This window comes from Nuphar pumila, chromosome 5 (assembly GCF_984573655.1).
Source record: "Nuphar pumila chromosome 5, dmNupPumi1.hap1.1, whole genome shotgun sequence".
NCBI lineage: Eukaryota > Viridiplantae > Streptophyta > Magnoliopsida > Nymphaeales > Nymphaeaceae > Nuphar > Nuphar pumila.
The window spans coordinates 14,693,884-14,765,972 of NC_143253.1; the positions used below are offsets into that span (position 1 = coordinate 14,693,884).

The 72,089-nt window shown below is 36.2% G+C and overlaps 2 protein-coding genes across 3 annotated transcripts; one reads left to right on the forward strand and one right to left on the reverse strand.

The window, feature by feature from the left end:
* The first annotated feature begins 1,448 nt into the window (after positions 1-1,448).
* LOC149836886 (zinc finger CCCH domain-containing protein 8-like) lies at positions 1,449-28,892 on the forward strand. The gene is made up of 12 exons (XM_090005640.1): positions 1,449-1,935; positions 9,611-9,858; positions 15,132-15,188; positions 22,726-22,815; positions 22,917-22,973; positions 23,080-23,280; positions 26,048-26,085; positions 26,219-26,265; positions 26,349-26,473; positions 27,546-27,599; positions 28,119-28,262; positions 28,545-28,892. Exons 1-12 carry the CDS (start codon positions 1,551-1,553, stop codon positions 28,662-28,664), a joined length of 1,566 nt encoding a protein of 521 aa, XP_089861766.1. The 5' UTR covers positions 1,449-1,550; the 3' UTR covers positions 28,665-28,892.
* A 13,907-nt stretch (positions 28,893-42,799) lies between these two features.
* On the reverse strand, positions 42,800-48,934 carry LOC149836887 (cleavage stimulating factor 64-like). 2 transcript variants are annotated; one of them, XM_090007174.1, is made up of 8 exons: positions 48,796-48,934; positions 46,902-47,060; positions 46,736-46,813; positions 44,716-44,754; positions 44,068-44,622; positions 43,894-43,986; positions 43,527-43,715; positions 42,800-43,430 (listed from the first exon to the last, which is right to left on the reverse strand). In XM_090007174.1, the coding sequence occupies exons 2-8, from the start codon at positions 47,019-47,021 to the stop codon at positions 43,308-43,310; spliced, it is 1,197 nt and encodes a 398-aa protein (XP_089863300.1). In that variant the 5' UTR covers positions 47,022-47,060; positions 48,796-48,934; the 3' UTR covers positions 42,800-43,307. The 2 variants fall into 2 exon arrangements, with proteins under 2 accessions (XP_089863300.1, XP_089863301.1); XM_090007175.1 differs by lacking the exon at positions 43,894-43,986.
* Between the last annotated feature and the right edge of the window lie 23,155 nt (positions 48,935-72,089).

The following is a 72,089-nucleotide window of genomic DNA, read 5'->3' on the forward strand; positions in this document are numbered from 1 at the left end:
TTTGCTTGATCCCCAGTTAACTAAGTAGCCAAATCTCCCAAACATTCTACCAAAGTAAGTGGGAAACATCTCAAATGTAGGTCATTAACATTTGGACTTGGCTTTGAGATAAGTAGATCCAGATCCACTATACAAAACACAGACATGATCCGAGATTGGATCTTGGTATGAAACATGAAACCTAGAAAAATAGTTGCAATAAAGGATAGGATCCAAGAACAACTTGATTTTTTACGTGGGCAGGACGGGTGATCTAACCTAGTGCAGGACAATGTCCAAATCGCATGATCAAACAACAAAAAGCTGGACCTAAATTAGGGTCCACATTAAATAATATGGGTTTTATTCCAAACAGACCCAGGTCAAACCCTAACTCACTTTTAATCCCATGTAAGCAAGCCTTATTAAAGAAACTTGGGTTGGCCAAGGACATCAGGTTCACACCAAGTCATCTATATCACTAAAACAGGACAATATCCAAGCCAAAACCTGATCCATTTACATCACCAAACTGGACTATCCGAGTCACGCCCAAGCAATTTGCATCACTAAACTTGATTCGTCCACTTAGCCTAGATTGGAACATGACCACCCATCTGGATTCGGTACTGACATTACTTTGGATCTGGATTCGGTACCAACATCACTCATCTGCTATTGGATCCAGTACTTTGGATCTGGATTCAACTTGCATTCCAATTTTATGCTTAGATCAGACTCAGAGTCGGATCTACTGTTCAGACTTGGATACCGGATCCACTATTACCATACATATATTTCAGATCTGTATTCAGCCTACGTTATTAGATCTTATTCTGATCCACACTGGGATTAGGATCTGCTGCACAAAGTTCAGTTCATGGTGAAAAATACCTGCATTTCTTCAAATGAAAAACACGGAAAATAACTATACATTGGCTGGCCAATAAATTTCTGATAAAACACCAGAAATTAATTTTAAGAGCTTTCCTTCTTGTAAAAACACCAAATTAAAAGTTGGTTTACTTTAATTTTTGGCCATTTTGCCAAAAAGGTGAGAACAATAAAAATTTCCAATTTATCACGAGAATTTGGCTGCCGATATTTACCCAAAACACACGTTTTGTCAGTATGGTTCAGATAATGGCTATCTGGACCATCAACGATCCAGCCCATATTCGATCCATTTGCATCTTCTTCTATTCAACAAATATAGCCGATATTTTTAAGAATAAATAAAAACCATTCTTCCAACACATAAAATACCGCTAAAATTTTTACATCACTCGAGTTTTTTCTTCAATATATCTTTTTTATATTCTAAACGCTACATTTCAGATATTCTTCCGATAAAATAAAAAGGTTATATTTTATTGCTACGCGTTGTCGCACCGATAAAATCCCGATACCGAATTCGTGAGATTCGCTGTTTTTTCGCCATAAAAGAGGGAAACGACGTCCGTTTCCTCTAGGGTTAGGGTTTCTCTCTCTCTCTCTCTCTCTCTCTCTCTCTCTCTTCGATTTTGGGGCGTGCTGTTTTTTCGGATCTGCAACTCTAGGTTTTGCCGGCGATGGCGAGCCATCTCTACGGCTACGATCAGGGTTACGGAACCTCGGGGCTCTCGTCCGTCTACTCTTCGCGTTTGACGGGCGCCGGTTCCGTCGCCGACCCTTACGGCTCGGACGCCTCGCTTCTGTCGTCCTCTCGTTTCCACTCCTCCGATCGCCCTCTCTTCTCCTCCGATTCGAGGTACTCTATGTTGGATAAGTCTTCGTTGTACGCTGATAGTTTGAGGTACTCCGGCAGAGAGATCTCCGGACTCGGGAGCTACTCGGCGAGGCCGATGACTCCGACTCTCTATTCGCAGACGTCCTGGCATGGGTTGGACAACCGCAGTGTGCTGCCGCCGCCCGGAGTCGAGTCGTCTGGGGCGGGCTTGAAGCGGCCCGCTGAAGGTAGCGAACCCTTTTTTCTTCTTTTTTTTCGCTTGTGAATTCCTCTGTTTTTATTCGGTGAATTGTTCTGTTACTTTGGAAGGTTTTGGTAGTTTTTTTACGCATTATGGCTGCAAATTCACGTATCTGTGTCGTTATTTGCTGTAGATTTGGCTATTCAGTATCCTTCATGAAAATGTTAGGGCTAACTCTCTTTCTCTTTGTTTCTTTCACATGGATTGCTTGAGTTGGTTTCACTAATTTCTGGAAATTACATGAATGTCCCACAACCTAAACTATGCTTGTTTTCCAGTTTCTTGGCGTGATTGTGAATGCATTGGGTGATCTTTTTACGTTTTTTTTTCATAATCTTGCTTATTTAAGGCTAGCACTATCCTTTTGTTCCTCAGTTTTTTGAAGATTGGCTGCCTTGATTGGTGGCGTTCCCACACATTTTTTTTGGAGTATCTTGAGTATGAACATATTCATGTGCTAAGTTGACCCTTATTTTGCTTTATTTTCTTCGTGGTTGGGTATGAAAGTTATTTGAAGAAAGCAACGAAACATTTTACTTGGAGCTTTCGTTACGTTAGTAGGGTTTCCTTTGCATACTTGTGTACTAGTCGCATTAGGGGTAATAGAGTTACCAAGTTGCTCATCATACATTCTTTACACTAAGCCATCAAATTGACCAAAAAGGTCTACGTCACAATATGCCTACATATCATTATTCTGCTCGAAAGTGAGTATTGACTGTTAGCTGGTAGGGTGTTCGAGTCGTAACTTTCTGTTTGCTTTGTCACCATCATGCTTGTATAACATCTCATTTTCCGAGTTTCCTTTGGGGAAAGGGATAAGACAAGGTGATTCACTCTCTCCCCTGTCCTTCGATATTGCTTGCGAAGGTTTGCATGCACTTTTAAAAAGTGACCTTGAATGGATTTATTATGGGGTTGAGATGCAGGGGGCACCCCCATTCATTCACTTTTTGCCAATGATTTTGTTGGTCCTTGATGAGGTAGAGAAATAGAAAATTTGGAGAATCTGGCTATTGCTGTGCTATTTTTCTTCAGCATACTGCATAATAATGCGGCCAAAAGTGAGCTGGTTATGTTGGAGGAACCTCTCAAAAAACAACCAGCAGCCATCTTTGGATGTGCGGTATTGAAATGCCTGGGAGTGAACATTCAATGGTATCTCCAGGCCTAAGCATTGGGAGAATGTGGAAGATGAAATCCAGGATGTCTGGGTATGTCTCATTCGCTGGTGGACCTACTATGATCAAACATATCTTAGGAAATATCCCTTCCTATCTGCGTTCTATTTTTCAGTTAATTAGATGGAGAAGCGGCTATCCAAAATTTTTGCATCACTCTTATTGAAGGGATTTATCAAAGGAAAGAAGATACACTTAGCCAAAAAGAGCGATCCTTGGATTTAGAAGATTGGGAATGATGAATAAAGCCTTTTTTATGACATGGTGGTGGAAACTTATGATGGAGGATTGTTGGTGGACATATTTGGTTAAAAGTAGATACAGTATTGGGTTTTCCTTCTAAGTGAAATGGGTCTCTCAAGGGGAGAAAATACTCGGGCTTATGGAAGGGCTGGTGTACCATGTGGAGGACTTTAAGGATAAGATCTCAATAATATTCAGAACTGGTTTGAAACCAGCTGTCCAATTGATCCATGGGCTGTTGATGGCTATTTGCAGAGTAGATTTCCTACACATCTCAGGTTTGATATTGAAGAAGGTATTAAATAATCAAAGTTGGGAATTGCTGGTTGAGTAACTTATCATTGAGTTAGCTGGATGAGTGAATAGATTACAGCAGATCCTTGTTAATCTTTTTCCTAATACCAATGGAGATAAGGTTGTTTTGAACTGTGCAAAGAGCGGGATATTCATAGCAAGATCCTGCTACAGGTTATTGCTGGAACCCTTGAATGCACCTTTGCAAGGAAAATATTATTGAGCCTCACCCTAATCAGGGAGCAGTGGCATTTGTGTGGTTACTCTCATTGGATAGGGTATTAGCTCACGAAAATTTTAAAAGAAGCAGCTTCTAACTTTCTAGTATGTGCCACATGTGCAACACAAGTGAAGAGAACTCTTTCTACCTGTTTGGGTCACACACCTTCTTTTCTACTTTGATCCGTTTGGTGTGGCAGGACTGGAACCCCAAGCAGGACTGGTAGATCACCACCTTAAGACAAGCTTTCATTGCACCACGGTTTAATGGTAAAGGAAGGAAATGGAAAGTTGTGTGGTGGTGTTGTATATTCTTGGCCTGGTGGTATGCATGGTGTGAGAAATAAAAGAACTTTTACAGGCAAGGAAGATTCATGGGAGTATTCAGGCACATATTTGACTTTTTGATGTTGGGAAACGGAATAATACCAAGTTACGGAATAGATTAGGACATCGGAGCTGACTGTTTTGTCTTTGATTCCATTTTATATTCCTTTGCTCTTTATTTCCTTTGCATTGTTGCCTTTGGTTTGGTGATTTCTTGTCACTATTTTACTTTAACTTTCTTTCTTTCCATAAAAAAGTATCTCAATTTCCCAGTTACTGTTTCTCTCGATTTATCTTATCTTGTTTGTTGCTATGGAGAGGAGACTATTATAAAGATGCACACAGATGTGTTCACTTTGTGCTTGACCATTATGTTTCTTTAGGAAAGGGATGTTGATTTTTCCCTTCTTTTTCATATGACACATGGTTTGAACTTTTACAGGAAACTTGCTTGTAATTTTTCTTGTGTTAATTATTCTTCTAGGATTTAAGAAAACCACCCCTTTCCTTGTAGTGGTTTTATTGATACATTGTATAAAGTACTGACTAATTTAGCCAAAATGTTTCAACCAGTAAGAAATAGCTGAAGCTCTTCTTTCTAGGATATATCATGCATTTGCCAATGAACTATTTATGAAACTTATTGTGTTAAAAAAAGTTTTAAACACATCATAAAAAAAGAATCTGTAACTAAAGTATAGATAATTAAAAAGTATTATGAAAACTAAATAGTTCAAACAATGAAACGCTAGAAAAAATGATTTATAAAAGATACAGAATGTGACTTCATGTGCTGTGCAAAATCTTTGTTGTAAGAAAACAAGTTCATTATTGAAATTAAAAGATAAGAAAATTTACTATTTTCTTAGTTATGAGCGAGTACTCTTGTTAATTTATTATTCATGAAGCAGAAAAATAAATAATTTAGGTATAGTTTGATGACCATAATAGGAGATTGACTTCATAATTTTCATACACACAGGGAGAGGACTAACTTTGATTTTTTTTGAAAAAGGTATAAAACATGAAAGCAAAGCCTAACAGAGAGATGTTTTTCCTAAATAAAATCAGCTGCAGTGGAACCTTCAAAAGGAATCTTAAAGACATGAAATGGATAACTTGTTAGAAAGGATGCGATTTCTTGCTGAAATTAGACTAGGTGAGACCAAATAAACTGAATGCAATGGGTTATTTGCAGATTGGGTACTTCACAATCACATTCTTTTATAGATCTCTATTGGAGCCATGCTGAAGTTGTTTTGAATATATATATATATATGTATATATGTATATATATATATCATAGTCACAAATATCGGTATCAGCTATATCTCGGCAAGGTATAACATCTGGGTATGATAGGTTTTTCAATAAATCTTGAGATTTAAAAAAAATAGTTGTAAAGCAAAGGAGCCATAATATGACATAAACAACGTGACAAACAACCTAAATATGAGGAAATGATTGATCTTAAGCATTGCACTAGACTAGATAGTAAAGATTAGACTTCCAATTTATAATGTCTTGCAAGGTTCTTAAGACTTGACATCATCATAATCTCCAATATAAACTGAGAGAAAGAAAATACATACAAGCATTATTAAAATTATCATCATAATAAGAGTCCGAGTCCGAGCCATCTTCATTGCTTGATTGTCTCCGTACATCATCTTAATCTTCACTTTCATAGACTTCTCCACCTTCTATATCTACTTCCTCAAAATTAATCGTATCAATATCAATTGCACATGGATTGAACTTTTCTATCTCTTGAACCTTGTTTTTCATGAGTGTGTTCATGCGTACAAATATCAAGTCACTCAGTTTTGTGGGTAAAAGCTGGTTTCCCTTCTTTGTAACCAGGGCCATGATTACCAATTGCAATAAGCAATTTTTTGAACCCTAGAGATCTTAACAAATTAAAAGGCAGATTGTGAACATAAAAACATAAGACTATTAATGTAGTGTGTTTCTTTTCTTGCTTTTTCCATATTCCAGGCATTGTTTTCTGAATGCCCCCTAATGAAGAAGAAGAAAGAAGCTTGCTAAAAGTGGTACTCAATGATTAAGTACTCCCTTGTCCACTTGCTGCATCCATGCAAGACATGGTTTCTCCACCTCTTGACATGCTGCAACTGCCATATCTTTTACCAAGTCTGAAGCTCCTTTACATGCTTTCACATCTTCTTTGCTGATTCCAGCCAAATGCTACTTAAACCGAGTGATTTCTCCTGAATATTCTGTTTTGCAATAGTTACATAACACTTTTCCACCTCCTAGGTTTTCTCCATACTGCCAAAATTCATTTTTTAGGCATTTCCCCTTTTCTCTTCCCTCCTTTTCTTCTCTTCTTTCTTCCTTGTTTTTCTCTTCTTCCCCCTTACTTCAATGCACCCTCCTCCCTTTCTTTTTTCTCCTCACTCCTTCCTTCTTTCTTCCCCTTTTTCCTTCTTTCTTTCCCTTCCTCTTTCCTTCTTTTCTTCCTTTCCTTCTTCTCTTCCTTTACTTTTTTGCTCCTTTCTTCCCCTGTCGCAAGGCAACGATCGAAACCCTCTTCTATCGAGAGTCGAGACCCAACTCTATCCCCTTTACATTAAAACCATAAGGAGTCTTTTAAAAAACTAAGATACCAAAAGTACCCTTAAAAAAACTACTAACGACATATACATCCTCCTTTTCTAAAATCGTGAAATATCCTTAAACTAATATTTTTGAAAAAACTCCCAAAATGTCCCTATCATGAACTTGGAGGTACAATATTGCATCACCTACTTAATCTGTTAAAATCATCCACAAATCTCAATTGTTATGGATGATTTCACATTGGGTTTGCATTTTTAATCAAAAAATATTTTTGTATCTTTTGGGCAGTGTTAAAAAACTTTTCTTTTCAAGAAATATTAAATCCATAAAGAAAACACAACCACTCAAGATTTCAAAGAAAACTGTGTTTTGATTTGATTTTTACACAAAAAGCAATGGGTTTTGGACTCTAGGGACATTTTTTTAATCTGGAAAATTAACAGCATTTAAAAAAAATTGTCCTATAAAATTGGTTTTTTTTCTGAACTTATTTGTTGAGGTTCTACGAGAGCGATATATTCATGATAACATCACAATTTATACAAAATGACAATATTTTACCTGTAATATCGTTTTTCCATTTTACAACTTTAATATTGCTATATTTTGAAAATATCTGTGACTATGATAAATATATATATGAGAAGGTGGTAGCTGCTAACCACTTTTCTAGCAAACCGCCAACTTACCGGGTTTTTGATGGTTTTTTCCCATGTTTTCCCTTAAATTTGACTTTACAGATGTATTCTACATGCTTGATTTTATACGTATAAAGTCTTGAATCATCTGATTCCTATACATAGGTAGGTTTTCATAAGGTTTAAAAATCAATGGTATAAGATTTCTTAAATATTCAAGGCTTAAAAAATCATGTTTTTATCGAAAAAACTTGATCCAAGTGTCGTTCCCTAGTAAATTAACCATATTGAACACATCTGTACAGTCAGATTTAAGGAAAACATGAAAAAATCCCTTCCAAAACCCGGTTAGCTAGAAAAATGGTTAGCAACTACCACCTTCTCATGTATATATATATATGTGTGTGTGTGTGTGTATATATATACACACACACATACATACATACATACAGCGGCCAGGTCCTTCACCGAGATAAGTCATTTCTGTGGTTATTCTCTTTGGATAAGGGAACACTCAAATAAGTTTGAGGAGGAAAGGAGTTCAAAGGGCAAGCGGATGCATTCTTTGTTTGTTGAGGAAAAATGCACATCCTGTTTGTTTTGGGGTCCTATTTTTTATAGGGATTAGTGAGCTGGAGATTCATTTGGAAATGTTGGCTGGTAGATGACCGACAACTGATCTGTCCTAGTTGGGCCCTACTTTTCCTCTTAAAGCAACAGCTTAGTAGGCTCTTATTGAGTGATTCCTTCACCGTGCATACTTATATTTCTATTAATGATACCATTTTCCTTTCTTTCAAAAAAGCAAAAAAAAACTGATGACAATCTCTTTTGGACTTTACTTCAATGCATGATTAGAGAACATCGTTGTAGAAGGTCGAACATGACTTCACCATATGCTAGAAGTTTGGACTAAGTTGGATAAAATAGGGAACATGAATATCTTTGGCTTTTCCTTTTATGCATTTGTAGCTGAATTTGTATAATATGAATAGCAACTATAGGGTGTAGAAACATGGCTAGTCTTTGAAATATCTGATTCGAATACCGAATCAGGCAATATTGTGAAGTGGTAGGAGTACAATATCTATGGGGTATAGCTCTGATCCATTTGATTAGGCATGTAGTTTGCCCACAGTTGCTAGAGCAAGTAGTGGGTGCAATACTGCAATTAGTGATGTCCAAATGAGGTGAAAGTGAGCGATTCAGATATGGCCTAATGTGCAAAATCTAAGAATTTGAGAAGCATTAAGAGAAGTGAGTAGGAAGTGACATGGAAGTGGTAATGGAAGCAATAAGCAACTTGGGAGCGATATTTTACTTAAGTGCATTTTTTCCCAGTCTTTTTACCAAAAAAGATCCTTGTACTTTCAGGTTGCATAGGGGATGTGTGATCTTTAAGGGGAAGCATGATTCCTCCATCGAGGGGTGTGCACTACCAATATCACGCTTGAGTGGGCCCTGCTTTCATGGGGCATACACTTATTAAACAGAAACATACTTTGACTGGTTCATGTAGTGCTTGTTTATCTGCCCCACCTCTCCCCAAAACACACCAACAAACACATACACGTCCGGGTGCTTCTGGTTTCTTTCTCTCCATCTATCTTAGGGGTGATTTGTTTTATATATTGTGCTTCTTTTGATACTATGCAAATTCTTCAAATGAGCGGAAATGCTTGAGCTGCCTACTAGAAAGTTGCTTCTCAGTGTTCAGGACCAATACTTAGTAGCTGTATAGGCATAATTTTATATTCTTGAAATATCTTTCAATTTATCAATTTAAAGGAATATAAGTACAACACAACCAGGATTCAGCGAGAGCAAAGGTAACTGAAACATGAATGTGCCCTCTTTCTGTAAGATGTATATTTTCATATGCAAGTCGTATTTTCTCTACTGAAAAACTTGATATTTTTATATATTCATGTACTGGTAATGGCAATGAAATTGCTAATAAAATTTTTCTGTTGCTATGTTATTGCTTCTAAGTTTTAAACCGGTTTCTGGTATTATACCATATGTTGATTAGGGTTTAATGTTTGTACTTTCATTAAAGATAGAACTCTGGAAACTAATCAAATTTGAGCAGATAGTTCTATATATATTACTATTATTATCAAATATATAAAAATCCTGTTTCTTATGATATTTTCTCTCTATTATCTACATATAGCTTTGTACCACCAGAATGTATTGGGAACTCATAACAGTATTGCACAAAGTGAAGCTATGTTTTCTACAAATCCTTTGGCCAAGCGCCTTAGAATTGAAAGTGCAAGCGGTCTTCCTGTTTATCCTCAGCGCCCAGGAGAGAAGGATTGTGCTCATTATATGTTGACCAGAACCTGTAAGTTTGGAGATACATGCAAGTTCGATCATCCTCTTTGGGTTCCTGAGGGTGGGATCCCAGACTGGAAAGAGGTGAACTTTATTTTGTTTGTATAATATATATTATATCTTGTAACGGTATCTTTTGAAAATTGTGATGATAAATCCACGTTTCTTTCCTATTATTGTAATTTAGTTTTAGTTTTCCTTATTTTATGGCACCCCTGCACTTGTACAGTATGCCTTGTATCTCTCTAATATCCTACATCATTAAATAGTTTGAGATTATACATTTCAGCTTTCGCCGTAAAACCTACAAAGCTATAGCAATATGTATTATGTAGTATGTATGTGAACAAGTTGGTTGGTATTCAACAGTATCTTGAATGCTCTTTCTTAACTCAGCATAAGAGCTTGAATTGTTATATCCTGCTCTTTTATGTGTTACAATTTGTTACTTTTCCAACTCTATTTTATTTTAAATGTAAATATATTTATTATATATCTTATTTCATTTTTTTGTATGCTAATTTGTGTATGACCGTTTTCCCTGTGTGGCGAATAATGGAACTTTTCATGTTATATCTACATACAACTTAACAAAACAAGGCAACCTGGTCATATGACCTGTTTTGCATAAGCTTGAGTTACAGCTCATCTTGGATTAATTGCTGAATTGATCCTTTATTGAAGAAAGTCAGCGTGTTGTCCTAGATATGGTAATCAGGGTAGAATAGCAATCCCATCTTAAATTGCAGGCTTATTGGTTTTTATAATTGTAGGTTATGAGTTGCAGAGTTCATGTTGTCAGCTCGTGGTTATCTTGGTACCTGCTATACTTCAATTTAATATATATATATGTATATATATATGTATATATATATATATATATATATATATATATATATATATATATATAAGGCTTAATGTTAGCAACAGTCAACTGATTGACCATAACACCCTTGAAAACAATTGTATTTTTGAAAATGGATTGTTAGTCAAGGTTTTCACTTTTCAAATTCAAATTAGTAAACTATATTTTGTCACTTTTTAAACAATGTGTTTTGACTTTTTGTTTTTTTCCAAAAAATTCTCATTTTACCCCAAAAGGTATCCATGTATTTTAAGGGTGTTTTGGTTATTTTAATTAGTTGAATCTAACATACATTTTCACAAAATACAACATGCTTAGAAATAAGGACACATTTCACCCCCAAATCCTAACATCAATACCCCTTGTATTCATAATTTCATTGTCAACCAATAAACTAGCAAACTTGCTCTTAGGAGCAAATTTTATTTGCAAAAAATCAATATGCATGAAACACTTGCACCCAAATGTGCGTTAGTGAGAATAATCAGGACAATCACTATAAAGTAAGAAATGACGAGTATCTGCATTCAACAGTCAAAAGAATGCAATTAATGAGGTGCACAACTATGTGAAATGGCTCAATACAGAGACCTAGCCTTTATTTAGCATCTTTCGTCGTAGTGAGTGCAATCTTTGATGATGCCATTTTGTTTTTATGTCTTAGGGCAATATATATTGTACAAAAAAATATTGTTTTACAAAAAATTGGCATAGACATTAAATACATATTCACTTCTACCATTACTCCATAGAGTTAAAGAGTTTCGAGAAAATTGTGTTTGCGTTAGACTTGAACCTTTTAAAGATGGATATCATTTGGTCTAATTGTTATCATATTGTATCTATGATTTGATACGGTGTATCATAGTATTGCAGTGTATACATATCAGACCGTATGACACCGTGATGTACAATACATTGTTGTGTCGTAACATAAGGCTGTTTTTTTATAATTTTTTGTTGAAATTTTTTAGGTAATTTATTTTGGATATTTTCTCGCTTTTAATGACAACTATTTACATAAGGATCTAGTTGAGTCCTATTCACTTATTTCATAAGCTATAAGAACAAAAAAGTAGAAATTTCTTCTTAATTTATGGTGATTAGTGAAGACAAGAAAGAAAAAGTGTAATTATGGAAGATCACACATTATTCAACTTTTGTGATTATTGTAATTAGTGAAATGAACTAATGGGAGACATTATGAAACTTGTTTGTTTTAATGCTTACTACTTATGAAATGACCTATTACCTTCTTTTATGGTTATTTTATGTTATATTTTATTTTTGAATTATGTGATTGATATAGTTTGTTTACTCAAAACTTTGTTCTTTTGATTGTTATCTAATATGACTCTTTAATAGTAAACCTTTTGATTTGTTAATTTGTTACAATATCGTTTCTCATGTTATAGTTGTACATGTGTATGTTTAATTGTTCATAATGATTGAATTTGATTTCTTTTTCTTTTTATTTAAATCTATGACTGCTTTTAAAGTTTTTTTTTTATTTTTTTAATATAATTTTTATTTTTTGAGATTTTTAAAGTGGATTTTCTCTATCTTACAACATGATACGGTATGATACACCCATATTGCCAGCCCTTCTGATACAGATTCCAATACGATAATACATCATTTCTAGTTGGTCTTCAGATCTGAAAAAGTAGATTGATGTAAACTGAGTACAATCATCCACTTAAATAACATAGTAGTATTGGTGTAGAATCCCCACACATCATGTGAGTCATGCGACTCATGCCTTTTGTAGGGCCGTGACCTATTTGATTCCACAACCAAAATTACAATATCGAAGATGGCGATGCCATAGTTGGACCTCTTTATTGGAGTGCTCCACCTCAGACAAGAGCATTACATGGTGTAGAAGACCACCAAAACAATGAAGGAGCTTTATTCAAGATGTAAAGATATGTTCTTTCTCCTGTTAGCATGTATTTACTCGATATGAAGTTCTTGAAGGGTGTGTTTTTTTACAATGCTGGGGACGGGATGGTTCTTTTATATGAGAGGCTTATTCTGTGCAAAAGTGTTTCCCAGAGGATGATATGCAACCCTTTTTTCATAAGAAAATGGGGCCACAAAGATTAAATGCTGTGAATCCACACCTATTAGAGCCTCCATTTCAGACAAAAGGGCCCAAGATGAAGGTGCATAGGACTGCACATTGTTAAATGGCTGTGATACCTTAGAATGAAATGAACAGGAATAGAGATAGTGGCTGATACTTAGGCATGTAGCACCTGTAACAATCAAAACTGGCACAACCACATTTTCTGCTCAATCAGAATGTTGGTCACTTGTTGATTGCTCTCTCATTCCTTGGCATCTTATTTAGACATTAATTCCTGAGGCATGATGATTGATTCATGTGCATGCCCCGTCCAGTCATGACTACTGATTGAAGGTATAATTTTCTTTTTTCATGCTATGAAGTTTGACGAATCATGCTTCTCAATCAGTTAACATGTGTATGTATATATATTTTTAAATAGGATTCAGTGAAGGTAAAGGAATGACTATAGGTTGACCTTGATTGGAGACAGCTGTCAGCCAGTGACAGGCTGATGTCAGCAATATGATGACACTAGTGATTGACACCTTTTTTGGTTTGAAAATATATCAATCAGATTGTCTGATGATATTGGTGATTAAATGGACTTTTTTTGGGGAAATGTATATTCGTTTGGAAGGGGAACTTTTTTGGGAAAATGTATATTCGTTTGGAGGGGAACAAGTGTGATATTAATTCTGTTTTTTTTCTTTGGAGAAACTTAAAGTGAAAAGAAGGAAAAAAAGATGGGAAATGTTAAAAGATATCAAGTAACGACTAAAGAAGGAATTCAGCAGTCTTGACGTGATTTGTGACTTGCCACTTTTTCTAATATCATTTGAAGGCTCATCGAGCTTGTAGAAGAGATGACAATGAAACAAAAGATAGGAGGAAGGAACAACGATAATCAAAATGGACGTCCTCAGGGCCTCCTAGGGCTGGCATCTCCTGTTAGCATAAAAAGATAATGTACATAAGTGTTCTTGTAGTTGTATACAATGATGAAGTGTATATGTATCCCAAAATGACTTAAAAGACAAAAATACCCCTGCATTATGTACATAATGCAACTTATTCTTAACGGATTTTGGAGTAAAAAACACTATATGTGCAAATAATTATGTAAAAGTATGCCTGCTGTGACTTCCATAAAGCTGCCTTTTCCTTTTACTTGTCAAATATGCCTGCTGGAATCATGCCCTTCTATGTGTTTAGGCAGATGAATTGGACAAGGTGGTGGTATGTTTCTCAGTAAGCAGGTGCCTCTTGCTTACATGCTTGCAGCAAGACTGATTCTGGATTCTTGATGGGTATTGGAGAAGTGAAAGAAAGATGAGTGCATGCAATTAAGATGCATATCTGGATGGATATTTAGGAACATATATATATATATATATATCAGAGAAAACTTGGCTAATAATGAATACAAATGCATTACAGAATATTTGGAACTAACATCAATGAAATGACAATAATTAAAATGGTTTAGGCATGTCTTCCAGGGAGTTAATGGCTTTAGTTTCAATCTGAGCTATTTGTTGGAAGAACCAGGAAATGGAGGAAATCAATGAAGACTTTTAGGGAGACGAGTAGAAATATGAAGGTTATGCGATCCAGTTTTGGGCTTTCAATCAAAGTGGGACTGACATGCACATGCATCACTTTGATATAATTGATGTTTCAAAAATATTGTAAAAGGAAAATATCATAAATATATACATACCACAATATTATTGCTATATTTTCAGAAATTTTGAATTATCTTAAATTTTTATATTGCTGATACAAGTTTATACATACAATCTAGTAGAGAACACCACTTTTGTCGACTTTTTTGGTGGATATATATATATATATATATGATCTACAAAGTTTTTTTAATAGAAAATAGGTATTTGCACCATGCAAGCAGGTTTTTCATGGGCTTCAAAAATCAATGGTGCACTCAGAAGTCATATTTTTATGTCAATCAAATATGATCCGAGGTATGTTTTCTAACAAATAAAATAGGTTGAACACATCTATAATGTCAGATTGAGTGAATACAATTTGCACCTATGATTTTCCAACTAGATCGTACATACTGTAGACACACACACACACACAGAGAGAGAGAGAGAGAGAGAGAGAGAGAGAGAGAGAGAGAGAGAGAGAGAGAGAGAGAGAGGTTCGGCATCTTGACCCATAACTCTACTTTATTTTGGTTATCTAGACATCATGTGTTTATTTCTTGGATCTTGCTTTTCTTTTCTTTTTTCCTTCCAATTTTCATCTGAAGATTCTCCCAATTCTTCAACATTCTGTATGTGAATAAATTCTTCTTCATAGAATACAAGTGGCTTTCATCTCTTTGATCTGCTTACAAGCATTTAAATAATGTTAACGTGTATGTGTTGGCTAATAGTCTTGTTGCATTTGCAGATTCCTTTTGTTTCCAGTGAATCACTACCAGAGAGGCCTGGAGAACCTGATTGTCCTGTAATATATAAAACTTCCTTCTTTATCTTTTTGTTATCTTTTCCTCTGTTTTAGTAGTATTGAAATTTATCCATATATGGATAGATTGTTGATCGTTAGAAATTTACAAGTTACTAAAATATTTGTTCATCTGAATGGATGTTTCTAATAAGTTGTTCTGGTCAAATGTAGAGAAACAAAAAAGGTAGTTGCCAAATAGAGCAAAAAATAAATGAAATAGAAATAATGTCAATCTGGATTTCTGAGATTAGCTCAATTATATGCAACAACAACAACAACAACAACAACAACAACAACTACGCCTTCATCCCAAAACAATTGGGGTCGGCGATATGAACCAAAAAAGAAAATCATTTTGGGTCTTCCACATGAATCCTTCTCCTCCACTCATTTCTATCCAATGCCATGTCGCCGGTGAGGTTCAAAGCATTCATATCCTTTCCTATCATCTCCATCCAAGTCTTCTTAGGCCTACCCCGACCTCTTTTAACTAATATATTTTTTCATTTCTCCATCCTTCTGACTGGAGCATCATTAGGCCTTCGCCGAATATGTCCAAACCACCGTAAACGATTCTCTCTTATCTTATTTTCAATGGATGCAACACCTACCTTCTTACGTATCTCCTCGTTTTGAATCTTATTTTTTATTGTATTTTCACACATCCATCTAAGCATACGCACCTCCGCTACACTCATTTTTTGAATATGATGTCTCTTGGCAGCCCAACATTCCGTACCATATAGTAAAACAAGCCTAATTATCGTCCTATAAAACTTCTCCTTCAACCGTAATGTCATTCTACGATCGCACAACACTCCAGTTACACTTTTCCATTTCATTCACCCAACCTTTATCCTATGATTTACATCTCTATCAATTTCTCCATACTTTTGAATGATAGATCCCAAATATTTGAAACAGTCATCCAACGGTATTTCTTGCTCACCAAGCTTCACTACACTCCCATCACTACTTTTGTTGCTTACTAAACCGACATTCCATATATTCTGTCTTACTTTTGCTCAACTTAAAACCTCTCGCTTTCAATGTCTGTCACCATAATTCTAACTCAGCGTTAACCCCAACTCTAGACTCATCGATCAAAACAATATTATCAACAAATAACGTACACCATGGCACATTTTCTTGAATTGATCTCGTAAGCTCATCCATCACTGTAGCAAATAGGAAAGGACTTAATGCAGATCCTTGATGTAACCCAATGGTTATAGGAAAATTGGTTGTCACCCCTCCACAAGTGTGGACATTGATTACTACTCCTTCGTACATATCTTTAATTATACTAATGTACGTGAGAGAAACACCTTTCTTCATCATTGTCCACCAGAGAACATCCCTATGTACTCTATCGTATGCTTTCTCCAAATCAATAAAAACTATATGCAAATCTTTGTTCCTCTCTCTATATCTCTTAATAAGTTGTCTAAGATGTATAACTTCCATAGTTGATCTTTTAGGCATAAAACCAAATTGATTCTCCGATATCATGACAACCTTCCTCAACCTATACTCAATCACCCCCTCTCAAAGTTTCATAGTATGACTCATGAGTTTTATACTACGATAGTTTGTGCAATCTTGTATATCACCCTTATTCTTATATAGATGCACCAAAGTACTCTTCCTCCACTCATTAGGCATCTTATTTGTCTGCCAAATCTTGTTAAAAAGATTTGTCAACCATTCTAAACCTTTCTCACCCAAGCATTTCCAAGCCTCGATAGGTATACCATCTGGGCCAACTGCCCTTCTTGATTTCATTTTCTTCAAAGCCTCTGCAATTTCTTTCTTTTGAATCTTGCACATGAAGTCACAATTCATCTCATGAAAAGGAATGGAGAAGTCTTCAAGATCCTAAGCATGACTTCCATTAAATAGCTTATCAAAATAATCTTTCCATCTCTCCTTAATCTCCTCATCTTTGACTAAAACCCTTTGCGTTTCATCTTTGATACATCTAACCATACCCAGATCCCTCGATTTCCTATCTGTCATCTTCGTAAGCATATAAATATCCTTCTCGCCCTCTTTGGTATCCAACTTGTCATAAATCTTCTTATATACCTTATCCTTCACATTTTGAGCTACTTTTTTAGCTTCCTTCTTTGCTATTATATACTTATCCAAATTCTCATTATCACGACTCTTACTTAGATTTCTATAACACTCTTTTTTAACCTTAATAGCTAATTTTACATCCTCGTTCCACCATGAAGTATCCTTACTTAGCGGTGCACTGCCTTTAGACTCACCCAATACCTCCTTAGCCACCTTTCTCATGCCACCCGCTATCTTATTCCACATTGATTCTGAATCCTCTTCGAGACACTAATCAACTTCCTTAACTACCTGCTCTACAAACATTCTTTGTTTAGCTCCTTTCAATGCCCACTACTTAATTCTAGGATCTATCCTATGTCTATCTCTTTTGCAGATCTAAAATTAAGACTCTATGTTGTGTAGCTACACTTTCTCCCGGTATAACCTTACAATCGATGCAACAACCCCTATCTCTCTTTCTAAGTAGAAAAATCTATCTGACTCGTATTTACCCCACTTTTAAATGTTACTAGGCGAGACTCCCTCTTCCTAAACAAGTGTTTGCTAAGATCATATCATAGGACAAACCAAAATCTTAAATCCTTTCTCCACTTTCGTTTTTTTCTCCTATACCATAGCCTCCATGGATACTCTCAAATCCATCCCTACTAATGTCGATATGTCCATTAAGGTCACCGTCGATGCAAATCTTTTCTCCATAAGATATCCCTTGTACTACTCTATCTAAATCTTCCCAAAATTGACGCTTAATGGAATCATCTAAACCTACTTTAGGTGCATAAAAACTAATAATATTAATAATATCCGTACCTAATACTAATTTAATAAGTAAAATCCTATTCCCCTTCCTACGGACCTCAACTACATTATCTTTAAACTCACGACTAATAACAATCCCTACTCCATTTCTATTCCTATTTATTCCTGTATACTAAATCTTATATCCCCAAGGTTCTATCACTTTTGCTTTCTGACCTACCCATTTGGTCTCTTGTAGACATAAAATATCCATCTTTCTCCTACACATAACATCTACTGTCTCTCCCAACTTACCAGTTAAAGACCCTATGTTCCCAGTGGCTAACCTAATTTTATGGTCTTGAAGTATCTTCTTTACCCCCACCCATCCAACAAAGTGAGGGAACCCTTGCCTATTTAACATCACACCCGGGCGCCGGTGTGACGCGTCGATTCTGGGCGATGACCTAGCAATCCTTGCCCATTTATCACTGCCTCCGGGCCTATAGAGTACAACACGTCACTTAGTAGGGAAACGCCCCAACGAAATTCTCATATTAGTTCATATTCATAGGGTGTGACTAAGTTTTTATGCTGGCTGTCACTGGCCTACCGCAACCCTCCTCCTTTATCCGGGCTTGGGACCGGCAGTGTATAACTAAACAGTTATACACAGGCGGAGTTTAGCTCAATTATATCGGCAAGATAGAAAAAAAGTGTGATTGACTAATTTCAGAAAATAAAAGGTAACAGCTTTGGTGACTACCAATTTGATGGGAGAGACAGAATAGATGAAGGAAATGCCAATGAAATGACCTCTGATATTGATATTTTTTAATTAGATAGGAGTTTCCTTTTCCCTTTTCACTTAAAATGTGAGCTTTTCTCCCCCTGATAAGAAAAGGGAAGCTATCTTATTCATCTCTCTCTCTCTCTCTCCATGCTCTGTAAGCAATAATACTCAAAAGATGATGATGCAACAAGATGTAACAAGTTATGTTTGAGGGGTGAAAGTGATTCCCTTATTTTTCTTTTAGTACAAATAGGTAATAATTCTTTATTAAGGGAAATATATTACACCTATATAATACAGATATAGAAGATTTTATATTGAAAGCTAATACTTATCTCTTATGAAATAAAAAAAAAGTTTATTGACACCTTGCTGATATGAAAAATAAAGGATGGACTTTCTTTCAATTTAAAGGTTCCCATCATAAATTTCTGATAACAAATAAGTTGGCACATCTCTCTCTCTCGCTCTTAAATTAAGAACCAAAGTTAATATTTTTGAAAAATATGCTAAAAAAATTAGATCCCCAATTGTTTTGGGATGAAGGCGTAGTTGTTGTTGTTGTTGTATGCTAAAAAAATTAGATAGATAAGAAAAGAAAAGAAAAGAAAAGTAGAAACTTTTGAAAGCCAAGATGCTGATAATGCATGATGTCAAGTTCTTTAGGTCTTGAAAATTAGTTGAAACCATTGCACTTGTTATTATGGATTCAAGTGGAGATGAAAGAGCAACACTTTTTTTGTTGACAGTTCTCAACAGCTAGTATTTTCATTGGATAATGCTGTCCGGGATTCTGTGAAAAGCATATTGTAGTGTGTGTTGGAAAGTTCCAAGTGAGGAATTTATCTTACTATGTTGTAAGGGCAGAAAAATGAATTAGTAATTTAAACTATTATTTTCTAAAATTTTTAAAATGTTCAAAATAAAAAAAGTTCAAAATTTAATTTTTTGGATATAACTAAGGGTATGTTTTAAAAAAATGAAAATAAATCACATGAGATTTGGAATCTCATGAGATTCAAAATCACATGATCTGGAATCTCATGTGATTCCAATTCCCATGTTTGTTTAGTGTGAGGCTATGTCACGCTGGTGCGGCACCCAGTTGGTTGAGTCCCTGTGACAGGTGTGAGGAAAGGAATCTCATTTGCATGAGATTCGCTTTTTGGGTTGCCGTTGTGGCGAGGTGGATTTCACTGGACTGCCACCTCCGGCGAGCTCCGTCCTGACTGCCATTCCTCCGGGTGGCTGCAACTGAAAAAAAAGACATAAACCGAAACAGGGAAGGCACCCCCTGTTGGGTCACAGAGCTTGTGGTGGAGCTCGCCGGACCTCAGTCAATCGCGTGGCTGCAGCACCAAAGAACAAAATAGATAAACTAAAACAGGGCTCTCCGGCAGAGCCCCTGTTTGAGTTCCAGATGAGGGGCGGTGGAGCTCGCTAGAGGTGGCACTCCGGCGGGATCCCCTGGCTGTCATTACTGGAGTTGATGCATATGTCATTACTGGAGTTGATGCATAAAAAAAGCCATTACCAGAATCCCTGCTCGAGCTCCACCTCTAGTTGGCTTGCAGGGAGGGCAATGGTCCTTGCCAGAATGGAGGTCTGGTGAGCTCCAACACATACCTGCAAGCTCCACCACTCGACTCTCCCGCTCCTGGGTGTCGATCATTGATTCCGGCGAGATGCAGGTGCTTCGGTGTGCCACTGCATCTGGAGGAAACCCAAACCCCAACGTTCCAATGGCAACCTTCTTGAGGCTCGCCAATGTGATTTCGAATCATGTGATTCAAAATTACAGCCTCACCCGTGGTATTCGAAATCTCATGGGTGAAGTGATTTCGAAATCTCACTTCAGCCCCAAATCTCATGTTTGGTTGATCCTGAGATTTGGGGCCATATGAGAATCAGTCTCTCATTTAAATGAGTAAGTCTCATGTGATCTAACCAAACATGCCCTAAAAGTTATGATCATGTGAAAAAATATATGAACACTAGTTAGAGGATAAATAGAATGATAGAGTATTTAATAAGACAAAATATCAACAGTGTAAACAAGCATAATTTGCAAACATACTATAGTAAGACTGCTTTATAACATGTTCATAATAAGAGGCGAAGAGCAAATCAGCCTGATCAGGACGGTAATGAAACATATTATAAATAATTGCAAATAAAGGTTTTTTTTGTCAAATTTTAGTACATATTAAGTACAACATTTTAAATAATGATAGGAGATTTTCTTGGCATCTCTTATTAATAACTTTCATCAATCATGATGATGACAACAGAAAATAATGGATATTCCTTAAATTTGTTTCCTTCCTCTCCCTCTTCCTCATGCATATTCACTATAATAAGCAATGACCATGTTCCATGAGCTTAGTCAATACTTATGGAACATTAATAATGTCACATTTGTTATGGAACTGTCTTGTTATTATACATTGCCAAAACGAGCCTTATCTTACAATATGTGATAATCATGCCTTGTTGTGGGATATGGTACCGTAACATCGCCTTTTCTTGGGTGAAGGGTATTGCTATGTTACCAGGACACTCCTATAGATCTAGCATCTCCCTGTCAGCCGTGTTCGATGCAAATGCTTCTTGAAAATGGCTTGTTCATGTATTTTCGAACTTCAAAGCGTCCAACACTATTGGACATGGTGCGTTTAGTGTTTGGAACTTCATTTGTGGGTGTATAGACAATTAAAAAGTGTCGGATATTTTATAAACTACCTTTTGTTTTCTCAAGTATTGACTATATGAAAAACAATAACCACCTCTAGCACAAATAGCTTTCTAAGTTTCATCTTCTAAAAGACCATGTCAATTTTCCATCTGAATTTCAAGGATTTTATCAATTTAGATATTTTTGGTTTTTCTCATGCAGTTTTTTTTTCTAATTTTCTTGGGTTTCAATATGACTCTCTGTTTCTCTCTCACTTCGTGTCATGATGAGGGGTTCCTATAATTGAGAACTATTGGCCTTTTTATATTTTTTCTCACATTTCTCTCTCTCTCTCTATATGTATCTTCTTCTTCTCTCTCTCTCTTTTATCTTTTTTTGACTATAAGATGAGGGGTTGTTGCGATTTTTCTCTTTTATATGTGTATCATACTATCATAGTCACCTGTATCGTTAAAGGTAATTTGTTGGTGAGGGTATTTCTCGGAGAAATTTTCAAAAGTTGATAAATCTCGGGTGTTTAAAAAATTGAAAAAATATAAATAACAACAAAAGCTAAGAACATAATAAGTTTTGCATTATTTTTCTTCCAAAAATATAAATAAACATGTTTTAAAGGTTTTAAAATATAAAAGAAACAAACAAATAGGAAATGCAAACTTAAAATAAAAAAGAGTTTTTTCCAAAAAATATTGCGATAATATCATGATATTTGTCTTATGGTGATATTTTGAAAATATCGTGATATATTACCTTTAATATCATCTGCCTTTAAATATCAGTATTTCTTGCAATATTTTCAAAATATTGCTGATATCGGTGACAGTGATATGTATGTGTGTGCCGTAATACGTAACTTTTCAAAGTTCGACATGCCTAATGCTTCATGCCCATGTCCAACACCGAGGAATATAGGTGTATTGTATTATGTGGAGTTATGGTACCATTGCTTACAGTATTGTATCATATGTATGATGTCTTGTTTACGACATTGAATGAAATACCAAATTTGGATATTGCAAAATGATACATGCTTCATACTTCATATCGTGCAGACACACACACACAGATGTGCATGCTTGTGCATTTGTATATCTTCATCTGAAAGGGTGAAGTAATCTCAATTTATGTAATTCAATGTTTTTAGTGGTAATTAGTCTTGTATTCTTTTCCTTGTCAAAATGTTTGTGCTCTAACTATTTTGATACTGTTTTATTGGGGCATTTCAGTATTTCTTGAAGACACAAAAATGCAAGTACGCTCTCCGGTGCAAGTTCAACCATCCAAAAGATAGATTGGAAGCCCCAGTTTCATCAAATGTAAGTTCAACCATCCAAAAAACTGTTCTCTGTGCTTCACTTGTGAACTGGTTAAAATTTTTAAGTTCATTTAATTTGAGTTTTTTATGGATTATATGTAGATTGAGACAACTGACAAAACCTTGCTTCCGGAAAGACCATCCGAGCCTACATGCACGGTATAAGACAGTTTATTTTGGTGTTTCTTCTTTAATTGTGGTTAATTTTGTTTCCTTTATATGTTATCTATTTGTTATATTGTTAATATTTCTTTGTGCACTACAGTACTATATGAAGACTGGAACATGTAAATTTGGAGCTAGTTGCAAATTTCATCATCCAAAAGATCACAGCGTACCTACAGCTGAAATTGATCTTCATGCTGAAAAAACTAAGCCGCTGATTCAAACTGAGGAGGCAGTACAACCTGTTTCTTCTTTTGCTCCTGCACTTTTCCACAACTCCAAGGGGTTACCGATTCGACCAGTAAAACTTTTTACTTGTTATCTGATGATTTTTCTGTGCACTTTTTTATTTATTTCGGTTATGAATGTTTACATGCTTACACCTTTACATTCCTTAACCTGAGTTATGCCATATATTTAGGGAGCTGGACGAGCTGAGATTGGGTTGTTCAGGCCCGGCTCGTTAAGGGTACACTCAAGCTTGAGCTCGCTTTAGCCGAGCCGAGCTGGCTCATTTTATTTAAAAAAATAAATGTACAAACACAGTATTTAATATGTAAAATGAGCCATCGATCTTGATATGTTCTTGCTTGGCTCATTTACCTAAACAAACTGGCTCATAGCTTGGCTTGCCGTGCTCAATTTTTGAGCGGATCCGAGCCAAACACCAAGCTGCTTGTCTTGTTTCTCAGCCCTACATATATTAGTGTCCATCAAGTCGGGTTGTCACTTTGTCCCAAGGTAACTCTAATTGGGGTATGATTTGTTTTGTGAAAATTTGTCATGTGATTCTTCATGTATTAGTGTCCATCAAGTCGGGTTGTCACTTTGTCCCAAGGTAACTCTATTTGGGGTATGATTTGTTTTGTGAAAATTTGTCATGTGATTCTTCATGTTGACATCTGATCTACAGGTTGCACTTTTTTCGTAAACACGTATGGCATTAAAGCGTCATGTTTTGAACACACTTTATTCTGATTTTTTATCAATTAAAATTATATTAATTTCTCAAAAAGGCACAGAATTTTAAAAAGTTAGGTGGATTTTGATTGCGACTATTTCTTATTTGTGGCCGCTTAAACGAGATTCATTGTTGACTTGGACATGCTTTTCTTTATGTTGGTCACTTAGTTGTCAAAAGCACTAGTCGGAGCCCAAGCAGAAGACCCCTAAAAGGACTAGTCGAAGACTAGGCAGGACCAAAAAATAAAACATCAAGAAAAGCAAAAATATTTCAATAAATAGTTAAATTTAGTAACAAACATATGATTATAACTATGGATGTAGTGTGTAATTCAGTGTAACATATCCCAAAATTCAATGAAATTGCATAGTATTGAACATACACCAAAATTTGGGGCACACCATCCATTTACTCTCTCTCTCTCTCTCTCTATATATATATATATATATATATATAGAGAGAGAGAGAGAGAGAGAGACCATTGGATGTGTTTATGATTGTTGCTGAATAGAGAACATGGAATTGATTAAGCATCTTTACGCTCAAATGTGTTTTTTAAAGAGGCAAAAAAAATCATGTATTGATATTTCATGATAACATGTTCACATTTTTTCATCAAATCAATTTGAAACAAAGCTTGTTTCTTAATAAATAAGTATTGATAAACATATCTAATGGTTGACAACTTGAAATTGAGCATAAAACACCTAAAACTTTGGTTTTTGGACGGTTTTAACGTTGACACAAAAAAAGGGGGACATGATGAACCCCGTTTTCACACACACACACACACATATATATATATATATATAACTGAAAAAACAGATTTTATATGTGTGTGTGTCAAAAACATATGCATACGTGTAAACAACAAAAAGAAAAAACAGAGAAAAAGGAAGATATAAAAGAGAAGAGAGTGCTGGAGGGGTGAGAGGAGGAAGAAGAAGAAAAAAGAAAAAAACATGAAGGAAAAAAAGAGAAAGGGAAAAAGGAAGAAGAAGAGGAAGAGGAAGAAAAAGAGAAGGCGGAGGGGTGAAAGGAGGAGAAAGAAAAAAATAATAAGGTAAACAAGAAAAACAAAAGAAGAAGAAGAAAATGAGATAACAAAAAAGAAAGCTTTTGGGTCGGAAGGAAGAAGAAAAAGAAGAAAAGAAAGAAACTAAGGAGACAAAAAAAAGACAGCCATGTTCCTGCGGCTTAGGCGAGGACAACCTAGTCATCCTAGGTGGAAAAATAGGGCCCTATTGCTTAGACCCATAAGCCTAGGCTGCCTAGGTGGCACGGCACCCAGGCGCCGCTTTTGGCAACCAATGTTACTCATGTAACAACATTGGACCTCTTTGTTAAGACTTGACATATTTTAGTATATGCATTCCACGCCTGATTTATGCAAGGGATTAGTGTGTAATAACAAATTTAATTCATAGGTTAATATGAAGCGCAGCATTTTAAATGAAACTTTTGAAAAACATGTTAAAGTAATATCTTTTGGGACTTGGCCCCTTCTAAATTTCCTAATGTAATCTCTATATATTATGACTTCTCAGGAAATAAGTTATGTTGGTTATAGATCCACTTTTTTAATTATTTATCTGCTAATTCTTCATTTCTGACATTTAAACAGGATTAGTTGAGATGTTGACTTAGCATTTAGTCTATTAGTTAAGATTTAATGTGTTTGTGACGTTTAAAATTGATGTATTCAAGCACCATTCTTGCATCTTTAAGTTGGTCTCTGCTCAGCATGTAATTGTTCGTGCTTATGGTTGGTGTTGTTTGATGTATTAATTGTTGTCAGAGGTTGCTTTCATCAAGACTTGAACATGGTGATCCACCAATCACCTAAACAACCATGAAGTGAAGAAGAAAAAAATGAAATGAAACTAAATGCTGTTGACTTAGCATATAGTCTTTGAGACTAGTTGCATATGGAAATGCAAATGCATGTCTTAGCTGTAGTGGTGGATGTGCAAATTTTAAACATTTCTGTTTTTTTAAGCACATTGATTTCCTGAAGCTAAAAGTGTGTATTATTTATATTAAAATGCTGTCTGCGGTAATGGTGATTAAACTGCTCTTATTTTATTTTCTGTTGTACTTGTAGGGTGAAGTTGATTGCCCGTTCTACCTCAAGACTGGCAGGTTCTGGCTTTGGTTCAGGCCTTTTCTCGTTTGTGTTCTACTCTTTTTTATTTTTTCATTCAAGTTTCAGCTGGATCTCCATTTGCAAGCATAATTTTTCATTGAGACGTGCATGTTTGTGTTTGTTGTTCAGCTGCAAATTTGGTGCAACGTGCCGTTTTAATCATCCTGACAAGATAGGTCAGAATTTTACTGGAATATCTTAAAGATGTTACTCTCTTTATTCATGCTTGACCTTGTCATTTTTGTGGAACATTATTCAGCTATCAATCCTCCAACTGCTCTCGCCCAAGCAATTATCAACTCTTCCGTTCCCTTGGGAGTTGTGAATCCAGTTGTTGCTACCCTGCCTCAGGCAAATCTTGACCCTTGGTTGCCTCAATCAGCGGTAACTAAACTAATTCCTCATTTTTCTTTAATCTAGGATCACGGTATGTTGTCTGTCATGTCCATTGTTGTTCAAACTGTCGAGGACCTTTAGAGACCCATGGGGCAGGCTGAGCCTCGTATTAATAGAAATTGACATTTGGCTCATATGGTTGAATGCCTCTTTCACAAAATTCATGGACTTGCATGGGTTTGCCTACTTCAAACTTGCCAATAGTTTTGTCTACTTCAAACTTGCCGATAGTTGCTGGATTCCTTGTATTTTTACTTGAACACTGAATCCTTTTAAACTCAAAGGGTTTGATCCAGAGTTGCCTGTTGGGGGAGCGGGAAGAAACCCTTCCAAAATTTTAGGAAGTGGGAAGCTCTGAACGACTTAAAAGCAAGCCAGGAATCGTCTCGGAAGCGAATCAGAAGTGACCTAGGAAGCAAGTAGGAATCGAAAGGGAATCGAAAAATCACATAAATAAGACAGTCCCCCAGTATATTTATTGATGTTCCCTGTTCATACATCAGCTTTTGAGTTTTGACCAGCATAACCTTAAGTCCAAACAAAGTGAGGAGTTCACCATATATGCATCATTGCAGACCCCCCACACTTAATTCTTATGAAAGTGAATCCCAGTCCCAGCCATTATATTTAGTTCATAACATCATATAAAAATGATCACCCACGATATTTAGTTATTTATTATATTCCCAAACTATAAAAACCAAAAAAGAAAACCATATAACAGATCCTACAAGAGAAAACATGATCCAAATTGCTAATTGAAGGGGAAGCGAGCTTCCCAAACAGGGGAAGCTCGATTCTTATTGAAGGGAAGCACTCTTACCATTTCAAAAGGGTGCTTCCGAAGCACGTTTTGGGGAAGCACGCTTCCCCACCTGTACATGCGCTTTTGGTAACCCTGGTTTGATCTTCACCTGCATAAATTAACTTGGAAAATTTCTTGTTTAATCCTGGAATTTCTCTATATTATACCATTTATGTGATGGATAAATCTTGCATTTTATGAGGTCTTGGTCATTATGAGACAGCTTCATTTTTTTAACTGATTATGTTGGTGCAGGTGAATTTGGGTGCTACTGTTTATCCCCAGAGGCCCGGAGAGCTTGAATGTGATGTAAGTATTTCGTCTTTATGTATATGTATGAACAGCTAGCTTTAAGGTAGTTTACTTTTATGATGTTTTCAAGGTTCATCACCCAGAGGCTCTGACATGCTAGTAAAGTCCTCGGTAGGGTAGTCAGGTGTTCCACCATTTAACATTTCAAAATCGTATTGATCCCGAAAGCACTTTCCATTTTTTGAATGATGTGGGGCTTACCTGGATGTTTGTGATGCCACTCCTATACCCCACTGTATCTGGCTATGTTTGGATTCACCCAGTTCTCCAGTAAAATTGGATGAACAGGGATATTTCATTCTGGAGAAAAATCAAATACCCCAACATTATCCTGGGTTTTTCTAGGGTATGGCTGCCTGAAACAGCCTTTTTATCTGATAATAGCTCCCAATTTGCATAGATATGACGTCTCATTGTTCTGTACATCGGTCATGGTTGGAAGTCGAACAAGTCACCACTTTCTTTATGTCCATGCTTTGTATTATCTTATATTTTGCTTGTAAACTGTTAATGTAGTACTACATGAAAACTGGATTGTGCAAGTTCGGGGAGAGGTGCAGGTTCCATCACCCTATTGATAGGACTGCGCCATCTATTGCATCAGCAAACACTGTTCAAGCGCCTGTGAAGCTGACTCTTGCTGGGTTCCCAAGAAGAGTGGTACTTGTCTTACACACATATTTAAAAGTAATAGTATTTTTTAAAATACATTATTACCTTTTGAGACTAGAAAAATGTAAAAAAGGTGTACAAATTTAAATTTGAAAAATGAGCAACTTTTTTAACTCAAAAAGCAATCATATATTTTGATAAATCATTTGCTTTTAAAAGCGTTTTGGTCATTTCAGTCAGTTCAATACAGCTAAATATTAAACATAATTAGTTTATTGTTATATATATGTGTGTGTGTGTGTGTCAAATGTGATTGACTGGAAATTGCAGGGTGAAACTGCTTGTGCCTTCTACATGAAGACTGGGACCTGCAAATTTGGAACATCGTGCCGATTTGATCATCCGCCTCCAGGAGAGGCTGTAGCAAATGCAGTTGCTTCTATTGGATGAATGAAGAGGAAGATGATAAAGATGCTCAAGATTAAATACGTGGAGAACGGACCTCCACATTTTTTTGTTTGTGAGCGTGTGAATCTTGTTGCTTGTTCAATTTCAGAGATTATTTTATGTTAGTTTTTCTTGTTTGGACGAGGTGGATGGCTGATGGTGTTAGTGTCTGAATACAAATGGTTTGTAAGTTTTGGATTATGGATGAGTACCAAGAATTTGCCTTTTTAATTGATGTGTGTGCCAGGGGATATTGAATAGGGCTACGTGTCATTTTCTTATGTAGAAGGCCCCACAAACTTTTGGATGTCCACCCTCACCGCTCTCGAGCACCTCAATATGCCAATAGCGTCTCAAGGCCCCTAATACTGTACGGCCCTCTTCTTTGCCTCTTTCTCCTATATCACATCCAAAGGCTTCACCAAATGATATTGTTGAAACAAGCATGGTCACCCAAAAAACTAACGTTGCCCCTGCCTTCTTTTCCGTGATCTACCTTGAATAATGATAAATCAACCTACCTAAAAATATTTTCTACCATCCATCTCGGCCTGCACTTTATATTCTTGATATTTGGAAGATTGTTTTTAAGTTGTATTTGTGGCTTATCAATCTTTTGGTCTCTGGTTACTGTGGGGTTATTCTGTTATTTTCCTAGTTCCCATTCAAAGATTGTTTGCATGTATAAGAGGTAGATATTTGATAAGACATCCAAGACTAGAGTAAGAAATGCGGGATGTGCACCCTTTGTCTCTCCTTGTCCCGCTTTCTTGTCTCTGATGATGCACTTCTTACGGATAAAAATATTTTGTAGGCCCATTTTCTGTTAATCTGCTCTGCCTTTCTTTTCATCAATAAAGTTTTATCGTTTCCTATGAACTGCAATTTTGTTATTACTGGATCCTATCCTACTATTGCAATGATCGAATTCAAATGCATTTAATTTGCATGATGTCATAGTTTATATTTCAATATGTTACATAAAATGTAATTTCTTTGTAGTTTCTGTCTTTCTATTTTGTGATTATCGATCAAGCCATTTTTGCTTCCTAATATTTCATTTGGCCAACTTTTTTTTCCATTTTAGGCTACTGTAACATTTGCGAAACTTTATGATTTTTTTTTGAAAGGCAAGCTGGGGTTGGGCATACTCCTACCAAATTTGGACCTATATTTAATTTTCTGTATAGAAATTTTGTTAAAATTATACAAAATTGTTGACAACTCCGAAGGAAGGGCTGCTTACCCTCAATGAAATGATTGGTTTTAGAAACTAGGTCCGCCCTTCCACACTCCAAAATGATTCTCGAGCTGGGATCCCCCAATCAGAGAATGCTGGTCCACCCGTACGTACCATTCCTTGTTATTCAGGTTACTGCCCAATGAGAAGCACCGACCTTAATGAACCTGCCCGTGTGGTTGCGGATGGTGAAGCCAAAATGCCATGCTGTTCGGAATAACCCACAAACCGTTACTAGACTCCACCCTGGTTTTGGAGTGACCCTGCATCATAGACGCCCCCACCGAACTGCTGTGGCTTCCTCTGAGTTGCGAAGTATCCGTAGGGAGTGTTCCCTAGCAACAAGACCTTTTTTAATCAGCTCTGGGCTCCTCTTTGCCTCCTAAAAAATCTGCTGGTTTCTTAGTCTCCAGATCGGCCAAATGAGGACTTGGAAGGTGGTCTCTCAGCTCCACCGAACGAGTTTGCTGTTAGGACTGCTGGAGCACCATGAATGGAGATCACATGGTTCACTATTGTTGCCGCTCCTTGTTTGACGCCTCTCCACCCATGCAAACCTGTATGGCGATGCAACGAAATCCATATAGATTCAACCTCAAGGTACTTAGTTTTAATCAATCGAGTCTAAGGGATATCCATATGGTTTGCTAGCTTCCATTCAAGTTTGGCCAATCAATATTCATCTCCTTGAGGGTTCGTACGCCCAAACCCCCTCATCAAGTGGTTTGCATCTTTTCTCCCAACACAACAAATGAGTGTGTCTTTGGCTTTCCGAGTCATTTCAAAGGAATTTGCATATGAAAGATTCAATTGTTCTGGTAACACACATTGGAAGTAGAAAGAATCCCATCCGTAAGAGAGAAAAAGATAGAAGCACCGGCCTGATCAACACCGTTCTCGCCACCATGGACAAAAGTTGGTCATTCCAAAATAAGTCTAGCTCGGAATTTCCTAATAAGGTTCTCACATCGACCGCTTGAGTCTCCCCTTTGAATAGAGGTAAGCCCAAATAGATAAGTGGAAGCTCCTTTGATTGTCACCCACTTATGTCCACTCTACTATAGAGGATGTTGCAAGGAACAAAAATGGTCTTCTCCTTGCTTATTTGAAGTCCTGACGCAGCCTCAAAGCCCTCCACGATCCTGAAAAAAATTCCACAGAGAGTGCCTGTTGTCACGAAGAATAAGGCATTGTCAGCCAAAAAATAATGGTGCCAACAAAACTCTTAATGAAAATGAGACACAAAGGGTTCCGACACCTCATAATTTTCTCTACCCAGGCTCTATCAAATCTGAAAAATAGAAGGGTGTCCTTGAAGAAGTCCCAGTGCACCATCATATGTTTTGTCAAATCTGTTTTGAAGATCACCCCATTTCTTCTTCCCAAACAACATCGAGTCCACCATTTCATGTTCCAACAAAACACTTTGTTGCAAGTTTCAACATTTTAAAAAGGTCTGCTGGTTGAGACTAATGATACTTTCCAAGCTCCCCTTCATTTTGTTCAAAATTGTATAACCCAATAGGCCGAAATTGGGATAATTTACTTGCACATCCAATTTTTGGAACAAGGACTACGTGGGTACAGTTGACCCCTCTTTAAAAGCTTACCTATCTGAAAAGTTTTTGACAGCCCTGCTTACATCCTTCCTTACGATGAACCAAAATTGTTAAAAAAAACCCTGAAAAACCATCAGGGCCTAACGTACTATCCGCATCAAGCTCAAAAACCTTCCACTTGACTTCATGCTTGGTCACCTCTCTCCCAAGCAGACCATTTTCTTCTTCAGCAACTCTTGGTTCTCTTTTCTTAGAAACGAGCTCTTGTTACTGATAGATTTCTGAAAAAGCATCGAGAAGTAATGAATGTTGTTCCATCATCCAAGGTGAGACAGGCAATGTGGTTTCTCATGATGTTTCTATTTTAGAGAGTGAAAGTAGGAAGTATTTTGATCCCCCTCATTCAGCAACCTGCATCTAACTTTTTGCTTGCACACTGCCTCTTCCATTTCGTGTAGACCTTGGAGTTCACATTTCAATTGAATTTCCTTGGTGCCTGTTCGATCTTGCTGGGAAACTTTGAGATATTTTTGGAGTAGGTCCGAATATTTGAATCTTTGAGAATCTAACCCGTTCCTAACTCCAAAACCTGAGTCCATTTTTGGTGAACCGCAACCCAGGAACTGGATGAAAAACCTGGGGGAGGATTCGGTTCATTCCCAACCTATCGTCCTTCTCCAGTTGCATACTTGTCAAGGTAAGGGGATAAGTTAGCATAGGGACACATACCTTGGGGCAGGCGTTTCCTAGGAAATCGCTGGAGGTGTACACTGTCAGTGTCCTCGATGCGAGCTCCTTGCGATGTGTGGCTGGTCAACTTGATGTGCCTGGGGAGACGTGTTCTTCATTGCGGCCATTTCAGACGGAACTGGCGTGTCTAGCATCACCGTGTCCAGGGTACCATTTCAGACGGAACAAGCTCGAGGGAGAGCTCGAGAAGTCTGCTCCAAATGGGAACAGAAATATTAACCTCTAGCTGGATGGGGTTGTCGGGCTTCCATCGGTTAGTGACCAGAGTTTTACCCGCCACACACCATGCCCCTCTGCGCATTATGGTCTTGTAGTGTTCCTCGCAGGTCACCGAGATCAGAAAGAACCCGTCTTTCAGGGATGGCAACGAAAGTCTCGACATAAGCGACCAAAGCGCGGTTAGTGAGTCAAACATGAAGCGATACTGGATTCTTCTGTCGTCTAGGCCATCGGGAAACCCTGCTATCACTGTCCATATGAGGGGTTCCAACAATTCACTGTTCATAGCGGATTCAAGGAATCATAATTTTTGGCTTTTGGTTTTCAGAGTTTGCCCTTAAAGAATTTAATGGGGATCAACTCCTCTCTTCCTGGGCCTCCTACCACCTTCGCCTAGGATCACATTAAACTTTTTATGGACAACTTTTCGACTTTTGGAAGGGGAAACGAAAGTTCACCTCCAGAAAAGTTATTACACGGAATAATGTTCTGCGCATGCTAACCATCTAAAATAACCCGGTTTCCAGATTTCTAAGATGGTCTTTGAGTCCGAGAAAGATCTTTTGACCAATAATGGTGTATTTGTTGACAAGGGTTATTCTGAAAAAGGTTTGGTTAAGCCAACTCTTTATTAGATATTACATCATGCCTCAGAGTTGCCTATGAGAACTAGGGATGAAGCTCACTCCAGTGCAAAATTGCCTTTACCTGAAGATCAAGACATTTCTTAAGGAAAGAGGAACAAAGTATATCAAGAGAAAGAAAGAAAACAATGAAGATCATGAGATAAAGTCCATGCAGATAGGTTTCTTTTTACTGTATTAAGGTGGGTTGCTGCCTTCAGTGAGTTCTATTCTCAACCGAGTCCCACATAAAAAGCTAGACATTACTGGATACATGAAATAACAGAAACCCAGTTTTAGAGTATGAGATTGTTATGGTGTTTATATACTCCAAAAGTAACATTGGATTCCATAGTAGAGTCAATCAATGCAAACTGAATTGAGAAAAATTACTTCTAAAATCTCAAATGAGTGAGATAGAAGTTGTTTTTGTCTTTTTATTAGAAGAAAAGGAAAGAGAATCTCTGAGTCTACAAGAACTGTGAAAGAGTTGTATTAGGTGGAGGTATTAAAGACAGTTGCTGCATCGGCTCAACGCCATTACTATCCCCTGAATTGGGGCCCGCGGAATCCAGGCCTGAGGGTATTGCAACGGAAGGTAGAGGTCACCCACTGTAATTTCTCCCACCAGTCGCCGATAGCGCCTTCAGTTTCCATCTTCGTCTCCGTCTCTGTCTCCATTCTGCTACTCGAAAAAGTTTATGGTTTTTCTCATGAGAAAAAAAATTAGTTTTGTTGACAGTGTTTTTTGGTTTTTGTATCTTATGACATTTTTATTTGGCTTTGGAAAGATTAGATTTCCAAGTGTTGTATGCGGTCAATCGATGACAAATCACAAATATTTTTTTTTTAAATGAAAACGAGAGCCATTAACATAAATAAAAAAATACTTAAAGAAACTCATGATGATCTATAAGAAATGGTAACCTTAAAAATCAGGTATAAGAAAAATGGTTAAATCTGTAGGTGATATGAAAGAGTGAAGGTAACCAAAAGGACTTTTTCAACATTGATCCTTGACTTATTTTCCAAAGACAAATCCATCCCTGCCTTACCCCCATTTTCATAATCATCTTATGTTATGAAAATTATCTCAAAACCTTGCTTCGATAGACTTGCTTTTAGAACACACAAGTGTCATTTTCTTCTGTATAGACCCCACAAACTTTTCGATGTCCACCCTCACCGGACTCCAGCACCTCAACATGCCAAAAGCGTCTCCAAAAAGTCCTTAATTATGGTTAATTAATGCTGGCAACAAAAACCTTTTTTTTTAAGCAAGCTGGGGTTAGGCCAATATCGCTTAAGCCCCATGTGGGGGAGGATTCAAACCTGGGCCTTCAGCTTGGAACAGGACACCGCTTTTCACATGGGATACCACCTCGGTAGTAGGCGACAAAAACTTTTTATTGGAGAAAAAAGTGGCTTTCCCACAAGTGTGAACAAATAGAAACAATATATCGATGACAATGAAAAAATATATATCAACAACGGAAACAAAAAAATACACACACAAAGATTTACGTGGTTCCCTCTCAAACTGAGATATGTCCACAACGACCACTAGGTCAGCACCTTCCACTATTTTCAAACAAAGTTTACAAAGTAGCCAAAGAACATAAGCTCTTACAAACACACGGAGGTGTAACGAAATAAACAAAGAGGATATACCTCACTGAAGAACAAAGAACAAATGCTCTGAAGAACCAGCCTCACGAAGTTGTCCTAAAAAAAGTGTAACAACATATTTTGCCTTTGTTTACAACACACCCTTTCGGTACTCTAAAATTGTATCTCACACTCTCTCCTGCTATATTCTCGCTCTCCTCTTCTCTCTCTTATATCCCCTAAATAGAGAACGAGACTCACATTTAATGCGGAAGATTAAACGTCATTTACAAGTTACAGTGCGCCTAAATGCCTTATCACAAATTGCTAAGCACAAATCACTATCCAGTGAAGCACTAACCATAAATCACCATCGACAAATCGCTGATCTTCAAAACTCTGAATAGCTGAATCGTCATTCAGATGAGAAGTCTTTTACAAATCGCTATCCAGCGAATATAAAAAAATTGTCCTTGAGAAGATCAAGCGTCATGCTTGAGAATTCTACCACGATAATGAATGTGCATCGATCCAATGATCATACCATAAATAATCAGTTATCATACGATCCATTTTCAAGATAGATGGATCCCATAAGGAGGGAAACCCAATAATTCCCCCCCTTCCCGACTTATATGGAGGTTTCGACCATCCTGCTAGAGACCGACACTTCTCAAGCTTGTCCTTGGTCAATGCCTTAGTCAACATATCCAATGTATTATCATCAGTGTGAACTTTCTCAAGTTGCAACAATTTGTCATTCAAGACATCTCGAATCCAATGATATCGAACATCAATATGTTTTGATCTTAAATGAAATATGAAATTCTTGCTCAAGTGAATTGCACTCTGGCTATCATAATGAAGAACATATCTTTCTTGCTTTAAGCTCAACTCTTGCAAGAATTTTTTCAACCACAATAATTCCTTACTTACTTCTGTAATGACGATGAACTCAGCTTTTTCAACATACAATGGTCTATGAATGTTCTTGAATATCCATGCTTAATCATGAAAGAATCAAATTTCTTGTACCACTGCCTTGATGCTTGCTTCAATCCATATAAACTCTTCTCCAGCTTGCAAACAAAGTGTTCTTCACCCTTGTCAATAAAGCCCTCAGGTTGCTCCATATAAATTTCTTCTTCCAAGTCACCATGCAGAAATGCAGTCTTCACATCAATCTGCTCAACTTTTAAGTTCAAGCTTCCTGTTATACCGAGCACAGTTTGGATGGAGGACATCTTCACAACTGGTGAGAAGATCTCATCAAAATCAACTCCATTCTTCTGAGCAAAACCTTTCACAACAAGTCGTGCCTTGAATCTAGGTTGAGAGTTGTTTCCATCAATCTTCTGCTTGAAGACCCATTTGTTCTTTAACACCTTATTCCCTTTAGGTGGCTTTACTAGATCAAAGGTGTGATTCTCATGGCATGAAGACCCATTAAATTGTGATATACGTGTGAAGCATATTTGTAAAATAATCAGTTTGAATATTATAATTCAATGATTAAATTATGATATGTATATGTAAAACATGTTTGTAAGATAACTAGTTTAAATATTGTAATTCAATGATTAAATTATGATATGTGTGTTTATTAATTATGTTTGTAAGATAACCAATTTGGATAACACAATTTAGTAATTAAACCAATTTGAATATTGTAATTCAATTATTAAATTGTGATGTATATGTGTGTGAAACATGTTTGTAAGATAACTACTTTGAATATTCTAATTCAATGATTAATTATGATGTGTGTATTTGTGAAACATGTTTGTAAGATAACTAGTTTAAATAATGCAATTCATGCTCATATATTCAATGTAATAATTGATCAATTATTTGTTAGTATGTACTTTACTAAAATGAATTAACATGAGTGTTATATTCAAACATGCAAACTTAACACTTACATCATTGCTCAATAAAGTATTTATGAAAGAATCATACTCGAATAACTCTTTTGTTTTACAATCAACTGATTATTTCTCGTTAATCTGTTTTCATGGTCAATTACAATTGAATATAAATATGTATATGTAATACCACTAATTATATATGCATAACTTGTTTCATTATACATCTTACCATAACTGGATATGTGTTTGGAGATGAAGATTTGGTTCTTTTTCTATTGTCATGTTTATCTTTATGTGTCATATTGCGAAAGACCTGAGATATACGTAGAAGACATAAAGACATTGGAGCAGTTCTTTAAAAAACTCTCAATAAATACATAGAAACAATTTATGTAACAATTCTTAACAAATACATACACGCATAAAAGTACATACAAACACAAACATTTCACATCGAAAGTTAGGCGTGCTTCTGTCCGTTGTGGCCAACCTCACCATATATACTGTACTTGTATCACACAACATTCTTTGGTGTTAGTTTTTTGTCTCTTCACCTTAAGACACTTTGGTTTATATATCTTTGGTGGATAGACTGGATTAAGAGTGAGCGTTGTGTGAGACATTATCCACCATCATAAAGAATGCAAATGTTTGATATGCATTTATATACCAATAAACTTTAAAGTACTTACTATAATAATCTTTTGGTAGCTTGCCCTCATACAAAATGCATGCAATTACATGTTTACTTGAAATCTCATTCACCTGCCACTAATTATAAGAGCATATACTCTTTTCAAGATCAACACTGCAACCGTGAGATCAATAGCAGGTCTCATACAGACGTCAGTGGCAATATTTGATAACCACTCATAGTTGTTGTATCTTTTTTCAATGTATTTACCTTTTCTTTTACTTCAGGCACACAACAGCGTCTGACATTTTTTGCATAATATTCTTTTTTTTCTTAAACAATATCCTTAACATGAGACAGAGCTTTTAAAGAAGAGGTACTAGGAGCTTGTCATGTATAAAGAGAATCCAAAAATTGGAGCACTCTACTATATTAGATGTCAAACACTCATACTTTTTTTTTGTAAAGTGAGATATAGCTCAAAACTCTAGTTTCATGCTAGTGACAATATAATCATATATGGTTTGATCTTTCTTTAAAAAAAATTCAAAAAAATATGTGCATTGTTGTTTTGTGGTTGCTCGAGTTGCACTTCACCAAAGTGCACGCAGTGGTAAACCAAATTTTTTATTAAAGTTTTTTGTCAAGTGCTTCATGTAATATCCAATATGACATCTAATATAAAATGTGTAAGGGATAACATACAACAACCCTGAGTGCATATTTGAGATAACAATCAATTCTCTTTTCTCTATAAAGTCATTGAAGTATATGAGTTCGTGATTCAGTTGCTTCAAAAATTAAGCTTATAACTTCTTTGACTTCTTATCTAAAACTACAAACTCTATCAAAATTATCTCACCATAAGAATCAATACTATAAGTAGATAACAATATATCATTGCATTTTTCTTTTAGAAATGTGTCATTTACCATAAGAATTAAAGGGCACCCTTTTAAAAAATCATTGATGCATAGACGAAAAAATAAAAATATATATTTAAATCGATCTCTACTATCAGTCTCAATGGACCCTAGCATTGCTAGGTTTGTCACTATCAAATGATTCAAATAGGCGTGAAGCATCTTGAAAGACTTTTCATATGAATCATATAGCTCTTCTTTCATGTGTTCTCGTTCACACCATGCTTATTTGTAACTAATTTCTACACCTTCCTTGCGACTGATGTCATTGATGATTTCTCTTGAAGTAATCTTCGAGTTCTCATGCATGCATACACAAATAACACTTGCAATTCATGCAGAAGATATTTTTTCTGCTTGAATGTTATCTAATGAACTACTACATATATATATATATATATTTTTTGTACTTCTTCACTTAAAAGAACATTGCTCTGCACACCTTTTTGCAATGGATCTTCTAGGAGCAATCACCTATAGTCAACAAGTTTTTTCTCATGCATATGACAATCACTCTATTACTATAACTCCTCAAGATTTTTTTTATAGTTATTCTTGATCACATAAACTTTTAAAAACCTATGACAATGTTGTAGATCTTTAAAACTTTGACAAACAACAATGTCTCCATTATTTGAGCTTGCAGTTAGCCATTGAAAAGATTTCTAGTGAATAAGTTTTTCATCACACAACTCGTCAATTATTTGAGATGCCTTCACTTTAATGATTTTTAATTAGTCTTCATTGTATGATAATTCATTGAACGAAAACTTATTCAACATCTTATTAGTATAAAAAAATAGTAATTATACTGATTAATCAATGCTCATATAGCCTATACAACATACTAAGGGTTCGACTTTTCAATTATCAATCGTGCATTTTTGTATCCACCATTATTTGTCTCATGTTATGAGCGTCTTCATCCTCCCCTATCATTTTATAGTTATCTTCATCCAACATGGTATAATCATCATCATCTAATTCTTCGCTAAATTCATGATCGTTGCTATCACCAATTCGTTGTTCGGATGCATAAGTTAAATAAAAATCTATTGTATTTATCTTTTTATTTGCTTTCATGTATGCATCATTCTTACATTTTTAAATCTCATGATTAGCCTTAAAAATAACACTTACTTGTCAAGCATGAATTATAAACTTCAATAACTTGTACCTAGTTATATCATCTATAGTTAAAGGTTTGATGTTAGCAGTCAACATCAATAACGTTGGTTTGATGACATAGCCCTACATCTTCTGATCATGCATAAGGTTAATTGCTGGTATAAGTTATTCATTGTCTACACATACAACATCTATATCTATATTTGGTTGGGAGAGCTGCATGTCCTTCGTGTGCATGTTACTATCAACAATATTTATAATGGTATGATATGAGTTTGATATCTAACCTCATTATACTAATTGAATGCTTTTACACAATCAACCTTAACCCAATTGTCTCATAACAAAATAATCAAATATTAAATAAAAGACAAGCAAAAAAATATAAATCATTATAACCAAATATAAATACTACAACACTAACAAATATATATATATATATAAACAACCCTTAACATAGTCAACTATAAATGTATAATCTGATGTCAAGTATTAAATAAAATACATGCAAACAAACATAAATCATCTATAACAATAACTAAACACATATACTACAAGGCTATTAAATATATATATATATATATATATATATATATATATATATATATATATATATAAACTTAAATATGCAAAAAAAATATATGAAACTCATATTTTAACCTAAGTTACTAGAGTTGACCAAAAGATGAGAAATTTGACCAAAAAGATATCGCAACCTCATTTGGAATGTTGTAAGATGAATTTTATAGGAATCCTCATAAATGAGAGAAAACATAATTAGGTTTTTAAAGAAAAAGGGGTTAGGATTCTACCGAGAAATAAAAAAATGCAATGACTTTATATATGAATCAAAAAGCATGTGAAGGTATGAATGTTAACAAAATAACATTGATAATGATTTGTGAAGGTCATAATATATTTATAAATATACTTTGAGAGTATTTAGTTAAAGGAGGTTCACAGATTTTAAAGACATTCACAAACATGATTTGCAAAGATCGTGCTATATTTGCAAGTGTATGTTGAGAAATATAGTTAAGGGAGGTTCACATATTTTGGGTGACATTCGAAAAATGATTTCCAGGCCATACTGTATTTGCGAACGTACTTCAAAAGTATTTAGTGAAAGAAAGTTCACACATTTTGGGTGACATGATTTGTGATAGTATATCGAGGGCATTTAATTAATGAAGGTTCACACATTTCGAAGACATTCATAATCATGATTTGCAAAAGTCATACTATATTTGCAAACAAACATTGAGAGATATATTTGAAGGAGCTTCACACATTTTGAGTGCCATTCAAAAAATTGATTTATGGAGATCATTTTGCATTTGCGGACATACTTCAAAAGTATTTAGTTAAAGGAGCTTCACACATTTTGAGTGCCATTCAAAAAATTAATTTATGGAGATCATATTGCATTTGCGGACATACTTCAAAAGTATTTAGTTAAAGGAGGTCCACACATTTTGGGTGACATTCGCAAAAAATGATTTACGATCGTCGTACAATATTTGCGGACTTAGATCAAGAGCATTTAGTTAAAGGAGGTTCACACATTTTGAGTAATATTCACAAAAATGATTTGTGATGATCATACTATATTTGCAAAAGGGCAAAAATATTCTAAAAATTTGTAGAATAGAAGCTTTTAGATATGGCAGGATTTTGGCAAACTGTAAGGCAAGCCATTTGCAAGGATAATACAGTAATTTTCTGTAAAGTTTATGCAGGTAAGGATGAATAATGGTGCCCAGGTAAGGATGAATATTGGTGCCCTACAAAGAAATAAACGTCTTCTTCATGCTGGAGCCAAAGGTTGGGTCCGGACACCCTAACAGCATTTATGGTATCGCACACCAATGAATGAAATGCTATTTCTGCTAATCCAACCCACAAGATGTCGAGTCCAGTTATACATAATGTCATCAGCTTTTTTCACCCAAGCTAATGCATGTAACCGCCTCTGCCCACAAAGGCTCTGCCCATCTAATAGGTCCACTTGTGAATGTCACCAAGTTGATGGGACGTCATAATTTTGAAACCCATGGGTTGGCATCCCTTGCCGCAAGTTCGAAGCTGGGTGTACTCCTCGGTGGGCAAGGAAGACCTCAAGGGTTTTACCAACAGAAGGCCAGCCAATATGCGGTCGGTGATGGGAGGGTTTCACTTGCCTGTGTAGGTGTGTGCTTTTGTTTGTAGGTATGTCAACTGATTGAATGTTATTTGATATCTGACCTGAATCCAACTCCAAACTCCAATCTCCAATCTCCAATCTGTAGGGGTGCCCATGGGGCTGTCGGTACCCAGCTTGTTAAGGGTCAGGCCTGGCCTGCAAAATGCAGGCCAGGCAACTTGGGCCAAAAACGGTCCAATCCCATGTGTAAAATACACAGTCTGACGGGCCCAGCCTGTTAACTGGGGCAGGCCTAAAGGGGCTCAAGTGGAAGCATGATTGTATCCGGGTCAGGCCAAACTCAGGCCAGGATATGTGTAGGGTCTGTCGATCTCGATGGCCACACCTAAGCAAATAATCTGATTAATAATTGGATTCACTTTGGCATAGGGATTTTCCATCCAAATCTGATGGGTGTCCTGTACATATAATTAGGTATTCCGATCAAAATCCAAGTCTGACTCGGACTTTTTGTGGATAATTCAAGGGAAATCTCCTCCTCACCAACCATACATTGGCTGGTCTCAGATTGGTAAAACCCTTGGTGAGTAACACAGGTTCAACTTTGCGGCAAGGGACGCCACCCATGGGTCTCAAACTTATGACGTCTCATCAACTTGATGACATTCACAAGTCACCTCTACCAGATGAGCTGAGCCCTTGTGATCCTGACTCTGGCTTTTTGTTACACTGTGTAGCATTGTTTTTCTAAATATAATTTGTCCGAAGCTTGAGCCTCTTTTTTAATTAAGGGTTATTTAATAAAGCAGGCTCAGTTTTTGTTTCATAGTTCAGATTCATACATACAAACAAATTTGGTAACTCAAATTCAGACTCATAATCTTTGTCATGCATGAAAGGTCAAGGGCGACTGAAGAATTATCAAAATGCTGGGGCTGGCCACGATAGAATCTTAACCATGGCAAATTTCTCCAACCTGACCATATATATTTTTCTTGTTTAGATAGGCCAAGGAAAAACCTTCATCACTGACTGCACATTGATAGGCCTCTGATAGCTAAAACCCTTAAGGTTCCTGAGCCCACTGGAGTAAACCCAGCTTTGACTATAGACGCCCTCGTGGGTGTCAAACTCATGATATGACATTCACAAGTCGCCTCTCCTAGATGAACGGACCCTTTGTGAGCACATATTTAGCTTTGCAGCATTTTTAATTGTCAACCTTTGATGCAGATGGAAATACCTATACAAGGGGATGTCATATCCTTATCAACATTGTCAGTCACCTGTCACCCAGAGAATATTTACTTAATCAATATAGAAGCCAAAATGCGCTGTTTTTTTGAAGAAATTTATGCCTAAAAACGAAAAAAAAAAATCGTCAAGAAACCATGAATGATGGTTTCTCTCTCTATCTCTATCTCTCACATACACACGAGTATATTTTCCTCTAACTTCATGTTACTTCCTCTCAACACTTTGACTTTTTACATGCTCAGGCCATCACTACTTGTCATACGTTTACACTTTATCAGGACCTTAATCAAGTAAAGAAATCAAATCAGTTGATAGTGTTTCATGAGACACATTGAGAAGCCTTCATAGCATCACATCCAAACTGTTACCAAACTAAAAAGCTGAAATCTGAGTCTTCCAAATCTCCCAGAAACATACTGCAGCATCATGAGCAATAACCCAGTTTTTACTTCATAATGAATCCCAACTGTCTCAACCACACTTATTATTCCACCAAAACCTAGCATAATACACCAACAGTTTATCACCTAATAGGAACGATACTTCAATGCGTTTATCAAAAAAGAGATCACCACCACCTTGGTAGAAAGCAAGAATAAAAGAGAGACAGCCAGCTTTCAACCATGTGTCTTCAACTATGGTTGTGAGAATCTGTATGAACATTAAAAGCCCATAATTGAGTAAAACTGAAATGCTATCGTAGCATCTGCTGTAGCTGAAGCACTTGTTGCCTCTGCTCTGGTGGTAATAGATTGATCTGTTCTGGTGTGAGGCTCATCACTTGCTGGAGCAATGCCTTTTCTACCTCAGGAGATAACTGCAGTCCATAAAATAAAGTGAAAGAGCATTAGAGAAGTGGTCATGGCGCACAACATGCACCCTATGCATAAAACCAAATCAATGGACATAAAACCTGTGCAGGACGAGATGCTTGACCAACTGAACCAATCTGACTCGTCATTGCTGCTGGTGGTCCTGGTAGCTGAATACCACTTGCAGAACTGTCAGGAGGAGAAGCCATCCAAGGAACTCCAGGCCCTCTTTCTACTTGCAATGGACTTCTACCATGACTGCCCAAGTCTCCACCGATACGTGATCCCACCTGAGAACAACACCATATAAGACATCCACAAGAAGAAAGAGCACTAGTCCCTGTTCCACAAAGGCATGTTATGCATTGCCTAGCCCCCTCTCCCTAAGTGGATAGGTAAAGGGCCTAGCACATCATTATGCCAGCCGGAAAGACATGTAAATTACTGTGGGAAAGAACATGTTGATACCTGATGTTGCTTCATAAATGGTGGTTGACTAGGCAGAGGGGGCGGCCCTTGTGGGAATGAACCCCCTAGGCTAGCTGAAGGGTTGACACCAGGCTGTGAAATTCATAAAAATTAACAAGAAATGAAATATTTCCTCATCTAGAACACATCATTCAGACCAGGTTCAGACGTTACCTGATATATGGGTTGTGATGCAAGCTGCTGAGAAGCATTTGAAGATTGAAAGCCATAGCTGGAAGGCAAGGGAGGCTGCAGTTGGTGAGAAAATGGCTGCATGGCTGGCCTTGGTTGCTGTGGTACGGGTGGTTGGTGCAGAACACCTGGGTTCATCAGTGCTGGCTGCAATTGGCTAGAAATGATTGGAACTTGAGGTTGAAGAACGGTTGACTGCAGAGCAGAGTGATGTGGCACTATTGGCACATTAGGAACCAGGGAGGGTTGTGGAAGAGACATCAAGCTTGCTTGGACATTTAGGCTGCCCTGAGCTGCCTGCACTGGAAGTATGCCCTGTGATTGCTGGATTTGTGGTGGCATCAAAGCAGATGATGCTGGAATAGATGATTGCATTATAGACTGCTGTCTATTCTGAATCTGTGGCTGAGATGAGCTGGCCTGCCCCTGTACTCCAGGAATAGCAGGAATGGAAGGCATGGCTTGAGCATTTGGTTGCTGTCCCAATGATGAAGATTGTTGGGGCTGCTGAGATGGTGCCTGCTGGATATTTGGCATCTGAAAACATACAAGCTTATTTAGATGTACAGAAACAAAGGAGGGAAAAAAATCACAAAGAAATACAATGATAAAGCAATATGAAGAAGATACCACTTGCGGAGGTTGCACCATACCAAGCATAATTTGAGCCTGCAAGAAGCACAAATAACAACATAAGCCTAACCTCATAGGCTTAGATCATAAAAAACAATAACATACAAAATATAACACTAATACATGTAAAACCAAGAAACTGTATCCAGTGCAGGATGACGTGAATGAACGCATGCAACTAAAACTAACAGATCCAACAATCAAATGTTTTTTTATAAGCAATCAAATGTTTATCATAATGACATTAGAGAATGCACATTTCCATGACACTGTCTATGTTAACCCTTTCATCATATGTATATTTGGGGCAGATTAGTCAGCATCTGTTTTACGTCTTTTCCATTGTTACTTTGTGTCTTAAAGCCTCCAATTATTCATGAGAATTCCAGAAAACTTTGGTTGTGGGGTCAGCTATACAACTATGATCAGCACACAATACGCTCATCCCATGTAATATAGGTAGTTTAAAGTGTATTACATACACTTGTTGAAGTCAGTATCACTGGGTGTTGGCTGGTACTGCTTGGTGCTTCTATACTTTGTTGTGCTCTTGTATCCCTCTTTTGCTAAAGTTGTATCGGTTTACCATTTCATACTTTGCACCTGTGACCATATCCTTGTGATATAGCACAATGTGCCAGAGAACAAGGGAAGGACATGAAGAGAATGAGAACTTTGACCCTTTGGGGCTAAATCCTGAATATGTGATCATTAAAGCTATCATGGGGGGGGGGGGGGGGGGGTAATGATGAGTCACCTTCCCCATGAACATTGCAACTTCTTCCATAAAGAGATACAGAAAAGCAGGAAACCTAGTGGGATTTCAAGAGATGAACATGGCAAGATTTGGAGTCCCTCTCTCTCTTTGACTCTTTGAGGCTAAATCTAGAGTATGTGATCATTAAAGCTAGCATGGGAATTAGTGATAAGTCACCTCCAGTTTGAATGTTGCAACTCCTATAAAGAAATACAGGAAAAAACAGGAAACTTGAGGGATTTCAAGAGATGAATATGGAAATATTGGGACTATATATATATATATATATATATATATATATATATATATATATATATATATATATATATATATAATGTATGCATGCATGTCCTAGAAAATGGCCCATCCTTGCTCAGACAAAAGATAGGAGAAAAATCTCTGTTACCAAATTGTATAGTAGTTTCTTTCAATGTTTGGTTACACATAAAAAAATAAAGAAATAGCACAGATTAGAATTTTTGCTACCAAAACCTTTGGTGCAAGAATATGACAATTCTCACAAAGTGTTCCATCTATATCAACTGGTGATCCATCTTTTACTTCTGACCCAAATCCCCAAATGTAATAGTGTTCTGAACAGAAAACTCCGTAAGAAGAACCATGTATCCTCTATCCCACAGCCATATCCATATGACTTGGGTGCTCCATTAAGAAGACTATGTGGAGACACCATACAGGAGTACAATGAAGTAGCCTTGTCATGCTTATCAAACAGACAAAAGAGGGCATAGCAATTAATCAATACCTGCAGTCATTACTTTTACGATATTTTGTGTAGCACAATGTAACATTAGCTACTTCACAAGATATTCCGAGAAGATAACTGTTATCCAAAAAAAATACTAAAGATGCCGAGAAGATGCTTAAAATAAAATGATCTACAAATTATGGGTGGTGCATGATGCAAATCTTGGACTTAACAACAGAAAAGATGACAAAGTGGGACACAATTTTGACTAATAATATGCAAGGAAAATATAGCATGAGATGCTAAGAGATGCAAAAAATAACTCATCCGGTCATCCCCAATCATCATGTGAACATAGCATAGAGATAAATAAAACTGAAATGTTGCCATATTTTAATTCTGACATCTATTAGCATATCTCAATTAAAAAATAATCAGAAGAATTGACAATGAATCATAAATTGGCATTATGGTGAAACAAGGACTAATAACATATACATGCTCCAAACAGAAGAATGTGATTGACAACAATAGAACCAATCAAGGAATACCTGAAACAAAGCTTTTGTCATTGAAGGATTTGCAACTAAAATTTGACGAGCTTGAGACGGGTTCTGCTCAATTAGAATCTGTAGAAAAAAAAATTTAACCAAACATCATTCCATAATTTTTAAACATTCAGGCTTAATGATTTTTAAACCAGAAGGATGGATCTACCTTCATCTGGGACATGACATCATAAAGCTGGTTCTTAGACATGCCCGCAAGATGAGATGTAAAACTATCACCAGGATTTTGCTTGTGCGAAGCAGTGAAGTTCCCAACATTGGCAGCCATTACAATTACCCTGATTTAGGTAATAACATGAAACTGCAGCTACAATAAAAAAACAACAAATTAAAAGAGACATAGATCGTAGGATTATGATCCTTCCAAGCACTTATTTCTCTAAATCATCTAATTTTTCCGGCTTTGAAGTTCTATGGGTTTAGAACCATGTTTCTTTTTCTTTAACGATCAAAATTTATAGTGTTATAATATACCTAAGAATTAGTAAAAAAATATCCAGGGATAACTCTCTGCACATTATGGAACAAACAACAAAGGATATCTTTGAATACCATGGTTCTCACCCTGACATCTGTGGACATGCCAATCAAGGTCGGATCAATGTTACTACAATAATTCTCAGTCAAGGACAACCTTCTAATTCTTAACATTGTTTTTCATATTAAGTCTTTTTTTAACCACTTATTGGAGTCATTGATGTAATTTTCTATATTCGGTATTTTGTTTTTGGCATGTCACTTAATGTGGTAGCATTGTAATTTTGCAAAAGAATAAACATTGCCAATGCTCCTTTTTTTCTCAAAAAATTCCAACGATGGCCTAGGATCCAGAACATTCAAATAGATCCTGACAAAGTTACAATGAGCAAACACATAAGTCCACCAAAATGCCCTAAACTTTTTTTCCTTTTTTTCATTTTCTCCTTCTAGTTGTCTCCATGCATAAACATGTCCCCTCCCCCCCCCCCTTTTTTTTTGGTACTTTTGGTTTTGATTGTATAGAACTTTTAAATTCTTGTGTTGATTGATGTGTTTGTGGGGACGATGTTATCAATTGAAGCAGAACGATATCCACCTTTACACCCTCATCATTTTTGGAAACTTCACTAACAAATGTGTTTGTGTATGTGTTGCATTCTCTAGAAACTTGTCGTGTGTTAATATTCCCTTCTTGTTATAAGTTGTCGTCTTTGTGTTCCTTTATTATGAAGACAGTAGCTTTTGGTTACAGCTTTTGAATACAAAGAATTGCCATGAGTCATATTCTCAATTGTTGTTATGTTCTTTTCCTGCAGTTGTTTGAAAATATTTGTTGAATTTATGATAAGTTATTTAAGATATCCCAGATTTGCTGAGAACATTGAAGTTCACAGGCAATAAAGATCATAAACAAATTTAAGATCGGGTTAAGCGTTAAAGTATGTGTTTTAGATCTCGTTATGGTTTTGATATGTTACATTGTACATGGGTCATGGTAAGGCTAACTTAAAATATTTTTACATGGAATGACCTCATGATGGATGCATATTCCAGGGTATGCATACTCCCTTTCTGCTGATCACCGACTCTTTGAGGAATTCTGTCGAACAGTTGGCGTTCATGCTCCTCTTTACACATTTCCCCTCAACCAGACAAGGTCGAGGCTAGAAGTTAGTCCCCTCCATGGCAAATAGTCAAACAGGTGGTCTGCAGATAGAAATCTGCACAGCAAACCCCCTTCCCACGCCCTATTTTTAAAGGTGGTATCAAAGAACAAATACACGCATCTGTTACAGAGCACCTGCGTCCAGTTTTTGTGGTCTGATCCCTTGTTCTTCGACTAGGGTTAATCGTTCAGACTCACCTGCCGTGAGACCCCTGCTTTCTCAGAGTGAGAAATAGAAAGAGGCCGGCAATTCAGGGATAAGCCAGAAACGGAGAGTCGGATACCGAGCACCACGCTGGTTCCCGTCGACATTTCCAGCAATTAGGCTGAACCAGAGAGAGAGAGAGAGAGAGAGAGAGAGAGAGAGAGAGAGAGAGAGAGAGAGAGAGAGAGTTACCTCCGGTTAGTGCTGGTTTGTTCGGCCACAGGATGCCGACCGGTCTCCGGCAGCCGTTCTATCTTCGTTAGGGTCTCCGGGATGAGAGATAGTCGGGATTCGGGAGTCGGGCGCTCGAGAGGGGGAGGAGACAAGAAAGGGATTTCAGTTTCACATACATAAAATAAAACCCCAAAAAAAAATGAGAAATTGAGGGGAATTGGATTACAATTCCCTCCAATTCCTTGAATCCAAACAGAAGTTCATTTTCTAAAAAAAAAAAAAACAAACCTTATAGTTCACATCCATAAGGTTCAATCTGCGAAAAAATATGAAAAGAATGTGATTTTTACCCAATAATTTTGTACCTTCGTTAGTAGCACCAAATATTAACCCAACTTTGGCTTTTTAAGTAAGAAATCTGATTTACAAACTTTTTAAGTCATTGGCTTAGCTTACCAATATTGTCAGTACCGGTATTGGCCCTGAATCTTTGGGCCACCGATTCAGCTGTATAGGCCGATACCGATACTAATTATAAAAAATATTATGTGTCAATCATAATGTGACATGCGCTAAAACCATTAAAATAAATTTAAAATATTATTAAAAAGTATTTTATATTTATTAAAAATAGCCGATTCAGGCATATCAAAATTCTGCCGATACGATGCGTATCGGCCGGGACACCACACCGATACTGATAACATTGTAGCTCACATTGGGTGCCTTCTAATTCCTGAAACCCTTTGGGTGAGTTTGAATTCTTCAGATTACATCTGAGGGATCAGTATGATTCAAATGTTGAATCTTAGATCTTTATTTTTTGAGGTTTTGAGACTTGTTTTTCAGTGTAGATTCATGATTGTCCAGCCTGATCTGACCTAATTCATGATTCTCAGATCCTGATAAGTTTTCAAATCCAATTTATGTCACAATGATACAAGTGCGATTAAAGATGCTGAATTGAGTTGGACATGCAAGTTTGATTTTTTTTTTTGAAGAATAGGTCATGAGTAAATGAATTTTTAAATTTTTAATCAATAAAAAATAATTTTTGATGCTTTAATTTATAAACAGTATTTTTATTAAAATATTTTCAAAAAGCATTAAAAACTATTTATAATATAAAAATAATAATATCTGAACATGTCAGCGTGTTTGGTGTGTCAGGTTCGTGCGCTCACACACACTCTAAATGGCAAGTCATTGTGTCATAGATCCAATCCAATAAAAACATTCAGAGGTAGGTTTTAAATATCACAATGTTATGCAATATTTTCAGAGGCTGATATATTGCCTAAAAAAATATGACAATTTTAAAATATTACCTATTTTTGAAAATATAATCTTTTATCATGATATTAACATGATAAAATAACTTTATATAATGTCGCCGTTATAAACATACCTCTAACAGCTATAGCTAAGGTCTTTTTATCCGATTCAGCTCGACCCAATTCAGGCCTGAATCGGCCTATTTCTGAACCTTTTTGAAAATTGATCCGGTTCAGAAACTGATTTGCACAACATTTATTAGAATTTTGAGCAAAAGAATGGCTCACCTTTCATCTAGAGGTGCTGAACATGGTGGTCCAACCAAAAGTGACCACAACACAAGTGACCTTTCATGGTTCTTGCCCTCCATTGTCCTTCACTCACCCAAAGATAATTGGATTGTATCCTAACTAATCCAAGTCCAATTCGGTAAGGCTTAAGGCCAGATCATGGGTCATCTTGTAGGTCCAAGTCTGGCGGTTTTAGTGCATCGGGCCTAGGGCTGCAATTGCATTCAACTCGTTGTTTTACCATAAGGCACCCCTTTGGATCCATACACCACAACAGACCAGATCCACTGCAGTCGTACCTTGGTGCAAGTCAATTGGGTCTGAGATTATTGGGTAACATTATGGATGTCAACTGATACCACTGAATCCAAATCCAATTAGTTGGCGGTAAAGCAAAAAGAGCACGAGTAATAATTGGATTCAGATTCAGTATTGAGATTCCCATTAATTCGAATCTGAGTTTGAGGCCAAAGTGAATTAAAATCTGATGGACTATCGGACCCGATTACATATAAAAGTATTATACGATTAGCTAATCGGATTTGGGTTCAGTATTACCTTTTCTCCGTCTGTTTCTTGATCTGATTAAGCTAAATCCCATAAGATCGGACTCGGTAATGATTAGATATGACCCGAGTCTGACCTGTTTACATCCTTAGATAACATACCACTTATTCCACCTTTGTCATTTGAAGTTTCTCACATTTATAAAGGAGTCACATTTGGGATGGATTGTGGATCCGATCAAGATTCAAACTACAAATGCAAAACCAGGTCCAGAATTGACGAGATCTTGAACTGGCTAACCAACCTAAAGTCATCCTTTTTTGCTCATATCTGGATCCCATTCTTTAGAATTATAGTGATCAGCGAACCACAACTCCAAATTGAATTTGGACCAGGATATGGCTGGCAAACGAACCAAATTGCTCGTAGCATGGCTCGGTTCGACTCATCTAAAGCTTATTTGCTCATTCGGACTCATCAAATGAGCTCGGTGATCCAGCAAGGAGCAGCTTGTGTAGTTTAAGCAGGCTGAGTATGAACGAGTGTTTGTATTGGCTCGGCTGGTCTAAGCTTTATGAATTTATATAAAATTTATGTATGTTACATTAATGTCTGGAAGTCAAGTAAGCTCAACTGATCAGTCATGCGTGCACCCAAACATGAGGCCATGAGTTCAATTCTCACTTAGTTCTTGTGAAAAAGATTTTCTTTTTCTTCATGTTAAGCCTAACCCCTCTTTCTCATACTATTTTTACTTCTTTTTGCTAATTCTAGATTTCATTGAGCCTAACCCAGACTAAGTCTGATCTGGGCTCAGTCTCAAACTGAACTTAACCTTTCACTAAACCTAACCCGGACTCATCCTGGGCTGGTTTTAATTAGTCTTATCCTCACATTAAACCTATCCAGACTTAGCCTGGTTTAGGTTTATTCCAAACTGAACTTTCCTGATTCAGTTTCAGATCCATATTCAAATCTAATCTAATGTGAATCTCAAGCTGAATAGAGATCGGTCTCTGTTTTCATATATTGAATTCAGATCCAACTTGACTATGATTGTTGACCACGCCATTTCACTTTATAATAATGATTGGGAGTTGTTTGCTTGTCAAGTTTGGATGACTTCTCTCTCTCTCTCTCTCTCTCTCTCTTTGTGTCATGGTCTAACTGTATGTGCAGTGATACGGTTGTTTGGAAAAACGAGTTTTACTGGCCTTACCTTCAGGATTTATTGTTAAATTTAGGGCTTATTGCCATGGTTGGAGCAAAAGTGTTTAGCTTTGCATCAGTGTCTGTTCTCTGCTACGATGAGTTTTTTTTTGTTTTTTTAATGGAGTTTCTTGTTTTCTTCAATGACGGGTCATTATTGGGAGGTCGATATTTGTTTGGCATTTGCTTTGTTGGTGTTTCCTGTGGTGAGGATAAAGTTTAATCTTTCGGTGTCCATTGTGAGAAGGGGAAGCTTCTTCACTTGATCAACAATGTTGTCCGGGATGTCAAATGGGGCATGAGCTATTTTTTAACTGATCTTAATTTTGAGTAATTGTTTAGCTGCCTGGTGTTTGTATTAATTGTTTTCCTTTGTTCTTTAGATCATTTTCTATATTATCAGTACCCATGCATTGATGCTCATCAAGGCAGGTTTGGGTTTCTTTCCATGTTGGTCAACTACTTGGAAGTGGGTTGTGCAATGAGCTTGTATTTTACTTCTGATTTATCCAAGTATCTCTTTGGAGACATCCTATAAGATTAGAACAATATTAATCTGTCTATATATTGGAGAGATGGCATTTTCTTTTTCATGCATCTTGTTATGTTTTCCTTCTTTCCCTCTTCCTGCTTTGGATTCTTTCCCTTGACATTTACTAGAGGAATTGAGATTTAGCCCATTGAGAATTTTTGACTTGTTCATGCTCCAAAGTCATCATTTAGAAGGTTTCTTTACTGAAGATTATTATGTCTTCTTGAAGGTAATAAGCTGCATTTGACTCTTATAGATTGCATGGGCTTAATGTCTTCTGAACATCTATTGTACACATGCATGTGTACACACAAATACATGCATGCAGGTGGACTAGCACAGGATTCAACATTCAACCTGTTTTTTTTCATATAGCTTTAATTGGAGATTATAATGTTATTTTCAAGGTGAACAATTATCCTTTCCTTAAATGTGATAAGCTTGGTGTCTTCCATGTATGTACAATTGCATTGTAGGTTTTAGCCTGCCAAAGTTATTTCTTTGTGCACGTGTATTGTGTTTGCATGTGTGAGCTCTAGTTGCTATGAAACTTGCTATTTGTCTGGGGCAATGTTATGAAAAGCGTTGCAGCGTAGCAAAGTGCTTCACCAAAAACTGAGGTGAGGCATAAGCCTTGAGGCGTACAACGTAAACCTCAAATTTTTTTTTAAAACTTAAAAAATACTTTAAAAAATATTTACAAATACAAATAAATAAAAAAATACTTTATTGATGAAACAACAACCAATAATAAATAAAAAATCTCAAATAAATACCAAAAAATATAAGATTAACATGTAAAAGTAACATTAATGCAACAACTTGATTTACGTAAGTATCTAAAAAATAAAAATATGAGCATTCAATAAAAAATTAAGTAACAAAATCTCTAATAATCAAATTTCTCAACATCATGTCATCATCAGAAAATGCATATTGGCATTAACAATCAAATGTTAATGTATTTGTCTAAACTCTTTAAAATGAGAATGTTACAACATTCACAAGTACAAATGAAGGACCCTAAAAATATATAAATGCCTATAGTCCTATTATATAAATTAGGGTATATGCGCTTCTTGCATCTTGTTATCATCAATATCCAAGCCTTCAATGTCATCATCTGAGGAATCCATATAAACAGGCTCTCCTTCATCCTTATTCTCTGACACTTCATCATCTGCACTTTCTTCATTCACATCTTTAATGAATATCTGTCTTGCCTAGAACCGCTTTGTGAATCATGATGGGAAGTGGCTTTTTTAATAGACACATGCTCAATGGTGTTTATGTCAAAGTTTGGGTCCAACCATTAATCCTTCAACCAATTAGGATCACTAGGCAACACTGAATCTTCCTTCTCCACAATACATTCATCATCTGAGTCTATATGATCTAGACATATAGGGTCTTCGGTAGCCTCCTTCATCATATTTTTCTCTCTTAACTTCATATTGTACATGACAAAAACCAATGCATTCATTTTTTCTTGTTCAAGTCTATTCATCCATTTTGTATGCACCTATAATTCTAAATCATTGATAATCAATTATAAAATAATTAAACTTATATAAATGCATTTCAAAAACAAAATACAAAGTCACAAACTAATGATAAGGTACTCCAATTCTTCCTACAACCCGATGCACAAAACATCGAACTTAGAACTTGAATTGTAAAATTCATCAATTTAGGATTTTCGTGCCCAAATAAACTCCACCAATCAACTGTATTTAAATAAAACAATAAAAAATGATAAAAATATTAAGAATATCACAATTAACAAAAAAATAAAACATAAAAATAATATGAACACATAACAACATAATTACAAATTTACTATGACTTTATTTTTCATGTTGTAACATTTGCTTTTCTACCAAACAACCATTATGTGTTTTTAAATGCATTGATTTATGTTGTAATTTTTAATCAAACATTTGCATCAGAAACCAAATTTTCAATACAATCATAAAAACTACTCATAACTTCTTTATCCGGGTTGAAGTTGTCAGCATAATAAAATTAAAAATTTAAATAATAGGCAGTTGCATGCAAAAGCTTATGGAGTTGCAAGTCTCATCATTTGTCAATGATGTCCCAAATAGGTTTATATTTTCTTTCAACATTATCATGATTAGAAGCAATTTTCTTATTTACTCTATCCATTGCCTCATAAAAAAATCTCATAGTAGGCTTATCTGCATCCACTAATTACAATACTTTTATGAGAGGCAACATAACTTTAATTGAATATGATATGGCAACCCAAAACTTATGATCATTAAGAACAATATGAAAAATGTTCATAGCATCAAGTTTCTTATAATAATTAGATGATCTAAAATTTGAAGACAAGAACATCGACTTCAACTATTTCTTGTAATATCTAATACTATGAAGTGCGAGATATGATGTGGCAAAATGAGTTACACTTAGATGGAGAAGTTCTCTCTTCTTTGAGAACTCTCTCATCAAATTTAAAATTCATGCATGACTATAGATATATCTTGTAATTTTTTTTTGCCTTTTCTATTGTATCTTTAAAAATTGATATATTTTCAATATCTTCTAACATCAGATCCAAGTAATATGCTGCACATGCTGTCTAAAAATATATTTTTTCTGTTGTTAACATATTATCAGCTACCACATAATTTAGTGCATTATTTATAATGAATTGTACCACATTCCCTCTACCAACTTTTTCAACAACTTCTTCAAACAACTTACACAAATTTGTAGTAGTTTTTTTCATATCTCTGATGCCAACAGACTTTAAAAATATTATCTCTGATGAGTTGTTTACAAGAAAATTAATTAAGTGTGTTCCCTTTTCATCTGTCCAACCATCTGCCATAATGCTACAACCAAGTTTTTGCCATTCTTTTTGAACTCTTTTAAAATTTTATGAGTACAATTTACCTTAACCTTCAAAATCTATATTCTAATCTCATGGTAAGATGGTAGTTTGAACCCTCGCTCATAATTTACAATAGCTTCTACCATGGAACAAAATATGGATTGTTGCAAAGATTAAATGTTAGGGCATTAGAATAAGAAAATCTCCTAATGGCATGACATATGTTTTTTCTCTCATCCCTTTTGAATGCAGTGTTTATTGTGGTTTGTCATATTTTTTTGTTCACATATTGGTCCATGAGACCAGCTGTGCTTGTCTTTGCAATACTACATGAACCACTAGCCTTTTTGTTCACATTATCGATTGCTGATGATCCAAAATAGACACCTCTCCCAATTCCTAACTTACTTTATTCTTTTTCTTATTTTCTTTCCTTCTATACCCTTAGATGATTTTGAAAAAAACATTTTTACATCTGGTGGAACATCTTCGCACAATCTTACACCATGTTTCATGACAGGTAAGTGATGTTTCTGCTAGTAAATGCCTTTTGTAGTCTCTTTAGGACATAAACTGCAAATTATATGTCCTATAAGTTTGAAATCTTTAGTGAGATTTTGAATTTTAGTTCCATGATCCCATCTTACATCTCTTCTCATTGTTCAACTGAAAAAATGCAAATAAGAATATATATATTAATACAATAATTTATAAAAACTCAAAGAGACATGGCACCCCTAAAAAAAATGAGTCAATGCTTTATATAATCCAATGAATTCAAATTCGTATTCAATAAGAATCAATATATATTATACATGACACTCTCATGTCTCTATAGCAGAATCTGAACAAAATAGAATAAAAAGGTTTTTACTAAAAATATTGAGAAACCTAGTGGAGCATATCTGCAACACCAAATTATGCTATTTATCATTTCAAGCTCTGCTTAGCTCTTGACTTGGTATGCATTTTCATTCATTATTTGATTGTTTACTTTTGCTAATACATAATTATACAAAAAATTATTGGTTTTTATTTTCTAATTGAATTTTATGAGAAAAACTACACAGGATATTCATTACCCTAACTATCTTCTCTACCATCAATGCACAATTTGGTTTTAGACTTACCAACCTAACATCCTATTAACTAGGGGTGCAAATGGACATGATACCATCAAATATCCAATCCAAGTCTGGCATATTATTTTCATATTTGAATCATTCAAGTAGGATCCAAACATGTATTCAGATTGGACTTTGATTCACTTAGTTTATTTATATTTGGATTCACATGAGATTCAGACCAATATTTTTGGTTAGAACTAATTCAGATCAAATCTGATCAGATTGCATTTTTGTTTAGATATAAGAGTACATTTTGATTGTTTTTACTAGATCAACAAATCTTGTTTTTACTAGATCAACAAATCCAGTAATATCACATATTGGATTCCTATTCATGATTAAATTGTTGAATCAAATGCAAAAAAAATGGATTCAGGCGGGTTCTATATACAAATTCAGTAGGCAAGTTCAATATCGTCTCAGACCCTGAATTGGTTTTCAAATCAATTCGATGTATCCAACAATTCTGATTCAGGTATAAATCATTTTAAATCAGACAACTTTTAACCACAAAAATATAAAAATAGGACACCTATTATTGGTCTGAGAAACCAATCAATAAGAAAACTAAAAAGGACATGTTGAGAGACTATAAAAGAAAACATGCAGTGAGGGAGACACACAAACAAAGAGAGATATGAGAGAGAGACTGAGGCAACATGTTCTTCATTTTGGCAGAGAGAGATAGAGAGGGAGAGGGAGAGCGAGAGCGAGAGACGAGAGCGACATAGCAGGGACAAAGAGAGAGCGAGATATGAGAGTGCAGGGAGAGTGATCAACAAGAGAAAAGAGAGAGCAAGAGACGAGAGAGACTAGGGGAGAAAGAGAGGGAGACCCCGACCCTAATCCGGGCCTCCATCTATTTATCCCCAAATTTGGGTGAAGTGTGCGCCTCATGCTTGAGGCGCACCTCGCCCTGCGACATACACCTCATAGCATATGAGGTGTACGCCTCGGACATGCGCCTCAAGGCACAAAGAGCCTCGCCTTAAGGTGAGGCACGTTTTTTGCGCCTTGAGATGCATTTTTAATAATACTGGGGGAAGGGGTTTGCCTCTAATGTTGGGGTAATGCTAACTTTTTCTATATAAGTGCATGTAGTGTGTTTGCATATGTGAGCTTGTCTAAGCTTTGTTTCTTGCTATTTGTGGGGGTTGCCTCTAATGTATATGTAATGCTAACTGTACTTTTCTGTATAAGATTTGAGATTTTAACCTCATAAAGATGTAAGCTATTTGTTGATTGAAATATACAATGTGGTAATTTACTATTATTAGATTTTGATACCTTGTTGATTTTAGCATTGTAGACAGCATGTTCAACATAATTGCTAGAGTTTCGTAAAAGGCATATTAGAGAGTTTATGTTTGACTGTGATAGCAAATGTTGATCTTTATCTGCAATTATATTAATTAACATGGTGCTCCTTAAGGATAAGTGTTCAATCAATGAACTATAATCACTATACATTGCATTCTGATTTTGTTAACTTTCAATGCTTGACTTTGTGGACTACTTTTTGGAACTTGTTTGATATAGTCTTACAGTTTCTCTCTTGAGCCTTGTCCTCTTTCATGTTTCCCATTCCATGTGTTGCTGAAACTTTAGCAATTCCTTCTATGTTCACTTCATCTCACAAACATTTTCTTATTCCAACTTCAATCTATCAGCTTCTACATTTGTTTAACTTGTCATATCATCCAACCCTTGGCATTGTTTTTACATGTAATCCCACCAAACTGGATTTTCCACAGACATTTCATTATTTGAAGGAAAATAACAACAAAAAGGAGCCTTGTAACAATTTTCATACTTTTAGCTTGTCCTATGTCCTAAGTCATTTCTCTTGTATGCAGATAATAACTTCAAAGACGGGTGCTTTTCAGCATGATATTCATTACTGAATTGACAAAAATACATGTCAGGTAAGTTGCTAGATCTTTTTCCTGCAGCTTTTAGTGATAAGAATATTCAATTACTGAGGCATAAGTTTTCTTTGTTTTATCGTATACTGTCTAAGTAGGATGAAGCTGACAAGGCAGCAAAAAGACCGTAGAGCTTGATGCAGCATTAGGAGGTCGTGCAGTCCAATACAAGGAGGTGCAAGGCCATTAATAAGAGAAGTTTCTGTCTCCGGCCTAACCATGCATATACCTCAAAAGGTAGTGTGGCCTGGTTTCAAGCATGTTGAAGAAAGAATATCACACTCGTTTTTCACTTTCCTCCTGATAATAGCACTATTTAGGAATGTAGACTCTTGTACTTTGATCTAGTAATGTACATGATTTGGTTTATTTTGAATAAATGCAATGAATTTTGAATTCACTTCCATGACATTAAGATATGTGATAGAGCATTGATATGCATGGTTTGTTTGAGGTTTGAAAGGTGTGAAATGTCGTGTAATATAATACGAGAAATTCTGATTTATGTGAGATGATAGAACTGAATTTTTTTTGATAGATGAATGTATCATGAATTCATGATGCACTATGCAGAGGCTAGATATCAGGGAGAGCAGAGGGGCTAATGCTCATGGATATTTTACGGTGAGACAATTTTTTAAGCATTGGCTAGTTTTCTGCAAGTTTTTTTGTTCATTTTCTTGACTAAAATTACCTTTCTCTCGTATGCAAGGGATGACGTGAACCAGTTGAAGCATACCTTGATGTCAGAATTACAACTTAGAAGAAACATTGGTTGGTCAAGCGTCACCACTATACTTTTATATTCATTTGTATATTTTAGGTGCAGATGGTATCTGGATGTGGGCCATCTCCTTCGTGGTTTATAGTATGTGTCCCATGTATATTAGGGCAATGTAGAATACCTGTGTTTGTTGTTAGACATATATTTTGAGTTGTTTTTTCAAATTATTTTCATTCAAATATTTTTCTTTCCATGTAAGTATGAAAGTTTCTTATCCTTGATGAACAAGACTTTTGTTATGGCAATCGAAGAATGTAGTGGCTTTCTTTTTCTATCAGTGGTCTTTTTCATATATAATGATTGCATATTTGATAGCAATGAGTGACACTGGACTAAATCTTGTGTATTTTCATTCTTTATATTGCATGGCCAGCCATGAGAGGATGAAGACAAGTAGGATGAGAAAGGTTATGGTTATTCCATTGGAATGACGATATAAGAGAATGGTTATAGTTATCTTCAATATATATATATATATATATATATATATCGGAATTCCATTTTGCATTTCTTTTCTTGTCACTCTGGTCATGTTCTTATCTTTTCTATCAATATAATAACACTTGTTATATCTTTTGATTATTAACAAAGTTTGCCTAGTGTTGCAACAAATTCTGCATATTATTTAATTTGTTATACATATTTTTGTGTTGATTTTTATAAAAAAATTGGATGTCCTTGGCTTTGTTGATTCCAAGACTAGAACAGGTGATTTGGTGAGGTAGAACTTGCTCTTCTTACCCTTCATCAAAACCTTTGCTTCTCTTCTTTTTTGTTTTCCTAGAGATTTTGATTTGGATTTTTATTACATTTTCCTTTATGTATATTTGATTTTTCCACAATTAGTGTCAGGGTGGAGTCGGACCTTCTGTTCACGTGGTTTTAGGATGTAAAAAGTTCATGTCTATTTTTTATATTAGTGCCTTAAGTTGTTTTGGATTAAAATATTTTGACGGTATATCTTACCTGTGCTGGCATAATCACTCTTGTAGTCACAGAAGTAGTGCTATTTTGTTTAAATATTGTTAATTGTGCTGTCTTAATATTAGTTTAAATTACTCAAAAAATTGTCCATGTTGTCTTTTCATGCTTTTAATAAAAATAATTAACTACACTTTTGCCATATGGTGGTGTGATTGGTGTTTATGCTTGGTCCAGGATTTGGAGCGATATTTTATTTTGTTTGTCTATCACTTCAACAATATTATTTTGCACATTTACCTAGTAGTTTAAATTGTAATCCAACTTAAGTTTCGGTTACTTACAACATTTGCACTTGGTTTTGGAATGTCTCTAATCATGTTTTCTATAGTTTTAATTAAGTCATTCTGCTATTTTGCACGCATGATTCATATACATTGGCCTTCCAACCATGAAAATAGTTTTTTTTTTACTTGAATGATTATTGGTGACTGTCACCAATACTCAATTTTTTAATGTTTCTTTGAGAACTAGTGATGGCTTATCCGTCACTAATACCCATGATTGTGTGAACCTATAGTGACGGTCAAACAAGGGATTAGTGATGGCTCCAAGTAGTCAATATAAGTAATAGTGATGAAACTTATAGTGTCGGACATTGAGCCATCACTATTACTTTTAAGTAACGTATTGGAGCTGTCACTATAGGTTCTTTTTTGGCGTAGTGCTCTCAACTCCCAAACAGTGCCTTAATGGAGGACCTATGTAGTAGGTGGAGGCAAGTCTAAGTAGGGATGCACCCAGTGCCCTCAGGATTCGTATCCACATCTCAAGCTGGCAGCTTGAGCACCTTATTATTGAGTGCATATCGGGTTACCGTCAGGGCTTGCTCTGATGCCGTTCATCCATGTGATGAACGGCAGATGAACGCATCCCAAATACCATGGATGGATTCTATGCTTTTTAGATGGGTCCCACAATTTTTTTCAGAGCATGAACGGCATGTAAGGTTTTTCAAAATGAGGATGAACGGCATTAGAGCAAGCATTCTTTGACCAGATCGCACTCATCAACGAATGGCCCTCATGATAGCAAATCTAATTATATGCGACAAACTCAATATTGAGTTTTAAGATTTCACTAGGGACAACTGAAGGATAGGAAAGCTAGCTCACACTTGTTCAAAATGCTGAAAAAAAAAAAAACAAATTGCTTCTTTATCATGTTATAGGATGGCTTTGTAATCTATTCTCACTTATCACCTCAAGTTATTTGTGGGATTCTGTGAGAAAATTTATCACTTTGGGCACGATTGATTTGGTCACAAGTGGGATGAGCAATCACAGCTGAAAATCCAAAAGTTGTGATTGTTGGTCAGTCTTATGGCCAACTTTCATAAGATCAAAGGGAAAAAGCATTCCCAAGTGAATGACAATCACAACTTGCACTTTCTCGTGTTTCACTAGACTTAATAGAGTGTAGTAATTTTGATTTGCAATAATAAAACATTGAGAAAATCCAACATTCATAGGGCATTGTAAACACCCCCTTTTTCTCTATTTTAAGAGAAACCGAGAAACCGTGCTTTGGATCTCCCTTTATGGGCGGAGAGGTGTCACGTACTGACTGTGAACCTATGTCGGTGTTTGCAGTGTAAAACTCCACAAGTACTTTCTCCCTCACTGCCCATCAAGGATAGTTTACTCATGAGATCTTATTACAAAAGTGACTTTTATATTTAATAAGAAAATAACTGCATTTAATTTTATCTTTATTTATTATTATGTATATGAGCAAAATTTATAACATAGCACCTATATTTAATTAGAACAATAACAATGACCATCACAATGTCGAATTATGCACCCTTTCCAAACTAATTTAAAATAATCCGTTTCTTCAAAAGTTAGAAAAATCATTGTCAATAAATATACTAATGAAAATGTGGCATGACCACATATATGTAAAACTTTATCAGGATTGCTTTTTTATATATGTTTGTTTGCTAGTATCTTTCACATGACCCACTTTGATACAGGTTAGGATCAATAGTGCATAGTGACTGCCATTATTTCTGAACAATCCTTTTCTGTTGGGCCAGATGATTTGATGTACAAATACTGTATATGTAGGTTATTTGCAAAAGATTACTCCTCTGTTTGTTTCAGTATATTTTTACTTTTTAACACCAAACACTATATTTCCAATGCTTACCAGTATCTTTAACAACTAATTACCAATATGTTCTCCTTATAGGCCATAAACTTACAATTAGCTAGGGCTAGGAAATGAGATGAACCGCTTGACTGTATTCAGCTCGTAAAGAGCTTGATCGTTTGAACTCTTAAAAATAGGCTAGGCAAGCCAAATATGAACAATGAGTGTTCAACTCAATTTGGATCCATGTAGGCTCGTTAACTAGTAATAAATATATTTTACATATATTTTATATCATAGAGAGTAAATAGTTGAAGTGTTCAGCTTGCAAAGCGATAAGTTTAGACTTCAAATCCTATTGCTTACAGCTTTGAAATAATATATTTATTTTGTAAAAAAACAGTTTGAGCTTGGCTTAGCAGGCTTAGAGTTAAAATTCTATTATTTTCAATTTAAAAGTATATTTCTTTGCAAATATGACAACTTGAGCTCAGCTCATTTAACGGGTTCGCCATGAGCTTGAACTCGGCTCGGGTTGCTACAAGAATGAGTCATTCTTGAACACCCTCTATTCAGTTCATTCGGCTCGTTTACCAGCCCTACTTACAAGATGATTATAGAACTTGGCTATTGTGTCCACCTATCATAGATATCCAAAAAGGAAATAATGACATAAAAAAAACAAAAAATCAAGTAGCATAACGATTTGCAGAAGTTATCCATAACTTTCATTTGCTTAATTATTGCGTTATAAATTTAATGGAGATAAATTGCGCCTTAGTTATGAAAACCACAAAAAAAAAGCATCAATACTTCATCATGATCATGCTTGGAAGGCTTTCAAGGAGAGCTCACAATTGTGAATGCAATACTACATACACCAAATGTATGTAACTATGATAGGCCAACTGGTGTCTATGCCAATAGAGAGGAGATCAGACCAGATCACATGGTATATCACCGATTCTTTTGTTATATTCAATCCCCACCACACATCTCACCTGATGGAGATGTGCGCGAGCGGAACTCACACAATTCCCAAGTGAGTTGTGTAATGGAGATTGCCAAGTGAGATGTGGGGTGGGATTGAATACAAACTGTTGATCAGTTATATACAGGATGACCTAATGATCTGTTCCAACACGCCATATTTTTTTGACATTTATCAAGGGGAAACTCTGGTTCAGCTGGTGGAGCTCCGGCGGGATTGAAGCTCTGTTATATAGCCCAACCCCAAGCAGTTAAAACCCCACGGCCGGCCGGGGAACCTATTGCGCCAACATGCCACATGTAACAATTTTGGTTAAAATTGTGCATAAGCTATGTGTTTGTGTGTGTGTATTCTATTCTCCCTTTTTCATACAGTTTTTTTTATAGGCAAGCTGGGGTTAGGTACAGGCCCCATCAGTTATACAACGTACCATTGGGTTTTGAACTTGCAACGTCCCAACAAATGATGACGTGCACTAACAGCTCCTACCAAACAAGCTGAGGCCCCCGTTGGTACCCTTCTTCATGCATTGGTATACTTAGAGTTTGTTAAAAGTTGGTTAGGTTTGTTAGAAAGTCATCTTCACACTAATAGTGCCGTAGTAATTTTCCTTCTCATGAAAATGATGGTCTATATTTTCCATATAATGTTGATATGGTGTCATTTTTAATTCGACCCACATATTATGACATCATCCATATCTCCATATTCCTTTAAAGAATTGGCCAGCCATTATCTTTGCTTAGATCTCTAGGAATCAATGTTATTACTTGACATCTTGGAGCTTGCTTTCCATCATCTGTGCATCTGTATGTCTGTGCATGTGCATGTCTGCACACATGCGTGTGCATGCGCATGTGCGACATTGGATCTTTATATGTCTCTCGTGGCCTTATCATCTATTCTGCTGATTTTTTTTTTTTAAGTGATGGCAACATTGTATCCAATATTCTAGTTAAACCTTTGATCTTTCTCAAATCTGCCAAAAACAGTAATTCCATTAGACGACATAGCATAAAGAGGTGCAGCAGCTTTCAAGCTTGAAAGCCCGTTGATTCTTTTGTGAAAGCCTATTAAAGGTGCATTCTTATGTTAAAGATCTATTGAATTTAAAAGATAATGATATGTTTTTACTATGGCAAATGATGTACAAAATTTGCAAACATCACCTTCATTAATTATGCATTGGTGCCATCTACATAGGGGCCTACTTTGCGTGTTTTATGGCCCCATTTTAGCATCAAATCTTGAAGAAATACAATTTGACAAGGTTCGTATAAAGCTACTTGTCAAGTTGATGCTTGCATCTTGATATTGAGATTTGGGACAAGATTGCTTTTATGAAACTAGAGGCTGGGACCAACCTAAGCCAAGTTACTTTTATCCATAGATATGTAATCGTATCTAAGAGGTTATTTGAACTTGTAAAATAGGCTCGGCAAGCCAAACATGAACTATAGGTGCTCAGCTCATCTTGGCTCTATATAAGCTCACTAAGTAGTAAATATGCTTTAGATATATGAATGCATAGTAGAGCAAAAGATTGAAGCAATTCAAGGCAAGCAATAGGCTAAAATGTTTTATATTTTTTTAATCTTAAATGTACGCCCATTAGGTTTGTTCTCGAACGGACAAAAAAACATGAGCCTAGCTTAATTATTAAGAGTGGCTCGAGAAGAAAGTAAGTTGCTCATCCAAAGGGGCCCACATATTACACCATGATTTGATTCTTGCCCTCATTCATGAGTAGGCTTCAAAAAAACATTTAAAGATCACGTAAAGGGCCCACATATTTTCCCCTGTAGCTTCATCAAAAATCTATAAGACATCCATGTAGAGAAGATAGTAAGATATTAACCGATTCTGAAAAACGCCCTTCTCCTCCGCACTTGAAATCATCACCTACAGTCCTTCCAAAACCATTCTGAAAAGAAAAAGGGAGAGTGGGTCCCCTTACTGCAGCATCTTTTTGGGTTTAAAAAATGCACCATTTTCTCCATTGATTGTTACTGCAATCGAGGTTGCAGAAACCAATTCATTCACCCATTGTTCCCACTTCTCATTAAGCCCCATATATTGCAAACAATAAGATAAGAATCTTCAATTAAGTGCATCAAAAACTTTTTCGAGATCGATTTTCAAGATAAAAGAAATTTGTACCTGAATGCTTGATGAAGTGGATAGTTTCGTATGCCAAAACACATGCATCATGAAGCCATCGACCGTTAATGTAGACACTTTGTGATTCTGATATGAGTTGTCTTAGAACACTCTTGATTCTTGTTGACAAAATCTTAGAGATGATTTTAAAAGTTGAACCTACCAAAGGGATGGGTCTAAACCTTTCAATCTCATCAGCTTGAAGATTCTTTGGAATAATAACAAGTGTCAATTTACCCGTGAGTCTCGAGATCCTAGCATTGTAGTGAAAATCCATAATCATTTGAAAAAGATCGCCCTTCGCACACTCCCAAGTGAACTTGAAAAGTTCTACGAGAAAACCATCTTACCCCGGACTTTTACCATTTGAAAGATACCAAATTGTATTCTTTTATCTCCTCTAAAGTGAAAGCACTAGAGATGGTCATCCTTCTCTCCTCAGCTAATGATTTGAAAGTTAAGCCAGATAGATCATATTACACCATCACCATATTTGAGAAGTGTGTTTTTGAAGTACTCATTGACGATGACGCTATAAAATATGTGTGAGCCTTCCTTTTGTGTTCATTAATTATCAAAGTTGATATGCCATTTACAGCATATTGGTGAAATATGTGGGTGTTCCACTCTTAGGCTTTGAGCCAATGTGCCTTCACTCTTTGCTTTGACCTTACACATTCCTGCATCCTCCACTCCCTAAGAGAGGGTGTTGCGTGTGCACCCCCGAAACACGCACTGTAGCTACAATGCATGTTTTGGGGTCTCCACTGAGCGTCGTGCGGCGCTCAGTGGGGTGTACGGGGAGCCGTACATCAGCCTGAAGGCAGCTCTCCCTACACCCCACTGAGTGCCACGCGGCGCTCAGTGGGGACCCAGGTGTTCCTGTGTGTGTGTGTGGGGGGGGACATATATATAACCTACCTGCACTCACTAATGCCATCAACAAAAAGTTAATCTTGTTTTGTGCTCCTTTTTTATTAATCGTTTTATTCAACATAAGTGAAGAGGTCTCGACAGTAAGGTGCGCTTCTTGTCTCTTTGGCATAGAGGCTGATGCATCTCTTGCTCACGCCATTTTTTGGTATCAAAGTAGGCATGGTGGGACTTAGTTCATTAGCATGCATTGTTATTTTAAGTTAAGTTGCAATGAATATTATGTGTTTAAGTCATAGTTCCATGATCATTCTATGGGTAGTTTAATAAAAGCATATCCAATGATGGTGCATGTTGACCATGTCATAGACCGAATGATACTCCTTGAATTTTTACCATACGCTTGTTATTTATATTGTGATATGCTAGTTGGGTTTATTTTAAGTCTAATATGCGCATCATGACTAAATATTAGTTTTGTCTTATTAGCATGTGAATATGATCTATGTCTCGTGAGAGCATGTGTTGCCAATTAAAATAGTAATATTAATTTTTTTCATTATCAAAAATTTCAGCTTTACCTATACCTGTTATTTTAGTTTTTTTATATCCAGCATGACCATCCCATACATGAGAAACAATCATCATGTTGTTTTTAAACATGATCATAACATCAAGAGTTAGGTATGTGTTTAGTTGATTATAGTTGCCTTATATATTCTTTGAAACCGAATAATCCGTTCCATGGAACAATTAAATGACTAAATTATTTTCTATTGTTTATATTAAGCATAATCATGCCCTAAGTCAATATTTGACTATACATCACATAATTCATTGAGATTAAATCATTGATGTTATGTGTAATCAATCATGTTTAAGATTGTATCCATTTATCTATATAACCCCATTTAATTAGTAAGATTTATAAGTTATTATAGATCCTGACCTTCCACGTTTTCCTACACCTATTATATACTTCTATCTCTAAAATAATGTATTTTTTATGTAAACAAGTAGGCTTGGACTCGACTGGTTTAGCTCGAGTTTGTTATGAGCTTAAACTCGGCTCAGCTTGTCCCAAAAATGAGCCAAACTTGAGTAGGTCAAGCTCAACAACTCCAGCTTGTGTACAAGCCCTTCACATCGTATTGAAAGCTTAAAAGACAATGCGCCACCCCCTAAGAATCTGCTAGAGCAGGTCGTAGGCCAAGCCACTTATTGACAAGTCTTGTCAAAAATAAAAAAAGAGACATCATTACCCCAAAATCTACACTAAAGAACCCAAATCAAAGTTATCCTAAGTTTCTTAGATAGGTGGGAAGCCCATTTCTTGAAAACTCACTTTCTCACTTTCAAAACTTAATAAGAACTTCGATTTCCCCACGCTTCTTTTATGCTTTTACACACTTAATATATTCTTCTTATACGTTCTCTTCCTCAACTTTTCATGGTTTTTATGTGTTTTCTTTCTCTTTTCACTCATCCTGTGCTTTCTCTAAATTAGTAGTCATCATTTTTAAATTTTGTTAAAACTTTATTCTTACACTAAAAAATCGTAAAATTTAACATTAATCACTTTTATTTTAGTTTTCATTTGTGTTTTATTTTGATTCTCATTTAATTCTTATATATATATATATATATATATATATATATATATATATATATATATATATATATATATATTATTGTTTGCTTCCCCCTTCCTATACATTTTAAAATACATTACTTCTCGCTTCCATTTCCCTTATTGTTACCCACTTTCGCTTCATAAACAGGCAATCTTGACCCAAATTCATGTAATGTGATGAACTGCATACATACAGAACAATATCAGTTAGTTTTGTTTTTAAAGGTTCATTTTTTGCAATGTAGATGCCACTAATCTAAAAGATAAATGACTTCAAAAAAAATTTGTGGGACCCATCTAAGCATCAAGCTATCTATTCATGGTGTTTTGGTTGCCATTTATCAATAATTGATATCACTGTTATGTTCTTGCACTCGATGCGCCTGTGTTTAAAAAGATAAACATATGTTGGAAAGAAAAGAAAGTTACCCAATCACCCTTTTGGATGCAATAATGCAGGGAGGAAGGCCCATTAAGTGACTCAGCTCTTGGTGAGGGTTTTCCTTCATCATCCAGAAAAGAAAGTGTTGGGAGAAGATCTACATTGGCAAAACTTAATTGAACTGTTTCCATTGAACCATATGTCCTTGTGGACCAATCGCCTGAGAATAGGGTCTGCTTTTTGTTTCTATCATGAAGAAAATCCAATCTACACTATTTTGTTAAGTAACATGAGTACACAATAACCAGTGCTCATGTGGTCATTTTGGTTGGTATTATTTTCTCAGCCCTTTGGATCATAGAAATTCCAACGGTCTGAGATGATACAAATATTGGGAACATGGGGGTACTGCAGCTTGGCCATAGATGAGCAAGCTCTCTACTTGTCCAGCATGCACATGCAAGGAGACCTATTTGTCAAAAGTTGCTGGGTCGGTGGGTTACATATTTCATTAATGCATCTTTACTCAGAAGAGAGAGAGAGAGAGAGAGAGAGAGAGAGAGAGAGAGTACTGGTTATGAATTTGTATCCTGCATCTCTAATGCAATCCCGTACCAAGATTGCAAAGAAAACTATTACTATGACTAAGCTAGCTACACTGCTCTAAGCTATACCGAGGAACTAATGAAAAATAGATTTCAAACTCAATAAATCACTCAGTATTCATCAACCATCTTCAATAGTCTCTATAATAAGTATTTAAAGAAAAAAAAAACTCAATTCTAATATGGATCTGAGATGAATCCAAATCCTACCTAGAATCCAAAATTTTAACAAAAATATCTTGTTATTTTTGCCTACTGAAAAAAATAACTTAGTATTTTTGGCTTGTAACAATGACCTAAAATATCATGTTTTTTGGTGATTTTTCCAGCCCATATTAATTTGTCACACAGGTTAACGGTCTTAACCTTCCTCAGTTTGAGTTTTCTTTCTATGAGAACTGGAAAAAACCACCCCGGGAGAAAGAGACCTGACTGTGCCGGTCAACCGTGCCAGCCTATGATCGTTTGTAAAACCGCGGCGCTGCACCCCTCGCCTCCAGGGAGTTGTCATTCTTAGACAATATGCAATGGAGGTGATGCCCATGAGAATGGAACTAGGGATGGCAGTGGACCGGGGGAAAGCGGGGCCCGGCCCGCCTCGCCCCGTTTGGACCAGGGATGAAGGGTATGAAATGGGGATGGAGGCGGGGACGAAGGTTAAAATTCATCCCCGTTCGGGGATGGAGGCGGGGATGGACGTACCCTTTTCCCCGCCCCACCACGTCCCCGCCTCATCCCCGCCCCGCCTCATCCCCGTTTGAACCGGGGATGGAGGACATGAAACGGGGATGAGGGTGGGGATGGAGGTTCTAATCTTGAGGCGGGGCGGGGGTGGAGACCTTGTCCCCCGCCCCACTGCCATCCCTAAATGGAACCCTGACTGCTCGTCTAGTGGCCAAGGCCGCACCACACTGCACCAACTCCCTTGGGACTAAACTAGAGTTTGCATGCCAAAAACAGACTAGTGTGGAGCTGGACCCATGTGTGGCCATGTTTAAAACAACAGGTAAGGATGTTGATGGATATATGTTATTTGGATTCATGACCTTCTGGTTTCACTCTATGGCATTTCCAGATCCAATTACCCAAAACCCAAGAAAACTGATCCCGTTACACGTCTATGTTTGCTTGCCCTCAAATGAGAATCACACTCTCACAATGGTGAGAAAACAATTCTTGATTACCCCATTTCTCATGAGCAAGCAAACATGAGAAAATGTGTCATAGAGATAAGAAATCACATTTGGGGTCTTTTTACTCACATCTCATGTGATTCCAAATCACAATTGTCAACACTCCATACTATGATTTGAACCCATGTGAATTGGAATCACGTGAGATGGAATTACATGTGATTTAGAATCACATGAGATGCATGGAAATGTGGCCACCAGTAAATTCATATCCAATTAAGGTAAAAAGTTAACGAGGACTAAATATGAACAGTGTCCTTATTTGTATCCAAATCTAAAGAGAACAGACACGACTGGGACGTGGCAACATGCCCAAGTCCAAATAGAATCCCAGCCTTCAATCCGTAACCTATTGAAGTTGGAAGTAGGGGCAATCTAGTACAATTATGTTGAACAGGATCGGTTGTTTAGATTGTTCCTCTTCAATCATTATCAGCTTACCCAAATGTCAAGAATAACTCGAAAAACCTTTTTACTACAGCACCAACGAATTTTTTCGCTTGTGTGAGTGTGTGTAGGGATGGCAGTGGACCAGGTATCCGTACCAACCCATCCTGTTTGGACCAGAGATGGAGGACATAAATCGAGGAATTGACCAAGGATAAAAGTAAAAATCAAAACCTGTACCGGGATGAAGGCGGGGATGGACTAACTCTTGGCCCATCTCCGTCCCCGTTCCCGTCTCCAATCTCCGTCAATGAATTTATTAATATACTCTTATATATTATAAAATATTTATATATATACATATGTTTTTAATTCTAAACCCTTCATCTCCTTATTTTCTTTTTATTCCTCTTAGAATAGTAATAAAGTTATTTTGAGATGGGGACGGGGATGGGGATGGGGATGAGAACAACTATTTTGAGAGAGGGACCGACAAGGGATTGACGGCAAAATTTTGAGATGACCGTATCCCCCGCACCCGCCCCGATCCAATGTCATTCCTATGTGTGTGTAAAGTTAATATTTAATGATATTTTGGCAAGAAACTATTGAGCTAAAAATTATAGGTTTGGGCTTCATCAACTCAATTTGTAGCCAAAGAGACTTATTCAGCATGATTTGTTTGCTAAGAATCAAACCTTGGATGGTACTCAATAGTTTTGTATCTTGAATAGAACCATATATATATACCTACTCCCACCTAATAGAAGCTTTAATTTTCCAAAAAAAATTGAGTTTTTTTATTGATCAGACCCTATAGATATGATTTACGAGTATTTTTTTTTGTAGAAAACAAGTTTTAAATTATGTGATTGTGACCAATATGTAGGATTTTCAAGATCTTAAAAAGTTGATGGCTTATAATACAAAATTCTTCTTAGCACCAACTCCCACCTATAAGAGCATTAATTTTTCAAAAAAATTAAGTTCTTTTATTGATCAGACTCTATAGATATGATTTATTTGTATTTTGGTATAAGAAAACAAGTTTTGAATTATGTGATTGTGACCTATATGTTGGATTTTCAAAACCTTCAAAAGTTGACGGTAGGGATGGCAGTGGACCTAGGGAAACGGGACCCCACCCCACCCCATTTAGACAGGGGATGGAGGACATAAAATGGAGAACGGACCGAGGATCAATGGAGGTTAAAATCAAAACTCATGGGGGGATGGACTTACTCTTACCCCCTACCAGATCCCCATTAAGAAAATTATTATTATACTCTTATATATATATATATATATATATATATAGAGAGAGAGAGAGAGAGAGAGAGATGGGTAAGTGCAAAATTGATACCTGCCAAATGGGTTTTTCTGCCCTTTCGATATTTTTTTCACAGTTCCGATCCCATAAATGTGCATCTGAATGTCTGTGTATGCATGTGCATGCATGCGATGTTGTATATTTATCTCTCGTGGCCTTACCATCAGA

Bases quoted from the DNA above. Each gene is read 5' to 3' on its own strand.
- LOC149836887 (XM_090007174.1), bottom strand. From the start codon at position 47,021: ATGGCTGCCAATGTTGGGAACTTCACTGCTTCGCACAAGCAAAATCCT. The intron at 43,987-44,067 runs GTAACGTCTGAA...TGAATTTCACAG, and splicing joins CATCACAACCCATATATCAG to CCTGGTGTCAACCCTTCAGC. The intron at 43,716-43,893 runs GTATCAACATGT...TGTTGTTCTCAG, and splicing joins CATTTATGAAGCAACATCAG to GTGGGATCACGTATCGGTGG.
- LOC149836886 (XM_090005640.1), top strand. From the start codon at position 1,551: ATGGCGAGCCATCTCTACGGCTACGATCAGGGTTACGGAACCTCGGGG. The intron at 22,816-22,916 runs GTAAGTTCAACC...GATTATATGTAG, and splicing joins AAGCCCCAGTTTCATCAAAT to ATTGAGACAACTGACAAAAC. The intron at 26,266-26,348 runs GTCAGAATTTTA...AACATTATTCAG, and splicing joins TAATCATCCTGACAAGATAG to CTATCAATCCTCCAACTGCT.